General features: G+C 33.5%; 1 protein-coding gene and 2 pseudogenes across 2 annotated transcripts in view; 2 read left to right on the top strand and 1 right to left on the bottom strand.

Annotated features, from left to right (window-relative positions):
• LOC132300107 (uncharacterized) overlaps positions 1-1,812 on the top strand; it is a 4,928-nt gene extending 3,116 nt beyond the window's left edge. For both annotated transcript variants that reach the window (XM_059797060.1, XM_059797061.1), the window contains 5 exons: positions 1-42; positions 278-450; positions 545-824; positions 1,216-1,376; positions 1,480-1,812. The exon at positions 1-42 is cut by the window's left edge. In XM_059797060.1, the coding sequence (XP_059653043.1) occupies positions 1-42; positions 278-450; positions 545-824; positions 1,216-1,376; positions 1,480-1,637 (814 nt within the window). In that variant the 3' untranslated portion in view covers positions 1,638-1,812. The remainder of the gene's footprint in view (positions 43-277; positions 451-544; positions 825-1,215; positions 1,377-1,479) is intronic.
• A 35,377-nt stretch (positions 1,813-37,189) lies between these two features.
• On the bottom strand, positions 37,190-37,288 carry LOC132302012 (small nucleolar RNA R71; annotated as a pseudogene).
• A 22,534-nt stretch (positions 37,289-59,822) lies between these two features.
• Positions 59,823-59,922, top strand: LOC132301922 (small nucleolar RNA R71; annotated as a pseudogene).
• Positions 59,923-72,089: the final 12,167 nt, after the last annotated feature.

The following is a 72,089-nucleotide window of genomic DNA, read 5'->3' as shown; positions in this document are numbered from 1 at the left end:
AAGTTATGAATCAAATGATTTTGAAGCTGGTGGTTATAAATGGTGGGTTTGGATTTCTCTACTTCTTTCAATTTTGTCCTTGTTATATCCTCTTTAAAAATAAGCTGCTAATAGATATATTTTCATGTTGTGTGTTTGGGAGCACCAAATTTGCACCTTGAAATTGGAATTGAAGGAAATTATGTTTAAATTTTAAAATAATTTCTTTCAATTCCAAATTCAAGGAGCTGTTTGGGCGATCCCAAACATAACATCAATTTTCTTTTTGGGTTTTCAGGAGATTGTCTTTCTATCCGAATGGGAATAAGAAAAGAAATGTGGAAGATCACATCTCATTTTACCTGCAAATAGCTGATACAGATAATCTTCTTTCTCCTTGTTGGGAGGTTAATGTAAATTTCAAATTATTTGTTTATGATCATATCCGCGACATGTACTTAAGCGTCGAAGGTAATTTCTTCACAACACAACTTTTTCTACAAATTATTCTCCCGTTACAATATGATATTTGTATTTATTTATACACATCTATGTATACATGTAGATGCTGGACAAGTAAGGCGCTTTCATTGGATGAGGACTGAAAATGGTTTTGACCGTTTTCTTTCACTGGATACATTCAAAAATGCTTCAAATGGGTACCTCGTGGATGATTGTTGTGTATTTGGAGCAGAGGTTTTCGTTATTAGAAACACAGGCAAAGGCGAGTGTCTGTCCATGAAAAAGGAACCATATTACAAAACCAGCTACACTTGGAGGGTTGGTGATTTTTTAAACCGAGAATGTCTTAACTCCAATGTGTTTAAAGCCAAAGAATGGAACTGGTAAGAGTAAGAGCTCTTTCTTTTCTATGAAATTATGTTGTTTTCAACTGAGATAGATTTGCATGTTCAATTTTGGGTGGAAAAACGACGTTTTATTTTGACACCTGAACTCATATTAGTAGGTTTTTATAGTCGGCTTATTTACTCAGCTTATACGCCATCATTATTCAAATTCTAATTTTACCTATAGAGTAATGATTAGGAGTCTGATAATGTATTACTATTAGACTAAAATTATGTGAGTAAGATGACTTCATGATGACATTATCATATTTAAGGACTTAATGATGATGTCATTCATAAAATAGTTAGATACATCCGACATTCCGATTTTTAGACTATTTATCATTATTCTTAGTTATAATATATGGTTTTTTTGTATTGAATTCAGGAGGCTGCAGCTCTATCCCAAAGGAGATGAAACGACGGATGGCCAATGTGTATCCCTTTATCTTAAAGTTGTTGATTGTGAAACGCTTCCTGTGAATTGGAAATTGTATGCAAAATGCAAGTTGAGGATCAAACGCTACGATAACATCTATGAAAAAGAAGGTGAAAACTTATTTGTCTATTTCTTGATAAATTGACATGCATCTGATAACTATTTGTAGTTTTTGTTTTGCTGAACAGCTTTCGTTTGAAATTCTCTTTGCAGTTTATTGCTGTTTTCGTGCCTCGTGTGATCGTTGGGGTTTCCGGAACTTCATGCCGAGTAGCACGCTTGAGGATTCGGTAACAAAGTTACTTGGAGGCAATGAAATAACGGTTGAAGCTGAAATTGAAATCTTGTCTGTGATTAAGAATTTAACATAAAAAAAGTTCATATTACCTTAAGAATTGAGATACTCTTCTTGAACTGTTGTATTTGTCTATGTATATATATATATATATATGTATGTAACAAATATGAAGTGGTGTGTCGGGATTCATCATTTCTATCTTTACTCAGTTACAATAGTAAACTTCCCTGCTCTTTGCTATTCTCATATTCTATTTTTTAATAATCATTTTCTTTCATGAGGCAATGACATTTCTCAAAATGCAACAAAGAATATACAATTTAATGATAACAACATCTCGCAAAATTTATCTTTACTAGAGTTCATAGTGATTTAAATAGGTTAAAACATAATTTACTATTGTTCATAGTGACTCCATATAGATATAATTACTTAGAATGTTACTTAATTTAATTGACTCACTCTTTTAATTTTAAAAATAGATTGAATTCATTTTATAAATTCTGTCTAATTTATTTATTTATTTTTTATTGAATTGAACTAAAAATAAAAATAAAAAGTCATTATTTGATAGACTTCTACTTAAACTCTCTCTCATTTTGCATATACTTTTTTATTTTTCTAAAATTCTTCTAACTTGTTATTATATATGACTAGCGGGCTTCACATATGCATCAAATTAACTTGCATTGGTAGTCAATTTTAATCAAGCACTATACAACAGGCATAGATCTTGACTAGTGAGCCTCAAAGAAAATCAAGGAAACTGTTTGCTATCTCTTCCCATTTACCTTTTTTTTTTTTTTTTTTCAATCATGCTTAGGGAAAATTGTTGATTAGTAATAAAAAGAGTTTTTTTTTTTTTTTTAATTTTATATTTATCCAAATAATCAGACCGAAATAATGCCCAAAATATTCAACACACTGCATGATATATACTAATCATTACAATCATCATCCCTTTCTGTCACATGCACAACTTCGGTGGAAAATTTATTTGAGACAGTATCCATAACTATAAATGTTTCAAAAACAATATTATATTCGATACCATGGAAATTTTTTTAATAACTGGATAATATATAAAAATAAAATAAAACTAATTACATAAATACTTGGGACACAAGGCCCTGACCACAAATGGGCTAGAGACCAAAAAATATCTATATATATATAAAGGTGGCCATAACTAGGTTAGGAAAAGGAGAAGAAGAGGGGGTTTAAGATTGGGTGGGATCAAAAAAGGAATTGGGCTCCATAAATTTTTGTTTTTCTTATGTAAAATATTTATTTTTATTTTTTTTGGTATTTGATAAAGGTTAAAATCGAGTTTAGGGGTCAAATTTATCAAATGGAATTTGTAAAATAACTTGACGAAAACTGTGATTTGGGCTTGGATTTCTCAAGTCTGTCTTAGGCCTATCCAAAATCATGGGCCGAGCCCACTCTATTTTGGAGTTTTAGAGATCAAAAAGCAGGAGAGAAAATGGAAATTGGATTGAGAGATGTTTTTTATTATTTTTTAAGTTTGGGGGTTGAGGGTGAGGTCAGTCAAACTTGGCTTCCTAACACCAGAGGGGAGTGCCCTGCCATTGGGCCACCAGCTCACCTGATAGAGACATGCTATCAGATAAGTTTTTGGACAAAAAAATGTCTTAGAACATCATAAAATATCATAGTATCTTCAATAATTTGTTAAAAAATTCTTTTGTATACACATATGATGTGTGTTTATATCTATTAAGATAAAATGTCAAGTTACTAATGTGTAAGAACATTTCCAGTAGTATGTTAAAATATCATTTTGTATAAAATATACATTGGCACATATGATATGTAATTTTATTTTATTTATTTATTTATTTATTTTATGTCTAGCAGTGTGTTAAGATACACCGCCATGTCACCGATGCGTAAAATTGTTGTATATTTTGCATAATTTTTTTAGACAGCCACATCAGCACATTTTCTTTTTCATCCCTATTTTACATCCCATTAAAAAATTAACCCTATATTAAATAGGCTCGTAAAATTTATGTGGATCTGGCATGACACGTGATTGGCTGTTATTGGGGATATATTTTTAAAACAAAAGATATAAAACAACTGCTGGAGTTAAAAATGAATAATCCAAAATTTTTGTGCAAATCTATCATGACATATCAGACTTACACAATATACACACACACACACACACACACACACACACACACACACAACGGTTGGAGATACTCGAAAATTGTTGTGTATTTTCCACAATTACATCAGCATATTTCCTTTCTCCTCCCTTTTTCTCATTTCATTAAAGAGTCAACCCTATATTAAGTAGGTTTGTAAAAATTATGTGGGGTCCAAGCATTACAATAGTTGGTTGTTATTGGGGGATAAATTTTCTTACAAAACGTATAAAACAACAGTTGGAGTTAAAAATACATAATTTTTTTTTTTTTTTTTTTTGTGTAAATTATTATGACACATCAGATTTACAATATATATACACACACACACACACACACACACACACACACAATGGTTGGAGATGCTCTCATTAATATACACGGTCATGTATGCACACACACACACACACACACACACAATGGTTGGAGATGCTCTCATTAATATACACGGTCATGTATGAGATTGATAGTGTAATTTTTTTTTTATCTACAGCAGTATGATACACTGCCGCGTCACCAATGTGTAAAATTGTTGTGTATTTTACTCAACTTTTTTACACAGTCACAACATATTTCATTTTTCCTTTCTCTTTCTCATTCCATTAGTCTTCACGTTTAACTAGATAGAATCAACCAGAAAAGAAAAGAAATAGAAAATTTTAAAACTTTTTTATAGCTTGGTTAGTTAGAAAAGGAAAAGTTCAAGAAAATTAGGATTCTTTTAACCATTTGTTTTCTCCATTTTCTCCAAAATGTTTCCTTCACAAAACACAGGGAAATTTTATTTTTCACGTGGAAACACGTCTTTTTATTTAGTGTTCCTATTTTACCCAACAATTTCATTAATATTATTTTACTTAACAACTTCTTTTTATATTTGAATAGACCAACAATTTTTTACTAGGTTTCAAAGAAATGGAGTACACTAATAACTTTATCATTGATAATTTTTTAATTAACTTGACTTCCATTCTTAGTTGTTTTTCATCGCATATGAATAATAGTAATTCAAAATGTCTAAATTAATTGAAAACATTATCATTTTTTAAATTTATTTTATTACTAATTCTTTATTATTTTATAAAATAAGGGTAATTTAGGTATCCAAACTATAATGATATTTTTCTACAATTTTCTTGAAGAAATTTTCATCTTAAGAAAATAAATATTAGAAAATAAATTTTTCTTTTCATTCACTTCACTTTTCTTTTCATTTTCCATTTCTTTTCCTTTCTTACTATTTCCATCTAACCAAACAGAGTCTTAAAGAATTAACCTTATATTAAGTAGGCTTGCAAAAATAATGTGGTCCTCATATGATATTTTTACACAAAAGGTATAAAAACACCCTATAAATAAATAATTCAAAATTTGAGTATAAATCTATGGCAAATATATATATCTATACTATTATTAAATGTACAAAGTGTTTCAGTGTTTCAGTATTTATTTATTAATTGATATAAATTCTATAACACTCAAAATTACCTAATAAAATTAAATTTTAATTCAAATTAACAAAATATAAAAAGAGTTTAATTCAAATTATAAAGTCCTACATTGGTTTTAAATAAAAAGGATTACATGAAAGCCTCTTATAAAACTATAGAGGTAAAGAAATAATAATCACACCTTCTCGGCTTTTAGGCTAAGATCAAGTACAGTACTAAATTTTTTTGAGTCGGCCTTTTAGCTAACCTTTCTTGGTCTTTTGGCTAAGATCAAGTATAGTACTACTTTCTCAGCCTTTGTGCAAAGAGTTTCAGTATTTATTTTTTAATTGATACAAATTCCATAAAACTCAAAATTACCTAATAAAATTCAAATTAACAAAATAGAAAAAGAGTTTAATTCACAATAAAGAACTCTCATTAATTATTATATCCCGCGATATAAATTATATAAAACTCAAAATTAACTAATAAAATTAAAATTCAATCTATAATCATAAATTAACCTATTTATCTATTTAGTATTATGAATATTTTTAATAAAAGAAATCTAATTAGACAAGAATTATTAATATAAAATATTTATTAATTGATATATAAAACAAAATAATTTTTCTAAAACTCTACCATAAATTAGCTTTTATTATGAGTTTCTTAGTAAAATTAAATCTAATTAGACAAGGATATATACCTAAAGAAAATAAAATAATTTTTATAAAACTCTATCACAAATTACCTATTCTATTTTTAATAAAACTATATCACACCAAACAAAGATATATTTAAAGAGTTTCTATAAAACTCTAAAACAAATTACCTATTTATCTATCTATTATGAGTTTTTAAATAAAAAGAAATCTAATTAGACAAGTATTATTAATATAAAAAATTATTTATTATTGATATAAAAAGAGGTTTTAAAAGAGTTTCTATAAAACTCTAACACAAATTACCTATTTATTATGAGTTTTTTAATAAAAATAAATCTAATCAAACAAGAATTATTAAAATAAAAAATATTTATTAATTAAAAATTACCAAATAAAATCATGCAAAGTGTTTCAGTATTTATTTATTTATATAAAAAAATATTTATTAATCGATATAAAAATAGTTTTTATAAAAATAATTTCTATAAAACTCTAAAAATTACCTAATAAAATCAATCACATTCTATATAAAACTCTAATTTTTAGTTTAATATAAAAAGAATAGTTATTTTTTATAGATAATTATCACAATATAACTGGCCCGGCCCAGTTATGATTATGTAATTATCAAAAAAAGGACACATGTCATAATCTTATTAATCCAAGAAGCTTATAAATAGAGGCATGGATGAAGGAGGAAAGGGTACAGAAATTCAGAATTTCAGAGTAAAATACAGAAACTAAACTCTGCCAAAGAGTTTCAGTATTTTAGTATTTATTTATTTATATAAAAAAATATTTATTAATTAATATAAAAAAAGTTTTTATTTATACTATTATTATATGTGCAAAGAGTTTCAGTATTTAAGTACAAATTACATATTTATCTATTTATTATGATTTTTTTTAATAAAATTAAATGTAATTAGACAAGAATTATTAAAATAAAAAATATTTATTAATTAAAAATTTCCTAATAAAATTATGTAAAGTGTTTCAGTATTTATTTATTTATAAAAAATATTTTTTTTATTGATATAAAAATAGTTTTTGTAAAAATAGTTTCTATAAAACTCTAAAAATTACCTAATAAAATCAATCACATTCTACATAAAACTCTAATTTTTAGTTCAATATAAAAAGAATAGTTATTTTTTTATGGATAATTATAACAATATAACCGGCCCGACCCAGTTATGATTATGTAATTATTATTAATCCAAGAAGCCTATAAATAGAGGCATGGAGGAAGGAGTAAGGGTACAAAAATTGAGAATTCTAGAAATTAAGAATTCTAAAGTAAAATATAAAAACTCTGCCAAAGAATTTCAGTATTTATTTATTTATATAAAAAATATTTATTACTTGATATAAAAAGAGTTTTTATCTATACTATTATTAGATATGCAAAGAGTTTCAGTATTTAAATATTTATTTATTTATATAAAAATAATAATTAAAACACTAAAATCTAAATAATAAAATTTAAAGTAACGTATTTATCTATTTATTATTATGAATTTTTTAATAAAAGAAAATCTAATTTGACAAGAATTACTAATGTATAAAATATTTATTAATTGATATATAAAACAAAATAATTTTTCTAAAATTGTACCACAAATTAGCTTTAATTATGAGTTTCTTAATAAAATTAAATCTAATTAGATAAGGATATATTTAAAGAAAATAAAATAATTTTTATAAAATTCTATCACAAATTACCTATTTTATTTTCAATAAAATTCTATCACACAAGATAAAGATATATTTAAAGAGTTTCTATAAAACTCTAACACAAATTATTTATTTATCTATTTATTATGATTTTTTTAATAAAAAGAAATTTAATTAGACAAGTATTATTAATATAAAAAAATATTTATTAATTGATATAAAAAGAGGTTTTGAAAGAGTTTCTATAAAACTCTAACAAAAATTACTTATTTATCTATTTATTATGAGTTTTATAATAAAAGTAAATCTAATTAGACAAGAATTATTAAAATAAAAAATATTTATTAATTAAAAATTACCTAATAAAATAATGCAACGTGTTTCAGTATTTTAGTATTTATTTATTTCTATAAAAAAATATTTATTTATTGATATAAAAATAGTTTTTATAAAAATAGTTTCTATAAAACTCTAAAAATTATCTAATAAAATCAATCACATTCTATATAAAACTCTTTTTTTTAGTTCAACATAAAAAGAATAGTTATTTTTTATGAATAATTATCACAATATAACCGGCCGGTCAGTTATGATTATGTAATTATCACACATGTCATCATCGTACTAATCCAAGAAGCCTATAAATAGAGGCATGGAGGAAGGAGGAAGGGGTATAGAAATTAAAAATTCTAAAAATTCAGAATTCTAGAGTAAAATACAGAAACTCTGCCAAAGAGTTTCAATATTGTAGTATTTATTTATTTATTTATATAAAAAAATATTTATTAATTGATATAAAAAGAGTTTTTATCTATACTATTATTAGATGTGCAAAGAGCTTCAGTATTTAAGTATTTATTTATTTGTCTAAAAAAATATTTATAAAACTAAAATTTAAATAATAAAATTTAAATTAACCTATTTATCTATTTATTGTTATGAATTTTTTAATAAAAAAATCTAATTAGACAATAATTATTAATATAAAAAAATATTTATTAATTGATATATAAAACAAAATATTTTTTATAAAACTCTACTACAAATTAGCTTTTATTGTGGGTTTATTAATAAAATTAAATCTAATTCGACAATGATATATTTAAAGAAAATAAAATAATTTCTATAAAACTCTATCAAAATTACCTATTTTATTTTAAATAAAGCTCTATCACACCAGATAAAGATATATTTGAAGAGTTTTTATAAAACTCTAACACAAATTACCTATGTATCTATTTATTATGAGTTTTTTAATTAAACGAAATCTAATTAGATAAGTATTATTAATATTAAAAAATATTTATTAATTGATATAATAAGAGGTTTTAAAAGAGTTTCTATAAAACTCTAACACAAATAACATATTTATCTATTTATTATGAGTGTTTTTAATTAAAGTAAATCTAATTAGACGAGAATTATTAAAATAAAAAATATTTATTAATTACAAAATTACCTAATAATATCAATCATATTCAATATAAAACTCTTATTTTTAGTTCAATATAAAAAGAATAATTATTTATTAAAAAGAGTTTTTATTATGTGCAAAGAGTTTCAGTATTTATTTATTTATATAAAAAAAAAATATAAACACTAAAATATACTAACACAAATTACATATTTATCTATTTATTGTGAGTTTTTTTTAAATAAAATGAAATCTAATTAGATATATATTACTAATACAAAATATTATTTATTAATTGTTATAAAAAGAGGTTCAAAAGAGTTTTTATAAAAAAAACTCTAACACGAATTACCCATTTATCTATTTATTATGAATTTTTTTAATAAAAGTAAATCTAACTAGACAAGAATTGTTAAAATAAAAATATTTATTAATTGATATAAAAAGAATTTTTAAAAGAGTTTATATTAGACTCTAACACAAATTACCTATTTATTTATTTATTATATGTTTTTTAATAAATGAAATTCTAATTATACAAGAATTATTATTCAGGAAAAAAAAAGAATTATTAATATAAAAAATATTTTTTAATTGATATAAAAAATAAAATAAATTTTCTAAAACTGTATCACAAACTACTTGAGTTTTTTTTTTTAATAAAAACTCTACTACAAATTACCAGCCTAGATTCCAAGGTCATTCATCAAGGCATATTGGTGATTCCTAAAGGGAAGATAATAATCAAAAAGAAGGAGAAATGATCTTGCTAAAGGGATCTACAATAAGTGAGAACATTCACTTTAGAGGAAAGTTTAAAAGGTTTACTCAGACCTTTGATGTAAGTATTCAATCTGTTTATTGAATTATGCATCATCTTTTATTTATCTTTGCATAAAACTTGTCTCCATGTAATGAATCAAGATCTATGATTGCAAATCTCTCAAAAAGTTTTAAAAACTTGCACGTTTCCCAACAGTGGTATCAGAGCACATGGTTTGATTCATTATTAGAGAACATGTGTTTATAAAAATCATATTCATGGATCCAAATTATATATACATATATAAATTATTGATATATGTTGATGTATGATTTATTATGTTGATATATATTAATACATGATGATGTATGTATAATTATGAATGGATGATGATGTGTGTTTGGGCCATGGATGAAACTTATAGGTATATAGAATGTAATTTTATTTTTGGATGAATGTAATTAAGGTTTTGTTTTAGCCGTTTGAAAATTCAATGATGTAATTTAATTTTTTCATTGTATTTCAAATTATAAGTATTTATTAAAGCCATGTAATATTCATCAAAGGATGCTATGAAGCTTCAAGAGGGTCCGAAAGGGTTAAATTATGCTTCAGTAATTTTCTGGAATTTTTTTGAATTTTTTGGGAATTTTTTGAGGCTTAATTTAATTTTCTGGGATTTTTCCGGTTTTTTTGGAATTTTTTCGGCGTTTTTCCTGTGGCCGGAGCTTCGCCGGCGGCGAGAAGGGGCGTCGAAGGTGGCCTGGATCAGGTGTGGCATGGATAAGGTGAGCCTAGCGCGTGTTCCTCACGCGCTAGGAAGTGGCAAGTTAATGACAAGCTGGCGCGTGGATCTCACGCGCTAGCCAAGAAGGTGGTACCCTCCACGCGTGTGAAGGCGCGTGGAGGCGCGTCCCATGCGCCCCAGGTGCGTGGAAGCGCGTGAGGGCGCGTCCCACGCGCCCCAAGCGCGTGCAGGCGCGTGGGGGCGCATGGGAGCGCGTGCCGAGTCTTGCAGCCTACCCTAGGTGCGTGCCAGCGCGTGTGGGGTCCTCCGGGCTCGTTCCAAGCGGCGTTTTGCTTCTCCTGACACGTACAAGCTTCCTATGGGTGTTTACAGACAGTTGAAGGATGCCCGTACAGCAAGAATAGTTTTTAAATGTTAAAAGCTGAATCCATTGGCCATTTATATTACTTCTGTCTATTATTTGATGCATGGAATAATTTAATACTTATTATAATTGTTCATGCATTGGATCCATGATTTTTTAATTAAATGGCTTGATTTATATTAATTAAATTATGAAGATAAATTGGATTAGATTGCTAATTAATTTGAGGGCATTTATTGGGAAACAGAAAAATTATTTTTGAAAATTATTTTTTGCCTCAAATTAAATATTGGTGAATCATTTAAAATCCATATATTTTCTAAATTTAATTGGATTAAAATCAGGGCGTTTTGCATGCATTAAATCATGAATTGAAAACCCTAGTTTTATATTATTAAAAATTGAGTAGGAGCGGGGATTTTTATACATTACCCCATGGCCTTCGTAATTATAACCATTGTGATTAGATCTTTAAGAGCGGGGATTTTTATACATTACCCCATGGCCTTCGTAATTATAACCATTGTGATTAGATCTTTAAAAATAAGGCTCCACGCATGATTTAAAGAGTCTAGATTACAAGAATGGTGGTCTCACGAAAATATTTATAACCATTATAGTTAGATCTTTAAAAATAAGGCCGTACGCATGATTTAAAGAGTCTAAGCTATTAATGGCAATATATTTAATATTTGATTTTTTGTTGGAGCATTAATTATGTTATACACTTAATCTAAAATCAATAGTATTAGCTCCCCAACAAAGTGGTCTATACTAGGTGATTTTAGAAAGGCTAAATCTAATCGGGAATTATTTCATATATATAGATAAGGCATTGTCTAAAGAGATATGAAAATAATGAGTTGTTCTCGTCAATAAGCAATAATGAATTCTGCCAACCGGATAAGTTATTGGCATATTGATTATCCGATTTTTCATGCAATGTGGTTAAGGGACCCACGATTAATTAATTATTTTATACTTGCATGATTATTATAATTCACTTTATTTATTGTATGAATGCTTTTATTTTCAGATTTATCATGACTAGTCCATTCAGTCCACTTGCAAACATATTAAAAGAAAATCGATTAACTGGACCTAATTATATCGATTGGAAAAGGAAACTAGATATTGTACTCACATATGAGGGGTTAAATTATGTGCTTACTACTCCCAGACCTTCTCCACCTTTGCCTGAGGATCCTCCTGAGGAGCATGAAGTTTTTAAGAAATGGAATAAAGCAGATGAGATGACTAGGTGCTACATTCTTGCTTCACTCTCGAATGTACTCCAAAGTCAACATCTTTAATATCTCACTTCTGCAGACATCATGCTTAACCTTAAGGAAATGTTTGGGCAAATTGGTAAGAGTGCACGCCAAAATGCTATGACAAATTTGATGACCATTAAGATGGTCTAAGGTACTTCAGTTCGAGAACATGCTTTAAAAATGATTGGTTTTTTAAATGAACTGGAGATCCTTGGATGCAACTTGGATGGTGAACTTCAGGTTGACATGATTATCGCTTCATTGCCAGACTCATTTAACTCTTTTAGGGTTAATTATTATATGAATAAGCTTGAGTACACACTCGTTAAACTATTGAATGAGTTGGTAACCTTTGAAGGGATAAACAAAAGCAAGGTTGCATCTATCAACTACACTCAGTCTGCTGGACCATCCACTTCTAGGCCCAAGAGGAGGGGCAAGAAAAAGAAGAAGGATGGTGCCAAAACTGTGGTTGTACCAAACAAAGTAATCCAAAAGGATAAGGGAAAGAAGAAAGTGCGGGTTGAAGGCGAAGGAAACTGCTTCCATTTCGGTCAACCGGGTCACTGGAAACCTAACTGCCCAATACTTCGCACACAAGGCAAAGGAAAAGGTATATTCATTGTTGAGGCATGTAATGTGGTTGAATCTATAGATTCCTGGTGCATAGATTTTGGAGCCACTAATTATGTTTGTAATTCATTGCAGGGATTCCAGGAGTCCAGAAGCCTCAATGAAGGAGAGATATACTTGCATATGGGATCTAATGCTAAGGTGGAAGCTAAAGCAGTGGGAGTGGTTCATATGCAGTTTGATAGTGGGAGGAGTCTTATTTTAGAAGATTGTCTTTATGCGCCAAATGTTAGGCACAATTTAATTTCAGTTTCTTCGTTGGTTTGCAAAAATTATATTTTTACTTTTGGAAAAAATGTTTTAATTAAATTAAATGGTTGTGTTATAACTTCTAGTGCATTGAAAGATAATCTATATGTTTTAACTCCTAGCTCATATCAAATGCAAAATTATGAATTAAATGCAACTTCATTTAGATTGAATGTTAAAAGAAAAGCAGTTTCTCCAAATTCATTGTATCATTGGCATCTACGATTGGGTCACATCAATCAAAATAGGATTCAAAGGTTGGTTAAAGAAGGTTTATTACCTTGTGAGGCAGAGGAGCCTATGCCAACTTGTGAATCCTGTATTGAAGGAAAGATGACTCGAAGGGCTTACTCAGCCAAAGGATATAGAGCCAAAGAACAATTAGAGTTGGTGCACACAGACGTGTGTGGTCCCATGAACACCCAAGCGAGAGGAGGGTTTGAGTACTTCATCACTTTCATTGATGATTATTCACGTTTTGGATATATTTACCTAATGCGACACAAGTCAGAAGCTTATGGAAAATTTCGTGAGTTTCAGGCGGAAGTGGAGCGTAGATTAGGTAAACTTATCAAAACACTTCGATCTGATCGAGGAGGTGAATACCTCTTGGGGGAGTTCAAGGATCATATGGTCAATGAGGGTATTGTCCGCCAGTTATCCGCACCTGACTGCCCTCAACAGAATGGAGTGGCAGAAAGGAGAAACAAAACTTTACTTAACATGGTTAGATCTATGATGAGTTTTGCTACATTACCTCTATCATTTTGGGGATTAGCCTTAGAATCAGCGATGTATATTTTGAACTGTGTTCCATCCAAGTCTGTTTCAGGAACGCCATATGAGCTGTGGTTTGGACATAAACCTAGTTTAAATCACATGCATATATGGGGGTGTCCAGCACACGTGCGAAAGAAACAGGCAGACAAGTTAGAAGCAAGATCAGATGCATGCTTGTTTGTTGGCTATCCTAAGGGCACTAGAGGTGGATTATTTTATGATCCCAGGGACAATAAGGTTATTGTCAGCACTCATGCTGTTTACCTGGAGGAGGATTATATTATGAACCACAGACCTAGTAGCCAGATAGTGTTAGAGGAGATGGTTGGCACGTCAGATATACCCCCTGTGGACACACCTAATATAAATACTGAGAATGATGAGACACAAGAAGTCCCTGTTGAATTACCATCAACTAGTACATCGATTCCTGCACCGATCCTTCGGCGTAGTGGGAAGACTATCATCCAACCCGAAAAACTCACACTTTTGGGTGAGGTCTATGAGGCCGTCCCCGATAAGCATGAGTCGGACCCAGTAAGCTATGCGGAAGCGTTGACCAATATAGATGCGAATCGTTGGAAAGATGCCATGAAATCAGAGTTGGAATCGATGTATTCTAACAAAGTCTGGGATATTGTAGAACTTCCTAGTGGGGTTCAGCCCATTGGTTGTAAGTGGATCTACAAACGAAAGAGAGGAATGGATGGGAATGTTGAGACATTCAAAGCTAGACTGGTTGCCAAAGGCTTCACTCAACGTGAAGGTATTGATTATGAGGATACATTCTCACCAGTTGCAATGCTTAAATCTATTCGCATTCTTTTGGCCATTAGTGCTTATTATGACTATGAGATACGGCAGATGGATGTTAAGACGGCATTTTTGAATGGCCATCTTGAACAAGACATCTACATGAGGCAACCAGACGGTTTCGTGGTTAAAGGTCGTGAGGACTGTGTATATAAGTTGAATAGGTCTATTTATGGACTTAAGCAAGCTTCTCGCACATGGAACATTTGTTTTGATCAGGCAGTCAAATTATTTGGCTTTGAACAAAACGTGTTTGAACCTTGCGTTTACAAGAAAAAACAGGGTAATGTCATCATGATTCTCGTTTTATATGTTGATGACATCTTACTCATTGGTAATGATGTAGAGGCTCTGTCATCAGTTAAAAGGTGGTTGTTCAATAAATTTGAGATGAAAGATCTTGGAGAAGCAAGCTATATTCTTGGGATCAAGCTTATGCGAGATCGGGTTAAAAAGAAAATAGGCTTGTCTCAAGAGTCTTACATTGACAAAGTTCTGATTAAGTTTGGAATGGAAAACTCTAAGAAAGGGTTTTTGCCATTTAGACATGGGTTGGCTCTTTCTAATGATCAGTCTCCCAAGACTGATAAGGAAATTGAGCAAATGAGGCGGGTACCATATGCTTCGGCAGTTGGTAGTCTCATGTATGCCATGGTCTATACCAGACCGGACATCTGCTACTCTGTAGGGATTGTCAGTAGATATCAGTCCAATCCTGGACTTGATCATTAGTCAGCTGTGAAGAATATCTTAAAATACCTTAGAAGAACTAAGAATCTAATGCTCATTTATGGAGGTGATGATCTGGTTCCAGTCGGATATACAGATTCTGATTTTCAATCAGATCCTGATGCCAGGAGATCTACATCTGGATATATGTTCAAGTTCAATGGAGGGGTAGTTAGTTGGAAAAGTGTCAAGCAGGGTTGTACTACTGACTCAACCATGGAAGCAGAATACATTGCAGCCTCTGAGGCAGCAAAAGAAGCTGTTTGGTTGAGAAACTTTCTAATTGAACTGGAGGTTATGGAGCACATAGATCGGCCTATGATGCTTCATTGTGACAATAGTGCAGCTATAGCCCAAACCAAGGACCCAAAATTTCATAAAGGAACAAGACACATTCAGAGGAAACATCATGTGGTTCGTGATATAGTAAAGCGAGGAGATATACTTGTGGCCAAGATTGCATCGGAACATAACTTTGCTGATCCATTCGCAAAGGCTTTACTGATCAAGATGTTTGATCGTCATATGGAGAACATGGGAGTTAGATGTGATTCGAATTGGCTATAAGTGCAAGTGGGAGCTATTAGGATATGTGTGCCCTAGCATAGCAAATTCTAATTTTGGATTGTAATAGTCATGGTTTCTTATCTGGATATTATTAAAGCATTATACAATTGGTGAATGGAATGTATTATTTGTTCGATTCATTATGAATTGATTGTGTCCACTTGATTACAAAATATATTTATATGTATGTAATGGCAATTAATACTATGTTATAAATTAGTAATCATAAATGGTTTAAAGTCGGTAATTATGGATGGATATTTAATTAGTTAAGACTTAAACCGAGTCCACGATAGATTGAGATATATTGCGAGAGCTGTCGTATGCAATTGCTCTCTATCACAGTCATGGCTTTTGACTCTCAAGCATGAGCGAAGTATAGACTCTTTTATTAATTAATAATTACTTTGATTTGTTCGGCGGATACCTCGGGATCCTTAGATCGACACTTTGGGTATTTATGTAATTAATAATTAGAGGTCTATATTCTCAATATTTACATCAGTACTATTTGTATTTATTTTGTTTTGATTATGGTTGATCACAAATTAAATTCGAAGGCCTTCGTATGTTTTAGACAAATGTTTTCTATATATATTTATTTAATAAATTATTATTATTTTTTGTCAAATAAATATTTTATTGTGATCGATTCGGAAATAATCAAAGGTAACAAAATAATTATATTAATTATGTTGTCGGATTGATGGCTTTAATTATCCGATAAATAATTAAGCATAGAGGGGTCAAAGTGCAACATTGACCTAGAAGTTATTTACTATTTAATTGGAGTGCAATTAATTTCTTTTAGTGGAGTAGAAATTAATTTATGAATTAATTTAATTGGGTCCATGGTTTAATGGACCGGACCAATTATTAATTTATAGGAGCCAAGAAAATAGTAAGCCCAAAAGGATTCTCACCAATAGCCCAAGTTGATATTGAAGTCATGTTAGAATTGAGAAAGTTGAATTAGAGATGGAGAATGATTTATTGTTTCCTTATTCTTATTTTTATTTTGCCTATATATACATGAGTTCATGTATATTTTAGGTGTGACTTGGAGAAGAAGAAAAAGGAATACACTTTCTCTCTCTAGATTTTAGGGTTTTGTTTTCTCTTCTAAAGGAGCCTACCACCAGCCTAGATTCCAAGGTCATTCATCAAGGCATATTGGTGATTCCTAAAGGGAAGATAATAATAAAAAAGAAGGAGAAATGATCTTGCTAAAGGGATCTACAATAAGTGAGAACATTCACTTTAGAGGAAAGTTCAAAAGGTTTACTTAGACCTTTGATGTAAGTATTCAATCTGTTTATTGAATTATGCATCATCTTTTATTTATCTTTGCATAAAACTTGTCTCCATGTAATAAATCAAGATTTATGATTGCAAATCCCTCAAAAAGTTTTAAAAACTTGCACGTTTCTCAACAGTTTGTCCGTGACTTATGAGATGTTTTAAGAGGTTCTGATAAAAATGTGCACTGCTGATTTTGGTCACGTTGTTTTGCTGTCTTCAATTTATAGAAAAAGTTTCGAGATCAGTAAGAGATGTCAAACCAGCCAACTATCTATTCAAATAGAGTCACTCTCAATGTTTTTGAAAGCACAGTTTGAAAAGTTCGAATCAAATGATTTTGAAGCCGGTGGTTATAAATGGTGTGTTTGAATCTCTCCACTTCATTCAATTTTGTTAATGTTATTCTCCTTAATATATATAAGTTGCATGGTAATAGAAATATATTAAATTTTCTTTCTGGGATTTCAGGAGATTGTTTTTCTATCCGAATGGGAATAAGGAAAGAAATGTGGAAGATCAAATCTCATTTTACCTGCAAATAGTTGATATAGATAATCTTCCTCCTTGCTGGGAAGTTTTTGTGAACTTCAAATTATTTGTTTTTGATCATATCCGTGAGAGGTACTTAACTGTTGAAGGTAATTTCTTCATAACACAATTTTTCTCCTACAAATATATATTATCCACTACAATATGATGTTTGTATCTATATATAAACACATCAGCATATATATATATATATATATATATATATATATGTAGATGTTGTAAAAGTATGGCGCTTTCATGGGATGAAGACTGAATGGGGTTTTGACCAATTTCTTTCACTGGATACATTCCAAAATGCTTCAAATGGGTACCTTGTAAATGATTGCTGTGTATTTGGAGCAGAGGTTTTTGTCATTAAATATGCAGGCAAGGAGAGTGTCTCACCATAAAAAGGGATCTAAATGACGACATCTACACTTGGAGGGTTAATAAATTTTCATCATTAAGTAAAGATCGTCTCGACTCTGATATGTTTAAAATCAAAGAATGGAATTGGTAAGAGCTCTAATATGTTTTCTTTGAATTAATGGTCTTTTCAACTGAGATTCGGCATGTGTGTGTGTATATATATATAAATATATTTGTTGCTTTTTTGTAATGAGTTCAGGAAGCTAGAGCTCTATGCCAGAGGAGATGGACAGTCAGATGGCCAAAGCCCATCTCTTCATCTTGCAGTTGCTGATTGTGCAAATCTTCCTCTAAATTGGAATTTGTATGCAAAATTCAGGCTGAGGGTAAAGGACCAAGTCAATAGTAAACACTATGAACGTGAAGGGGAAAGCATATTTTTTTTCAAGCTACACTTGACAAATTGGCATGAATGAAACTTATTTTAAAAACAAAAAAATGAAGATTAAATCTTTCATTTTCACAAAATTTTTGTATTTTATTTATTTTGCAAAACTAAAAGCTTTCATTTGAAATTATATTTGCAGTTGCTTGCAGGTTTCGTGCCTCGTCTAAGAGTTGGGGTTTACGGAACTTGATGTTGCTCAGCAATCTCAATCACTTATCAAAGGGCTTTTTAGTGAATGACACCATAATGGTTGAAGCTGAAATTTTGGAGTTGTCTGCGATTAAGAATTTCACATAAAAAGGTCTATAATATTCAGGTTCTGTGTGTTTAGAATACTCTTTTTGAACTGCCTATGCCTTCTTTTTTAGAAATATACCTTTTGGTTCTGAATTGAAATAGTAATCTCTGCTCTATGCTGTTCACATTCTTTGTTTGATGATCAATTTCTTCCAGAGGCACTGAAATCTCAAGATGCAAGAACAAACAAACAATATAATGTTAAAAATATCTTTCCAAATTTGGTTTTTTTTATTCTTATTTTTTTGTTCTATATATATATATACACACGTGATGAATGTTTTCTAACTTATAAATTGAATGTTTTCTAACTTATATAATTTATATTTTCATATATTTTTTAATTGTTTATAGTTTTATAAAAAAAATAGGCAAAACAGTTTCAGGCCGGAATGCCTTAGAGAGTAATAATTGTCGCCCCAAAAGAAACAAAATAAGGTTTTCCATTAATTTATGAATGAAAACTATAAACATTTAAAAATATATGAAAATAAAATTCTATAATTTACAAAATATTCATAAATAGATACTACATAAAAATTCTATATATTATAAAATCCGAAATGGTACCAACAATTTTTAGATTGTAATAATTGTCACCTCAAAAGAAACAAAATATATTAAAAAATCCAAACCTATAACTGTTTAAAAATAAAAGTATTCCTAAATTATTTATTTCTCAATATTTATCTTTTTTGCATATCTCATTTTTCATGAAATGAATCATTGTCAAGTGTCAATTTTTTTAATTATTCCACCGCAAAATAAGTTTTCACAACTTGTTGTTGAGTATTGTCTATCTTCACCAGAAAAAGAAAAGATTTTCTTACTTGTCACTTTGTTGCTGAATTCATCTATGTCTTACAAAAAGAACAAATATAATTTAGAGATATTGAGAATTTAAAGTTATTGAGAAATTCAAGTAAATATATATATTTTAATTTAATTAAAATTTTATGAATAAGGGTGAAAAATTACCTCAATTTGTAATTGTAATAAATCATCTAATGAACAATTTATTAATGTTTGGCAATCATTGAACACTATTAGAGTTGTAAGTGTTCCAATATGTTTCATACTTCTCACTTTAATTATCATTATGAATCTGCACATGAGTAAAAACAAAGAATTATGTATTTGTAATATTATTAAACCATTAAAATAAATACAATAATAAGATTTTAAGATATAATAATACTTTTGAAAGCATTTTGGGTCTGTTGTGTTCCATCGAGGAGCGTATACTCTATCTTTTTCATCTTTAATTTTCTTGTTGCATTTCTCATACGCGTTATACCACGGTTCGCAATCATTGATGACATTTTTAATTGTTGCTTCGAAAGAGTAATTTGTTTTGTGTAGGTTGTGCAACAAAATATAACTTCTCAATATATAAATTGAATATAAAAATGTGGTACACAATTAAGGAAATTTAAGAAATATACTGAAAAGTCAAACTTCAAGACATAATAGGAAAATTTACAATGTCCTTTGAATTTTTGATCTTTTATACTAGAAATCAAACTTGTTATATCTTTGTTATTTATGTTCTCTTTGGACCTGTCCACATATAAATTATCTTGTAAAATAATTAAATAAATAAAAAAAAAACATGTTCTTTTTCTTCAAATAGTGTAATACAAATAGTGTATATATTGTGTAAAAGAAGTTACAATAAATAACGAATCAATATCTTAGTGCTTTAACACTTTCAATATCCTATTAATTTGCAATGTAGATCCTTTTTGTATTTGAAGAGACAGACCTGGAATATACATTGTTATTTGTAAAAGTTTGTTATTATAGATTTACTTAATAATAGATAATGTAAATAATATCAATTTGTATGATAATTTACTTTTGTAGGTGTTGATTGACACATGTGTAACTGTGATGATAGGTCTTTCCTGTATTAGCTCTTTGATAAAGTTTCCTTCATTCCTGTATTAGCTCTTTGATAAGGTTTCCTTCATTCTCAGCAAGATCCTCCCATAACGTCAAAGTATTTGTCATGAACTATAATAAAGATTAATTACTTTAGTCATTATATTATATTTGTATAATTATGATTGTATATGTAATATAGTAATGATGTACCTAATAACTTCTCGCTTTTTGGTTGTACCTTTATTGTTCTTCTTACATATATTCAATGATGGAGATACCTCAATAACAATTCCCAAAGCATCTAGCAAGATTAAAAATAAAACAAAAAATAAAATATTAATGTTAATTTTAATTAATTAATTTATTTTTATATATGTACAAGAGAGAACATATATATGAAGAGTTGAGAATTAAACGAAAACTAGCCCATATTTTCTTTTGCATTAATGTACTTGTTCAGCTCCTTGAAGTCCACAGAATTAAATTTTATTATTTCTAAGCTTACTACTTCAAGCTCCTTAACTTCAATTGAGGTGTTTTTAAAAAACTTTAATTCAACAACTTCAGTTCCACCATTCTGAATTCGGTAGTTAAATAGTTAGTTTCTTCTCAGTTTCTTCAGGGGTTAAAATGCTGAGGGTTATTTTACAAAGAACATCATATTTGGAAGGCATAAGCCATGGATATATAAAAGAATTCATAACTCAAAAAAATAATAAAATAATGCATGATCTGGGTATGAGACAAATAAAAATTAATAAAATAATTCATGATCTGGGTATGAGACAAATAAAAAATAATAAAAATAATAAAATAATGCATAATCTAGGGGATAAAATAGTGCCTAATCTCGGACTTATATGTACGTTGGAAAAAAACATATAAAACTGATGTGATTACAGGAAGGCAAAAAAAGACTTATATATAAAGAGAGTATAGAATTTTTTAGAAACACAAATAGATAAAATAAGTAACTTAAATTTTATTAAGTAATAATATTTAGAGTTTTATAGAAACTCTTTTTTAGAGTTTCTATAATTTGAAATATATTTTGTATTAGAGTTTTAATAAATATTTTATTTGAATTTTATTAGGTAATAATTTTTAGAGTTTTCATAATTTGAAATATATAAATTGAAATGTATTTGGTGTTAGAGTTTTAATAAATATTTTATTTAAATTTTATTAGGTAATAATTTTTAGAGTTTTAATAATTTGAAATAAGTGTTAGAGTTTTAATAAATATTTTATTTGAATTTTATTAGGTAATAATTTTTATATTTTATTTGAATTTTATTAGGTAATAATTTTTAGAGTTTCTATAATTTGAAATATATTTCATGATAGAGTTTTAATAAATATTTTATTTAAATTTTATTATGTAATAATTTTTAGAGTTTCTATAATTTGAAATATATTTTGTGTAGTAAGGCAAAAAAAGTCTTATATATAGAGAGAGTACATATTTTTTTAGAAACAACAAATAGATAAAAAAGGTAATTTGAATTTTATTAGGTAATAATTTTTAGACTTTTATAGAATTTTTTATTTATTTTTATTTTTTATTTTAGAATTCTATAATTTGAAATATATTTCGTGTTAGAGTTTTAATAAATATTTTGTTTGAATTTTATTAGGTATTGATTTTTGGATTTTCTATTTTTGAAATGTATTTCATGTTAGAGTTTTAATAAATATTTTATTTGAATTTTATTAGGTAATAATTTTTATATTTTATTTGAATTTTATTAGGTAATAATTTTTAGACTTTCTATAATTTGAAAAAGTGAGCTAAAAGGCCGAGAAAGTAATAATATACTTGATAGACCGAGAAAGGTTAGCCAAAAGGCTGACCCAAAAAAATTTAGTATTACAGTTGATCTTAGCCAAAAGGGCGAGAAAGGTTAACTAAAAGGTCGAGAAAGGTGTGATTATTATTTCTTTAGGTCTATATAGGGATGACAATTTGACTAGCCCCCGTGGTTACCTACCCCGCCCCGCCCCACCCCATTTTTGGCGATTTTTGGGGACCGTTTTGCTTATTTGGACGGGGATGGTTTGATGTAATAAAAACCCGCGTGGGTTTGGTGTGGGGGTGAGGGGAGGTTGCCCCGCCCCGCTCCGCCCTATTTAGATAGGCAAATTACATAAGTACCCTTATTTCATTAATATATATATTTACCACTATATATTAAGTACCCCATATAACAATATTAAAGTAACAAATAAATTTGATTAAAAGGAAAGTTGCAATGGTGAAAAATTGAAGATGAGGGAAAAAAAAAAGAGCAAATCAATTTCAACAATAAATAAATTATGATCTTAAATAGGGCGGGGCGGGTACCCGCGGGGGTAAAAAGGTTAAACGGTTACGAGGATGGGGTAGAAAATTCCCCTATTTTAATTTACGATTTTGGGCAGGGACGGGGGCGAGATTTTTAAATGGTTGCGGGGGCGGCGGAGGGTACACCCGCCCAAACCCGCCCCCGTTGTCATCCCTAGGTCTATAGTTTTATAAGAGATTTCTATGTAATCCTTTTTACTTAATACCAATGTAGGATAAGAAAAATGAATTTTATTAAGTAATTTGTAATTTGAATTAAACTTTTAAAATAATTTTTAGATAATTTTTTGTTTATAAAAACTCTTTTTTTTATATTAATAAATAAATACTGAAAGATTGAAACTCTTTGCACATTCAAAAGGCCGAGAAAGTAAGGTTAGCGAAAAGGCCGAGAAAATTTAGTGCTACACTTGATCTTAGCCATTAGCCAAAAGGTCGAGAAAGGTGTGATTATTCTTTATTTAGCTTAATAGTTTTATGAGAGGTTTGCACGTAATTCTTTTTATTTAAAACCAATGTGGGATAAGAAAAATGAATTTTACTAGATAATTTGTAATTTAAATTAAACTCTTTAAATTAAATTTTATAAATTTTATTAAGTAATTTGTAATTTGAATTAAACCTTTTAAAATAATTTTTAGGTAATTTTTTGTTTATAAAGACCCTTTTTTATATTAATAAATAAATACTAAAAACCAAAAGGCCAAGAAAGTAGTACTACACTTGATCTTAGCCAAAAGACCAAGAAAGGTTAGCCAAAAGGCCGACCCAAAAAAATTTAGTATTACACTTGATCTTAGCCAAAAGGTTGAGAAAGGTGTGATTATTATTTCTTTAAGTCTATAATTTTATTAGAGGCTTCCATGTAATCCTTTTTACTTAAAATCAATGTGGGACAAGAGAAATAAATTTTATTAGGTAATTTGTAATTTGTAATTTGAATTAAACTTTTTAAATAATTTTTAGATATTTTTTTTTGTTTATAAAAACTCTTTTTTTTTATATTAATAAATAAATACTAAAATCCAAAAGGTCGAGAAAGTAGTACTACACTTGATCTTAGCCACAAGACCAATAAAGGTTAGCCAAAAGGCCGATCAAAAAAAAATTAGTATTACACTTGATCTTAGCAGCCGAGAAAGGTGTGATTATTATTTATTTAGGTTTATAGTTTTATAAGAGGCCTTCATGTAATCCTTTTTACTTAAAACTAATGTGGGACAAGAAAAATGAATTTTATTAGGTAATTTGTAATTTGAATTAAACTCTTTAAAGTAGTACTACACTTGATCTTAACCAAAAGACCAAGAAAGGTTAACTAAAAGGCCGACCCAAAAAAATTTAGTACTACACTTGATTTTAGCCAAAAGGCTGAGAAATGTGTGATTATTATTTCTTTAGGGACAAGAAAAATTAATTTTATTAGGTAATTTGTAATTTGACTTAAACTCTTTAAATTAATTTTTATAAATTTTATTAGGTAATTTGTAATTTGAATTAAACACTTTAAATAATTTTTAGGTAATATTTTGTTTATAAAAAATCTTTTCTTTTATATTAATAAATAAATAGTGAAATATTAAAAGGCTGAGAAATGTGTGATTATTATATCTTTAATTCTATAGTTTTAGAAGAGTCTTCCATAAAATTCTTTTTACTTAAAACCAATGTGGGACAAGAAAAACGAATTTTATTAGGTAATTTGTAATTTCAATTAAAATTTTCAAATTAATTTTTATAAATTTTATTAGGTAATTTGTAATTTGAATTAAACTCTTTAAATAATTTTTACGTAATTTTTTGTTTATAAAAATCTTTTTTTATATTAATAAATAAATAGTAAAATACTGAAAGGCCAAGAAAGGTGTGATTATTATTTCTTTAGGTCTATAGTTTTATAAAAGGCTTCCATGTAATAATTTTTACTTAAAATCAATGTGGGACAAGAAAAATGAATTTTATTAGGTAATTTGTAATTTGAATTAAACCCTTTAAATTAATTTTTATAAATTTTATTAGGTAATTTGTAATTTGAATTAAACTCTTTAAATAATTTTTAGGTAATTTTTTGTTTATAAAATCACATTTTTATATTAATAAATAAATAGTGAAATACTAAAAGGCCGAGAAAGGTGTGAATATCATATCTTTAAGTCTATAGTTTTATAAGAGGTTTCTATGTAATCTTTTTTTACATAAAACCAATGTGGGACAAGAAAAATGAATTTTATTAAGTAATTTGTAATTTGAATTAAACTCTTTAAATTAATTTTTATAAATTTTATTAGGTAATTTGTAATTTGAATTAAACTCTTTAAATAATTTTTACGTAATTTTTTGTTTATAAAAACTCTTTTCTTTTTTTTTTTAAATATTTTTTGGTTATAAAACTTTTTTTTTTTTTTATATGAATAAATAAATACTGAAAGTCAAAAGGCTGAGAAAGTAGTACTACACTTGATCGTAGTCAAAAGATCGAGAGAGGTTTGCTAGAAGGCTGACCCAAAAAAAATTAGTACTACCCTTGATCTTAGCCAAAAGGCCGAAAAATGTGTTATTATTATTTCTTTAGGTCTATAGTTTTATAAGAGGCTTTCATGCAATCCTTTTTACTTAAAGCCAATGTTAGAAAAGAAAAATGAATTTTATTCGGTAATTTGTAATTTGAATTAAACTCTTTAAATAATTTTTAGATAATTTTTTGTTTAAAAATACTCTTTTTTTTTTTATATTAATAAACAAATAAATACTGAAATACTAAATTACTGAAACTCTTTGCACATTTAATAATAGTATAGATATATATATGTTGGGGTAGCTGTACTGTAAAGCCAACAAATCAATCACACATAAAAACAAGATATAACGTGATTCAACCAAAAGTGGCCTACATCCACGGATGAGAAGAAATTTTATTATGATTCGTAAAAAAATTCACTCTGATTCGTAGAGATATTACAACAGTAGAGTATTAACAAATTGTACATGCCTTTTCACGTTCTACACGGCTTTTCGCTATGTATCAGACTACGAGCTGTCTATTAACAATTTTTTCATACTCTACCAACCCATAAACTGATGAACCAAGAGGGGGAGGGGGTGAGTTGGTTCTTCCTCTTTTTAAACACTTGAGCACTTTTATCAAATAATTATAACACCATAGCTTGATGAACACACACACAGAGATATTATTAGGGTGCCTGATCTGTCACAAATAATGATAAAGGTTCGCAACTACGATGACACCAAGATTTTATAAGGAAAACCCCCCTCAATAGGGGTCAAAAACCTTGGTTCTTGGGTACTCACCTAATGTAAAATCCATTAGTTGTGTTGTAGTTGATAAACACTCAGGTGTCTCACACTCTGCACACATCCACTCCCCTTTTCCTAAGCACCCCTGCTTAGACTAAATGAGCTCTCACAACTTCTCACAAACATGATAAAAGATGTATAAACATTATACAATGGCTATTACAAAATATCAGAATGAAATCACAACTCAAAGTATGCACTAATACAAAGTACTTAACAAGTTTGTGCAAAATCTGTGATCTGAGATGTCAATGCATGCAAGGTAATTTCAATACAGACACAACCTTGGTTCCCACAGCCTTATTTCAACAAAATACACTTGCTCTGATGCTACACATGATGAATATAGCAATGTATGTCAATATCAACACAAATACAGACTTGGTTTTGCATAAAACCCTAACTGTCAAGGTATAAAAGACCAAATGACCATTTCTTTTTTGAAAACTCAACTTGTATAGTCTCAAATCATCAAAATAAACTTGCTAAGATATTGTTTAAGAAGTTCACAATAAGATATCGACATATACTACTTAGATCCTTTCAGCCTCCAGAAACCATGTGGATGCCTTACATCAGAATGAGCTTCTACAGCAGCATCTTGCACCAGAAAATCACTTCAAAAGGTCTTGTTCATTGTCTTCAATTGTATACACTCACAATTCATATCTCTTAGATGAATTTTAGCTCACTCAATGGATTATAACTCAGAAATTGTTCATGTTCTTGACTGTCTTGAGTGTCATAAACAATGTGGCTCAATTAGGGCTCTATAACCTAGACAAAGAGGCACATTCACAATTTTGCTATAACAGTATATTTATACTAATACTATTCAGCTAATGCAACCCTAAAAGTAGATAGAATTGAGGCACATTCTACTAATCATTAGAGAGGGAATATTCTAACATTCCATGTGTGAAAGGACACTTTTACCCTTGCCAACTTACTTGTTTCGTCCACTAGTGCACACACATTTTGTACACACACACACTCACACCAGCTGTAGAATTGAAAAACTGGGTGCCAAAGAAATGTGATTGTTTCCAAAAACTTTCTCTCACTAGGACTACATTGCACATGTCAGTTATGTGCACCATATACACAGAAAGGACCAAAATGCCCTTCAAGAAGATATATATCGCATACATAAGAATTGAATAGCATTATGTCACATACATAAGAATTGTATATAGCATCTTGTGAATACCATGCAAATGAATTTCCTTGAGCTTGGAATAGTAATGTAGCATCCAATATATATGAATAGTGATAACACATATACATGAAAAGATTGAAATACCCCTGATAGTAACAGACTCTACAATACACAATGCACCTGAAAAGTGTGTGATGGTTTATAAGTATGATCTGTGATACAATGTACCTTCCTCATTGTATTCAAATTGAGCTCTCTCATGTTGGAATGACTATTCTGCCCATATATATATATATATATATATATCAGAATATGTGATACCCCATAATTTCCAAGTCATGGGTTGATCAAGTCCACACTTAAAGACCAGCGGATATCAAACAATTAATAATAAAAAAGCATGGATTACAAAATGAATAACAAAAAATAAATAAATAAAACACTGAAGAAATAATCCCATAAATAATAACTTCTAGTTAAAATTCAAGATAAAATATATCCTCCAAAAATATAACTTGGGAATCTTGTAAGTCAAGGATCCCTAAACCAAAATCTAATATTCGATAATCCATAAAGAAATAATACTAAAGTCTAATAATAAAATAATGTCTTACTTTGTAGAAAACAATAGAGTACATAATAATTAAGTCCCCAAGTTGCGGATCCTTAACCTTAAGATTTGAAACTTCTAAGAACCTAAAAAATGTAAAAATAGTGGGTTAAACCAATGAGCAAGTTCCCTATACTAAGCCTCTAAAATCTGATAAATAGAACATCTCTAACCAAGAACCATTCTATTAAAATTTTAACCCTTAATATAGAATGATACATGACACTATATAACTGATAAGAGTACATAATATCTCTATGATCCCAAACTATGAATAATAATATAAACATAAAATCTATTCATAACTAACATAAGAGAAACCATCCTCTTTTAGAATTTATCTTCTCTAATCCATAAATTAGTTAAAATAGCTAATTAGCCATCGACAATAAATTATTCAGATCTAGAAGTGTATTTCTTCAATTCACAATTCTAGATATCATCAAGTGTATGCTTTCATTTATACAATTTACATAGCAATTTTTTTATGATTTGGACTTCTCCATGCCACCATAAGTATGTTTTGTCCATACTATTGAAATGACAATTTGTTTATGCCTTTGGCAACTCGTCCATACCTCCAGAAGTATGTTTTTGTCCATACTATAAAATAACAAATCCTCCATGCATTCGATGTATGTATTTGGTTCATACAATTATAATGTAATATGTTTATGCCTTTGGCAACTTGTTCATGCCTTTAATTTAACCATATACAATCATTATAATTAAATACAAATAAATCATACAATATGCAACACATGCATAATATAAGCATGAATATATTAAATAAAACAGCCTACTATGATTTCCATCCGTAATACCGCATGTATAAGGATGATAAATATCATAAAGCAACGTACTTAGTAGTTGATTAACTCATGCTTAACTTAAATACCACAATTACAACCATGATTAATACCTTTATTATCAAATATTGAATCATAAGAGTATAATATAATTTTATGTATTTAAATCTTATAGCACTGTTCCCAAGGAATTAGAACCTAAAAAAATCAATTCGGGGCCATTCGGAGCAATTTTGGGAAAATCCGATCCCCAGTGCTCCAGCACCCCTTTACTGTACTCGAGTACAGACTAGTGCTTGAGCACTGGTTCCTAAAACAGTCAATGCTCAAGCACTAACCACAGTGCTCGAGCACTGGTTCGCAGAACCAGTTCAGCAGGTCTATTTTAAGTATGTAAATATGTAGTTTTGCCTCTGAATCCTGTACTAACGGTCCCAAATTAATTCTAAGTCATTTCCCAACATAAATATACATCCATATATGCATAAATCACAAGTAGAATCACAAAAAATGAATTAAATTAAATCATGCTCTTCATCCACATATATGTATAAATATATACATATTAATACACAACCGTGCATTCCATGATATTAATCCCATGCCTAAGTGATTAACATGTAAATCATCTACATGATTTCAATACCCAAGGTGTAAGATTTATTGATCCAAAGAGGAAGTAGGAAAAAAAACTTGTCTGGGATTTCATTACGAAAACAATTGGTAGGTGAATAAGCTTTCCGGTTGTCCTCCTTAACTTTGGCAGCCTCCCACGTTGCCGCCTCCGTCTGTCTTGGTCCGACCTCCTTTCTCTTCTTTCTTTCTCCTTCATTCTCTCTTTCTCTCTCTCTCCCTTTCTCGGCTATACCCTCTATTCATCTCTTCTCTTTTCTAACATGAAACCCTTCTCATGTACTAATACACACACACACATATACTCCAATTCCTAACCTTAGTCAGATTCTAAACAAATCTATACTATTATTAAATATACAAAGTGTTTCAGTGTTTTAGTATTTTAATATTTCAGTATTTATTTATTAATTGATATAAATTCTATAAAACTCAAGATTACCTAATAAAATTAAAATTAATTCAAATTAACAAAATCTGAAAAATTAAAATTAATTCAAATTAACAAAATATAAAAAGAGTTTAATTCATATTACAAAGTCCCACATTGATTTTAAGTAAAAAAGATTACATGAAAGTCTCTTATAAAGCTATAGAGCTAAAGAAATAATAATCACACCTTCTCGGCCTTTTGGCTAAGATCAAGTGTAGTACTAACTTTTTTTAGGTCGGCCTTTTGGCTAACCTTTCTTGGTCTTTTGGCTAAGATCAAGTGAGCATGAGAGAGAAGGCAATGTCCCCTTTTGTAGGGCCATGAGTCAACACTAAAAATATATAGTAACAACAAGCTTATCGAAGTGGTGGGAGAAGCTTGAGATCTTAGTTCTTATTTTTTTCCATGCATGTTTTCATGGGTATTAAGGAATCAATATTATTTATATTTGCAGAGTAGTTGAGATGGAGAATCTCAAAAGAGAGAAAAGATGTTAGTGGATGAAATTGAAGTATAACGGAAAGGAAGTGGCATTGGAAATGGATGGTGGGAAATTAATCAAACACTTAGCATTTTTCGAACTTCAAACAAGCTTTAAACTTTATTAAGACTAAAATATAATAAATTATAATAACAGTCCCAGCATTTCAGTATTTAATTCAAATTAAAACTCAAAATTAACAAAATATAAAAATAGTTTAATTCAAATTACAAAGTCCCATATTGGTTTTAAGTAAAAAGGATTACATGAAAGCCTCTTATAAAACTATAGAGCTAAAGAAATAATAATCACACCTTCTGAGCCTTTTAGCTAAGATCAAGTGTAGTACTAAATTTTTTTGGGTCGGCCTTTTGGCTAATCTTTCTTGGTCTTTTGGCTAAGATCAAGTGTAGTACTACTTTCTTGGCCTTTGTGCAAAGAGTTTTATTATTTATTTGTTTAATAATTGATATAAATTCTATAAAACTCAAAATTACGTAATAAAATTCAACTCCTCATCAACTCTCATTAAAAAAACACATGAAAAAGAGCAAATAAATAAGTCCTCATCTTGAGTACTATATATATAAACATAAGCCTAAATATTCATTGGATCACTCTCTCATCAGGGCCTCAATTTGTATCTCTGCTTCTCATACCTTTTGTGCAAGTGAAACAAGGGGAGGTGGCAATGAGCATGAGAGAGAAGGCAATGTCCCCTTTTGCAGGGCTTATGAGTCAACACTGAAAATATATAGTAACAACAAGCTTATCGAGGTGGTGAGAGAAGCTTGAGCTCTTAGTTCTTATTTTTTTCCATGCATGTTTTCATGGGTATTAAGGAATCAATATTATTTATATTTGCAAAGTAGTTGAGATGGAGAATCTCAAAAGAGAGAAAAGATGTTAGTGGATGAAATTGAAGTATAACGGAAAGGAAGTGGCTTTGGAAGCGGATGGTGGGAAATTAATCAAACACTTTGCATTTTTCAAACTTCAAACAAGCTTTAAACTTTTAAGACTAAAATATAATAAATTATAATAACAGTCCCAACATTTCAGTATTTAATTCAAATTAAAACTCAAAATTACCTAATAAAATTAAAATTAATTCAAATTAACAAAATATAAAAAGAGTTTAATTCAAATTACAAAGTCCCACATTGGTTTTAAGTAAAAAGGATTATATGAAAGCCTCTTATAAAACTATAGAGTTAAAGAAATAATAATCACACCTTCTCGGCTTTTTGGCTAAGATTAAGTGTAATACTAAATTTTTTTGGGTCGGCCTTTTGGCTAACCTTTCTTAGTCTTTTGGCTAAGATCAAGTGTAATACTACTTTCTCGGCCTTTGTGCAAAGAGTTTCAATATTTATTTATTAATTGATATAAATTCTATAAAACTCAAAATTACCTAATAAAATTCAAATTAATTCAAATCACACTATGTTAGCACAAAAAGATAAAAATAAGGAACAGGACCAAGCCATTCAAATTCCATTAAAGACACTGAAAGGTGTATAATGTTTTGAATTATTATTTAAATATACATAAATTGGCAAAATAGATTGAGTAAGCTAATCTATTATTGCTATAGAATTCAAGAAACAAGTCCCTTTTCATCTTGTGTTTGGTGAAGTAACGTATTCCTAGATTAATTCAAGTATGGACAACACAATAAGGCAGAAAAAAAGTTTCCAAACCAACAAGCCACCATATTTTAACTAAATAATAAAATGAGGCTGGAAGTGGCCCAAAGATGTTAGTCATAATTTGAGTAGAGATTAAAAACATATATTGATAAAGATACACACAATTTGATTTGTTAAACTTAATCATTAACACATCTTTGATCTTATCTAAAATTAATTACTAATTTGAGATTATATAAACTTCAACAAGTGAAATTAATTGAGCAATTATAATTAAAAAAGAACAGAATAAATCCACTATTAATGTCAAATAACGACTCCATTGATTTGCTGTTATTGAATGACTCCCATTCTTAAAAATGAAGTCAATTTAAATTTAATTAATACGTAAAATATAATAAATTATAAGAACAGTCCCAGTAGGAAGGAATTCAAAACCTAACATGATTGCAGCAGGAAGGGATTCATGGCGAGGGAGAAAAAGAGTCCATTTTGGATATTAATTAAATCTATATTCTCTCTCTATATAAAAGTCTTTTTTTGCTTTCATGTAATCACATCAATTTTCAAGGTACCTTCATTGTTTTATTTTTTGCTCATGCACTGTTTTATTATTAATCTTATGTTTTGATAATGTATTGTTTTATTATATATATTGCTATATTTAATGTATACAAAAATAAAAAAACCTAATCATTTGTCTTTCTCTCCTTCTTATTATTTTTTGCTCATGCATTGTTTTATTAGTCTTTTCAGTTTTTTTTGTGCGACATATACTATACATTCTATATATATATTATTGATGCAAAAATCCTCGCGACTCGGAACGACGGCGTTTACCTGCAAAATAAAAGGACGTCATCTCGAATGGCACCAGTGGGGTGCCAGCCGAGGACCCTCCGACGATCAAGTTAGTACTTGTAATCGTATCACATAATAATTATGTATATTCTATCTAGGGGTTTTTTTTCATACCTTCTTTAATAGCTTGGTGCCCTATTTATGGCAGTTGATTGGAACCAAATTGGTTCCACGGGAGATCCGCTTGTGCGAGATCAAAAGAGATCGTTTGTTGCCAGATTTGTCAGGGGTATGATTTACTCCTTTGACTTTCTCAAATTGTACCAAGGTTATCCTCACCCTGTTGAACCACGTCGTCATTCATTATCCTGGATAAGAAATGCCATCATTCTTATCCGATGGAAATCTTTATCTCTGATAACGGAATATGTCGAAAAAGTCTGGCGACTAGTCAAGGTAGGTTATTTTTCCCTATTAATTGCCCCCCATTCCCAAGCTTACTCGTCTAGCTTTGGGAATGTAATACCCACTGCCCTATCTTTCATATGAATAGTAAAATTTTAATTTTATTTTATTTAGTTTTTTTGCCCTTGGCACTGTTCCCTCGGGAACAGTGCCAGCGGGTACTGTTCATGTGAACAATAACTTTTTTATTATTTTTTTTTTCTTATTTATTTATTTATTTATGATTATTATTATTTTTTCCCCTGGGTACTCTTCCTTTGGGTAATGGTTCCTTGGGTACTAGGCCCTTGGGTACTACTTTTGGTACCCTTGGGTAATCTTCCCATTGGGTACTATTTTTAGTACCTTTGGGTACTCTGCCCCTGGGTACTATTTTTAGTATCCTTGGGTATTCTGCCCCTGGGTACTATTTTTGGTACCCTTGGGTACTCTGCCCCTGGGTACTATTTCTGGTATCCTTAGGTACTCTGCCCTTGGGTACTATTTTTGGTACCTTTGGGTACTCTGCCCTTGGGTTCTATTTTTGGTACCCTTGGGTACTCTGCCCTTGGATACTATTTTTGGTAACCTTGGGTACTCTGCCCCCGGGTACTATTTTTGGTACCCTTAGATACTGTGCCCTTGGGTACTATTTTTATTACCCTTGGGTACTCTGCTGATGAGCACTGAAAAGTGCGTATTTAAACCCCTTAAGCTTAGGAGTTCTAGTACCTTTATCTATCTTACTTTACCATTTTAGATTGATTTCATATTATTTCCATTTTCAGGCACTTATTCCAAAAATAAGCTAACTCAGCCAAATAAGAGCTTAATTGAAGCAATTCTGGGATTAAACAAAGAAATGAGCAAAGTGGAGAAAGAAGGAAACCAATGAAGCCAAATGTGGCAAGCAACAAAGTTCGATCGATCCAAGTTCAAGGTTCGATCGATCGAACAATGATCAATCTCAGCACTTCAAGATAGATCTAAGCCTTGACCCAAAAGCATAAAGTTCCAAAAGTTCGATCGATCCAACACCATCCTTCGATCGATCGAACACTTTTGTCCTTATTTAAATGATTAATCATATCCACAACTGTACCACCCATTAACCACTTTTGTCCTTTTCCCATAAATATCTCCCATAAATATCCCGGATTTGTCTTTTTCCAAAAAGTTCAACCAGTTGGATCGATCTAGCCTAAGTTTGATCGATCTCACTTACTTTCGATCGATTCAAGTTCAAGGTTCGATCGATCGAACTTCCTCTAGTGCGAAAAAGTTAAATTTCTAACTCATTGAAAGTTGTCCTTTATCCAATCATTAGGGAATATTGTGTGTATGAGCCCAGCTCATTTTGGGTGTCATTTTGACCTACCTATATAAGGATAAGGATTGCTTTTACAAAAGGGGGCCAACATTATTTTCATATCATCTTTTGGAGAGGAAGTTTAGAGGAAGAGGAGGCTAGAGACACCATTGGAGTTCTTCATCAACAAGGAACAGATTTCAACCATGGAATTAGCCCTTGAGGGTTAGAGCATCATCACCATATAGACATCCTCTTGGGGCTAAAGTTAGCACCAAATATGATTTCTATATCTTAATCTTGTGTATTATTGGGGGATTAGTGTTGTAATTGATGTTTTGACACTTTGATATATATAGATCTTGTTTATTCGATGATTTATGTGGTTTAATGCTTCCAATTGATCATTTCATTCTATCCATATGTCTATGTATGCTAGAATTGGTGTTCATGTGCTTGTTTCTAGATTTTGTGTTATTGATGCATATCTATGTGTATTGATGCTATAGATTTGGAGATTGTCAAAACATAGTGCTTAAAGGAATACTTTTGTGATTCTCTTGATGGTTCATGCTTATCTCTTGATGGATTGTGCCTCTTCCTTAGTTTATTTTCATGCTAGTAGTGTAGATGTAGTGTAGCTGTAGTGTAGTGTTAAATGGGAGGACAATCTATGCTTGTTGTTTAATGATTCAAGCTTTTTAATGCAAGTAGCATATGTCTCTATCCTTGTGTTGTATTTGGATTGTGAGCTTAATGAAAGGATTAATGACTTGTTTTGATTTATTGTACCTTTTACATGTTGTTTAGACAATATATGCTTCATTGATTAGATATATTATGCCTTTCACATAATGTTTAGACAATACATGCTTAACTAGTCATCCTTGCTTGTTGAATCAACCAAATACACGCACACCAATATTGCAGCACACCATTTGCCCTCATTAATCACTTGTCAATGATATAGAAATGCATTGCTTGGTGGTGATCTCTAAACCCCAAGATCTCTCTTTCTTACTTACTCTTAATTGCATTCATTTGCTATCACTTAGTTTAATTTAGTTGCTCTTTAATCAACCAACCAACCAATTGTTTGATCACTCGACCTACTAGCCTTAATTGTGATTCTACGACATTGCTCAATCCCCATAATCCCTTGGGACGACCCCTTCTCACTCATACTACATAGTATAGGTGTTAAGCAGTTTATAAATTTAAGTATGATGCCCACTTGACACTAATTTCCAAACTCAAAGTGTTGTGCATTATTTTGTGCACACCTAGGGGTAAGCATCATAGTTTTTGGCGCCGTTGCCGGGAATTTGTTGATTAGATTTGGCAACGTCGAATTTGTGGAATTGATTAGGATTAGTACTCTTTTGATCGTGCCTTTACTTTATTTTTATTTTTATTTTTCTTTTTGATTACTTATTGTGTTGATTACTTGACTAGGTGTATTGTTGGAGAGGAAGCAAACAAAGGAGCCATTGAGCATTCAATTCAAGCAAGCAAAGAAAGCAAAAAGCTAAAAATTCAAAAATTGCTAAGCCAAGCTTTAAAATTTGGAGTTGAAGTGCTAAAGGACCTTTGTGAAATTTTCTTTACTCAATCCCTTAGTTAAATCGTTGGCCCGCGTGGAGGCTTATTTTTAATTGTCTTGCATCATTGTTGTTAAAGTATGGGAGTATGAATTAAATGTTTGTGGAAGAAGTCTAATTGCATTGTTGTGAAGGCATAGTGTTTGTCATTCTTTGTGTTTGTTGTGTTTTGTATTGTGCATGTATGGGCGTCGTTCATTGAGACCAACTCTTGTCCCTCTTGATTTGCATCTTGAATCTATCGTTAGAAATCCTAGGGGAAGAGGAAGTTCAAATAGAGTCAATCTTTCAATGGATGACCATAATGACAATCATGTTGAGGACATTGGTCACATAGACCAACAAGGTATCCTTCATCCCAATGTGCATAATGAGAACATACAAGTACCATTAGGCATGCCTAGGCCATTCATTCACCAACCACCACAACAACAAGGCTAAGTTCCATATGGAATGCCAATGCCAATGTATGCTCCACAACCTCCCATCAACAATCAAGGAATTCAAAACCAAGGTGTTCATGTTGCACCTCAAGTAGCTAATCCACCTCTTGCTTTAAGAGACCATTATGTGCCTAATGAGTATAATGCACCAACATGCATCCAATTGCCTCCATTTAAAGCACATCATTATGAAATTAAGCCACAAACCATTCAAATGCTTCCTAACTATCATGGACTTCCAAGTGAAGAACCTTACAAGCATTTGGATGAGTTTCTTGAAGTATGTTCCACCGTAAAATATACGGACATGCCGGAAGAGGTTTTAAGACTTAAACTTTTTCCATTCACCTTAAAAGACAAGGCAAAGTATTGGTTTAGCAATCTTAGGCCTTTTTCAATTACTTCTTGGGCAGATATGCAACAAGAGTTCTTGAAGAAGTATTATCCGGTTTCTAAGACCAATGCCATGAGGACCTCAATTCGAGAATTTTCGCATAGGGATGGAAAAATGTTTCATGAGGCATGGGAACGCTTCAATGAATTGTTTAAGAAGTGTCCACATCATGACATGCCCAAATGGTAATTAGTTCAATACTTCTTTGAGAGCTTATCAGACAACTATAAGGGCATGGTTGATGCTTCCATAGGTGGCTCATACATTGATAGGCATGAGGATGACGTGTGGCGTCTCTATGAAAGCATGAGTGAAAATTCTTTGCATAAAACATTATCATCCAAGAATGGTAGAAATTCACAAGGTAGGAAGAGTGTTGGCTTACATTAAGTCGACCATTCAAATGAAATAGCCGCCGAAATGAAGTCTTTATTTCAAAGGTTTGATCAATTTTTGATTAACCAAAACTCGGCGAACCAAGTATCTTCCTTCCCCAACTATTCTCATCGTGCATCAAATGAAACATGTATGACTTGTTCTAGTGTTCTTCATTCTACTTCTCATTGTCCTCACGGACAAATGCAAAGCGAACCTACTGAACAAGTCAATGCGGCTTTTGTGAACCAAGGGAACAATCCTTATGGTACTCATTATAATCCAAGTTGGAGGAATCATCTGAATTTCTTTTGGAAAAACCAAGGAGAGGGCTTAAACCCTTCCTAAGGCGGTTTTCAAGGGAAATACATTCCACCTCCACTTCAAAACCAAGGATCCTATGGTTGTAGACCCAATCAATCACAAGGGAATCAATTTGCTAATTCTTATTTTCCCAACCAATCTTATTCCCAAGGTAATACTAGAAGTCCCGCCTTTGAAGAGAAAGTTTTGAATGCTTTTGGCACTTTAGAGGCTAACACTCAATTGCTTCATTCTCACTTTCAATCTATTGCAAAGCTAGAAACCCAAGTAGGGCAAATAGTAAGCACTCTCAATGCAAGAGAGAAGGGAAAGATGCCTATAAATGCCCCACCTAAGCAACAATGTGTTGTGGAAACCCATTCCTCATCAGAAGGCCACACCATTGAACATGTTAATGCGGTGACTACCTTGCGGAGTGGTAGGATTGTGGACAATCAAGTTGGAATGTCTAATGAAGAGAATGAACCGGTGCAACCTCAAGTTGTCACCCGTCCCGTTTCACATCCCATTCCTCCTTCATTGCATATACATGATCTTGTAAATGAGAAAGTTTTAAAAGATGTGTTTGAAAAAGAAGTTTTGAAAAATGATGTTGAAAAGATTTTATTGAAAAATGATTTGAAAACTTCTTGTGTTGAAGAGAGTTCAAAAGAAAATTTTGAAAAGTGTTTGAACCAAAGGTTCCATTTCCGGATGCCTGAAAAGGATCCATTTCAAAAGACAAGCAAAAGGCAAAAACCAATGAAATCATGGAAATGTTTAGGCAAGTGAAAGTTAATCTTCCACTATTGGATGTAATCAAGCAAATTCCGGCTCATGCCAAATTCTTGAAAGACTTGTGCACCCAAAAGCGGAGGAACAAGAGCCAAGCACCAAGAAAAGTGGTTTTGACCAAGCAAGTAAGCTCAATTTTGCAACATAACACTCTTCCAAAGTTTAAGGACCCTGGTTCACCCACTACATCATGCATTATTGGTGATCATATCATTAATCGGGTGCTTCTTGACTTAGGAGCAAGTGTTAACCTTCTTCCATATTCGGTTTATGTCAAATTGGGCTTAGGTGAATTGAAACCGATGTCGGTAGTTTTGCAACTTGCCGACCGATCCTTTAAGAAGCCTAAGAGTATAATTGAGGATGTTTTGATAAAGATTGACAAATTATTCTTCCCGGTTGATTTCGTTGTCATAGACACGGAACCGTTTCCCAATCCTAAGAGCTAAATTCCCGTTATCCTTGGCCGTCCTTTCGAGATAATGAAGATCTCATTTGGCCACATGAAGGTGAAGTTGAATATCTTTAATCCTACACCTAATTCATTTAACAAATATGAAGGAGAAGTCAATGTTGTAGATGAATGTCATGATCTTCAATGCCAAGGAAATGAGCTTTTGTGTAAAACCAAAACTTCCAAAGGATCATCTTCAACCTTGCATTCTAAAAGTCTTGTTTCAAACTCTTGCTTTGAAAGGGCATGGAAGCCCAAAGGTTGTAATTGCATAGACAAGGGACTAAAGACTTCTTTTGAGCTTAATCCAATAAGTTCTTCAAAGAACCATTTGTTGGGTGCAGTTCAAAGCATCTATCACCCAATAAGGAGGGGATGCATTATAAGATGTTTTATCTGGGCTAAAAGAGCCCAATGTCTTGCTAGAGACGTTAAAGACTAGCAAAAGCATTTGTAGGGTGTCAAAACCCTATTCCTCCCCCATTTCTATCTTTCATTTCATTTATTGCGAAGTCTAGATACTTGTTTTTGGTTCAGATGCATTTCAAGGAACTTTGGTGAGGATTGCATAAGCTTTCATGTCATTAATGAGCATTCTGCATAGTTCAATTGATCTCAAACTTGAGTTCGATCGATAGAACTCTTCTCTGCATCCATCACTTAGAAAAATTTTCGAACTACAGAAACCTGCATCCAAATCACCTCTCTGTCCCATCGTTCGAACCAACTCCAAGATCGATCAAGAGACCTTCGATCAATCCAACTTCCAAGTTCGATCGATCTCATGACTCAACACTTAGAAAAATTTTGAGCCTGCATCAACCAGCATATTTCAGCTCTTTGTCTGATCGTTCGAAACATTCCAAGATCGATCTAAAAATTCTTCGATCGATCCAACTTCCCAGTTCGATCGATCTCATGTTTCAACACTTAGCCAAATTTTTGAACCAAAAACCTGCATATATTTGCTCTCTGTCTGATCGATTGAACTCTTATTTCGATCGATCTCAATCTTCATTTCATTATTTTAACTTTATTTTGACTTTTCAAATTTTTAAAAATCCAAAAAAATTTTCATTTTTATTTTATTTTATTTCATTTTACTTTATTTTATTTTATTACATTTTTAGAAATCCTAAAATATCTTAATTAATTTTTAATTATTAAGTGTTTATTCAAAAAAAAAAAAAAAACCCTTTGAAGAGAGTTCATCAAAGTTCGATCGATCACAGTTGAGTTCGATTGATCAAACTCTGTCAAGAATGTTTTTAAAAAATAGAATCGAGGGTTCTCAAGATCAATCATTTAGATCGATCTCACCCTCTCTCAAACCCTAGACCCTCTCGTCGCTGTCACTGTGCATCATTATCTTCCCCTTCTTCGGCAAGCCCTCCGGTGTCATCAAGCTTCCCGAATCACTCTCTCTCATCTCGATTTCATCTCTCCCTCTTTATCTCTAATTTTCTCTTCGGTTGAGGTAAGAACCGAGATCTACTTTGAAGCTTGATTTGATTTGATGCATACATGTTCTATATATTTGATTTAGGATGCTTAGATGATCGAATCCACCATTTTCGAAGCCTCGAAGCACTGTATTTCCATATATATATATATATGTGTTGCTTCGTGTATATATACTTTGCATATTTTCGGATTTTGATCTCATTTTGGGAGTTTGGGCTTTGATCAGTGATGGGGATTTGTTAATTTGTTGTGTTGATGGGCCCACGAACACGTTCGTGTGGGCCCCATGCTTCCAAGGTCACAGATCTGTGACCTTTGGATTTTTATCGTCACACAGTTCGATCGATTGAACTAGTATCTCCGATCGATCTTGAGAGATCGATCAAACTCATGTATTCAATCGATCGAAGTAGTGAGATCGATCTCACTTACCTTCGATCGATCGAAGTAGTGAGATCGATCTCACTTCTTTTTCTGATCGATCGAATTTCACAGATCCTACATATACGCTTCATTCATCTTGTATTCACTTCATGATATCATATCTATACCCAATGCCTGTGATATTCCACATTGGATGCATTTCATTCTTATATTGCTTGGCATACTTCACATCCTATCACTTGCATGGATTTATGTCATATATGTTTTGTCTATCCTATCTGACAAACATGTTACTATTGTGCCTTTAATTCATTATTCTAACACTTAATCCCATTGCAAGATTTCCTTTTTGCAGACCATGACTAAGAATGACAATTCTTCCACTTCAACCACACTTGAGGCTCATGATCAAATATGTCGTTTAGAGGAGCACCTTAAGAGTTTGGAGGATATGCTGGTTGCCCTTAGAGCTGACATTAGTACCCTTCGTCTGAATGTGATGGCTGCCATTCGAGCTGACATTTCTCGCCTTCGTACGGAGATCTTGACTGCCATTCGTGACTTAGCCAGGGAGATCCACGGAGCTCCTTTTGCCTGAGACTCCCAGTCTCTTTATCTTTTTATGTTCTCTATCTATGTTATGTGTCTGCTACACTTATGATACTATTATTTTTGCAGCCGGGTCTGTTGGCTTTGACACTGGATGTATTACACTTTATTGTTATTTTTATCTATGATGGATGTTGTATGCTTTTATTGATAGATCTGTTCTTTTAACTCCATTAGGTGCATCACAGTGACTTCAGTGAGAGAGTGCTACCCAATTTCTAGGACCACCCTTATACCTCTCTCATTTCTTTATCTGTTTATCCCATTTACACTTGTATGACCACTGTGCATTGATTATCCCATTTTGTTATCTGATAAGTTTATCCGAGTGCCAATTTTCAGGAGCACAGTTCATCCCAAGTTTGGGGGGGCAATGCCACCCACTTCGGATACTTCAGTCCCGATCATTCTTACTTAGTTGCACTGGTATACTCTTTCCTTTGTTCTCTTTGCATATTGAGGAAATTGTGCAATTTAAGTTTGGGGGGAATGGTGCTCTACAGTGTTAGTTTTAAATTCAAATTTTTAGCATGACTTGTGTATTTGAGGGATATTTCTATGATTAGTCCATATCAAGCTATAATTTTGATCTTTTGAGGACTATATTGCTTAAAATTTTAAATTGCTTGACTTGAGAGTCCAATACTCCTTATATGCCTTATGAATGCCATTTAGGAGTAAATTTTTTGAAAGATTGATATATTGTTTGCACTTGTGGTCCACATCATCTTGATTTTGTGATTGTTTTAAGATTCATTCTAGGATTCTACACTAGCACCGACGCACACTAGCATTCATTTGTGGGGTACATGCTTTGTTAATTATTGAATTGGTTATATCTCAATTGAGCTAGTAGTGCATTGAAAGCTTTTATTCTTAATAAAGGTGGATAACAACCCCTTTTCACTAAGTAGCCGGGATTCTAGCCTCATCAAGCACTGAATTTCTTGCGCCGAAAGGTGGAGGGCCCAAACTCTAGGTTAATAATTGAATTAAAAAAAAAAAAGTTGCAAAAGCAATATAAAAGTGTGGACTTCTCCCAAAAAGGTGAGAAGTAGGAAATGATTAGATGGTTGTTGTCTTAATTTGTAGCCTAGTTGATTTGAGCTAGCAAGTTCATAGGGGTATTTGAATGCCTAATGCCCTAAAGCCATCTGGTTTGGGAGTCATTGACCTAACGCTTGACCTCATGAATCAGTAGAAAGCTTAATAGATCAACACATTGCACTATACTTCCATCTTTGATCCTCAAAAAAAAAAAAAAAAAAAAAAAAAAAATCGAGTGAAAAGAATAAGCATACCTAGATGAATAAAGCTTTAATAAAAGGTCCACTTTATGTCTTGATGATCGGTACTAGATTTGTGTGCTAGTTTAAGGGTAAGGATGTGATTAATTCTTTAGTTGGCTTAGATAGCAACACATTTGATGTCGGTCCACTCAAAAGGATTCTAGAGTTGTTTTGATTTGCATAATCATTTTCTTGATGTGTGGAGGACCATACTTGCTTGCTTGATGTTGAAATTTTGGGAGATTGCTTGGAAATGTTTGAAACATTGCATACTTGAGGTAGTTTTCTCCCAATACTTGTTTGCAATATTGGTGCCTCTTTTGAAAGAATGAGCTTAATGTTTGTGGGTACCATTTCTGGAAACCCTCACGAGACTTCACTCGTCCACTAGGGGTAACCTAGGGGTTTGAAAGGCTTCTTGCATATAGTAAGTGCAATCGTGTTCCCTACGAAAGTGGCATTATCTATTTATTGTTTTCTAGATTTATACTTGTATAGTTGTTTATTTCATTCTTTTACTTTCTAGTTCATTGCTAGGGACTAGCAATATTTAAGTTTGGGGGTGTGATGAGTACTGAAAAGTGCGTATTTAAACCCCTGAAGCTTAGACATTCTAGTACCTTTATCTATCTTACTTTACCATTTTAGATTGATTTCGTATTATTTTCATTTTCAGGCACTTATCCCGAAAATAAGCTAACTCAGCCAAATAAGAGCTTAATTGAAGCAATTCTGGGATTAAACAAAGAAATGAGCAAAGTAGAGAAAGAAGGAAGCAAATGAAGCCAAATGTGGCAAGCAGCAAAGTTCAATCGATCCAAGTTCAAGGTTCGATCGATCGAACAATGATCGATCTCAGCACTTCAAGATAGATCCAAGCCTTGACCCAAAAACATAAAGTTCCAAAAGTTCGATCGATCCAACACCATCCTTCGATTGGTCGAACACTTTTGTCCTTATTCAAATGATTGACCCTATCCACAACTGTACCACCGACTAACCACTTTTGTCCTTTTCCCATAAATATCTCGGATTTGTCTTTTTCAAAAAAGCTCAGCCAGTTGAATCGATCCAGCCTAAGTTCGATCGATCTCACTTACTTTTGATCGATCCAAGTTCAAGGTTCGATCGATCGAACTTCCTCCAGTACGAAAAAGTTAAAATTTCATCTCATTGAAAGTTGTCATTTATCCAATCATTAGGGAATATTGTGTGCACGAGCCCAGCTCATTTTAGGTGTCATTTTGACCTACCTATATAAGGATAAGGATTGCTTTTACAAAAGGGGGCCAACATTATTTTCATATCATCTCTTGGAGAGGAAGTTTAGAGGAAGAGGAGGCTAGAGACACCATTGGAGTTCTTCATCAACAAGGAGCAGATTTCAACCATGGAATTAGCCCTTGAGGGTTAGAGCATCATCACCATTTAGACATCCTCTTGGGGCTAAAGCTAACCCCAAACATGCTTTCTATATCTTAATCTTGTGTATTATTGGGGATTAGTGTTGTAATTGATGTTTTGACACCTTGATATATATAGATCTTGTTTATTTAATGATTTATGTGGTTTAATGCTTCCAATTGATCATTTCATTCTATCCATATGTCTATGTATGCTAGAATTGGTGTTCATGTGCTTGTCTCTAGATTTTGTGTTATTGATGCATGTCTATGTGTATTGATGCTATAGATTTAGAGATTGTCAAAACATAGTGCTTAAAGGAATGCTTTTGTGATTCTCTTGATGGTTCATGCTTATCTCTTGATGGATTGTGCCTCTTCCTTAGTTTATTTTCATGCTAGTAGTGTAGATGTAGGGTAGTTGTAGTGTATTGTTAAATGAGAGGACAATTTATGCTTGTTGTTTGATGATCCAAGCTTTTGAATACCAGTAGTATATGTCTCAATCCTTGTGTTGTATTTGGATTGTGAGCTTAATGAAAGGATTAATGACTTGTTTTGATTTATTGTGGCTTTCACATATTGTTTAAACAATATATGCTTCATTGCTTAGATATATTATGCCTGTCACATAATGTTTAGACAATACATGCTTAACTAGTCATCCTTGCTTGTTGAATCAATCAAATACACGCACACCAATATTGCAACACACCATTTGCCCTCATTAATCACTTGTTAATGATATAAAAATGCATTGCTTGGTGGTGATCTCTAAACCCTAAGGTCTCTCTCTCTTAATTACTCTTAATTGCATTCATTTACTATCACTTAGTTTAATTTAGTTGCTCTTTAATCAACCAACCAACCAATTGTTTGATCACTCAACCTACTAGCTCTAATTGTTATTCCACGACATTGCTCAATCCCTATAATCCCTTGGTACGACCCCTTCTCACTCATACTATATAGTATAGGTGTTAAGCGGTTTATAGATTTAAGTATGATGCCCACTTGACACTAATTTCCAAACTCAAAGTGTTGTGCACTCTGCCCCTGGGTACTTTTTTTAGTACCCTTGGGTACTCTACACCTGGGTATTCTGCCATTGGGTACTCTGCCGCTGGGTACTATTTTTGGTACCCTTGGGTACTCTGCCCCTGGGTTCTATTTTTGGTACCCTTGGTTAATCTTTCCTTGGGTACTAAAAATAGTACCCTTGGGTACTCTACTCCTGGGTACTATTTTTGGTACCCTTGGGTACTCTGCCCCTAGGTACTTTGTTCCTGGGTACTCTGTCCCTGGGTACTATTTTTAGTACCCTTGGGACTCTGCCCTAGGGTACTATTTTTGGTACCTTTGGGTAATCTTCCCTTGGGTACTATTTCTGGTACCTTTAGGTATTCTTCCCTTGGTAAGGGAATAAATTGTACGAGCTTCACTTAGCTCATCATTCTTTTAATAAGGGAATTAAATTTTATGAGTTTTACTCAACTCGTCCCTTTTGTAAGGGAAGTAGGTTTTACGAGCTTCTTTCAGCTCGTCCCTTTAATAAGGGAATTAGGTTTTATGAGGTTAACTCAGCTCATCCCTTTAATAAGGGAATTAGGTTTTATGAGCTTCACTCAGCTCGTCCCTTTAGTAAAGGAAATAATAATACAAGACACTTGTTATCATCCCTTGTAATACGGGGATATTGATTACGGGATTTATTCAGCCCGGGTCCTTATAATACAAGACACTCATTATCATCCCTGGTAATACGGGGATATTGCAACTTTAATAAAGGGTTATTTTTTATGAGCTTCACCTAGCTCACCCTTTTAATAGGGGGATGTTTTGCCCAAGCTTTATATGATTGCCCTTTAATAAGGGAGTCAAAGTTTTGCACTTTCGTGGACTTATCCTTTATACTTGCCTTGCTTTATGGCTGTGGTGGTAGTGACCCGTCAAATTTGAAGTACATGTGACTAAGCTTGGTTCCAGGTTGAAAAGACCATCATTGGTGCTTGATGGTTAAAAACCTTATGAGACTACTTTGGACACGGTGGACTGATTGATTGTAGAAACTTCACTGGACTTAGAGTCCTTTCCGGTGTGTAGAGACTTACCAGGTAATAGTTTCGGAGGATCGGGCACCGTTCTTAGGCGACTAGTTCCCCCGAAGGGTCGCTAAAGGAGAGAAGCTAGAAACCCGACTAGCCCGATGTACCAAGGTTGGTACGTCAATCTTCTAAACTTTGTCATCATATGTAAGTCGACGATTGATATCGTGTGATTCACTATTCTGCCCCCGATGGTGGGATCTTGGGTGATGACCTATTTTATAGATGTTTATATAGTGAACGGGGTGCCTGGTGCTGCATCAATTTACAGTTGTCTAAAAATATTAGATTGTGTTAGAAATGATTACTGGAAATTAACCTGCTATAGATTATCAATCCAAAATTCTGTATAATCTGAAGTCGATAGGCAATTCCTGTAAAGGAAGAGAGGTGACGACTGTCGTCTGGTAGGTGGAGGCTTTACTAGTAGGTAGAAACCCCTTTATTGGTAGTGATCTTCTTGATGGGTGGAGACCAGCTTATTTATGTAGGCATAGAAGGACTTGGCCTTAGTCTTCAACGATCAGGCCTTGGTAGTTGGCTGCAGCCAGAAATAGAGTTTGGTTTTAGATGACCAAACCTCAGTAATGAGGGGTCCAAGCATCGCTAGATGGAAAACACCATATTGGACTGCCTGGGTCGATGTGCCAAATTATAATTATTGTCATTGTACACTAGGTGGCATCATGCAACCCATCGTTTTGCCCCTAATATGATGGACAGGAAATCATGATGTAGAGACCCATCCTTATAGAAGAACACGGAAACCTGTTGTTAACTGATGATTTTGGGATGGTTCTCATGATTGGAAACTATCGTCTTACTCTTCGAGCAAAGTCGCGTCAGGATTATTATTTCTTTAGATAACTAATTTTTCCCACAGACGGCGCCAACTGTTGATGCAAAAATCCTCGCGACTCAGAACGACAGTGTTTACCTGCAAAATAAAAGGACGTCATCTCGAATGGCACCAGTGGGGTGCCAGCCGAGGACCCTCCAACGATCAAGTTAGTACTTGTAATCGTATCACATAATAATTATGTATACTCTATCTAGGGGTTTTTTCTCATACCTTCTTTAATAGCTTGGTGCCCTATTTATGGCTGTTGATTGGAACTAAATTGGTTCCGCGGGAGATCCTCTTGTGCGAGATCAGAGGAGATCGTTTGTTGCCAGATTTGTCGGGGGTATGATTTACTCATTTGACTTTCTCAAATTGTACCAAGGTTATCCTCACCCTTTTGAACCACGTCGTCATTCATTATCCTGGATAAGAAATGTCATCATTCTTATCCGATGGAAATCTTTATCTCTAATAACGGAATATGTCGAAGAGGTCTGGCGGTTGGTCAAGGTAGGTTATTTTCCCCTTTCATATATATATATATATAGTCTATATTCTATAAAAAAACTTTGACTAGGAATATTTTTTATCCTTTGTCATGCATAATATATTTTTATCCTTCTAAAATGCGACATACTATGTAAAGATACCATCACCACCTTGTCAGTCGCTATTGTTGAATAAAAAAATTCTAAGGATTTTGGTATCCATGTTGTTCTGATTAGGGTGAGAATCACTTGAAACCCTACTTCTACTTTTACTATCTACTTCAGATGCATTTCTAATGTTAACATCTACATGCTTAATTCAATAAATCATCATTATATGTGTAATTTGTAAGTGATCGAATGAAAGAAATTAAAACTAATTGATATTTATAATGGGTCCAACATATATGAATTGGATCGAATCCATCCTTTAATCATAATGAATTGAGATAGAACAATATACAAAACGGAAGTGAAATTCATGGTGAATAAGGTTGTTGCCGACCCATATGTCTCATATCAACTTGGAATTTGAAGAAATTGCTACATTTAATATATACAATTTTTTTTTTTTTTTTTTTTTAAACCTTAATCAATTGTCTTTCTCTTATTCTTATTGTTATTAATATTATGTTTTGATTATGCATTATTTTATTATATATATTGCTACATTTAATGTATAGAAAAATAAAAAAAACCTAATCAATTATCTTTCTCTTCTTCTTATTAGTCCAAGTTTTCCCAAGATCGAAGCCTTTTTTTGCAAGGTACATGTCACCCCCACCCCCTATTGGTACAGTAATTCATTAATTTTTTATTATATATATATATATATATATATATATATATTTGGTAATTTTTTTGATTAAATTTGAATATTATTATTGTTCTCTCAATATAATAAATTTAATTATGAGGACTATTTTTATATTTGATGTCTTGCTGCAATCGTGAATTTTAATTATTAGGACTGTTTTTATATTTTGTGTCTTGTTGATAGAATCAAAGCATAATCAATATAAAAATATATAATAAATAGGCAATGTTTTAATCTTATTTTTCTCACTTCTCCTTCTCTTTTTAACAGAAATATTCTTCATTTTAATAATTGAATATATATATAGTAAAATTTTCACCTAAGATAATTACGTTTGAAATATTTTAATAAAAAAATAATTAAAAAAATATTTTGTTATGATTTATTACGAACATTGTTTCTGTCACCTTTTTATTTTAAATTCTATATAAATGTTATGTGACGACCCTGGATTTTTCAACCCAGTGTGTCCTTTGATGACCCAATATGGATCCAGAATGCGGAAGCAAAAGATGAAAAAATGGTCTTTAGAGATACAACACGTCTCTAAGACACCAATGCGACACTCAATGAGGTCACGGAACCCAAAGGAAACAAATGCAGAAGTGGCGTCTCAAAAATAGACAAGAATGAACCTAGGGAAAAAATGGTCATTTCTAACATAAAAGTGGGTGCTACCGAGTACACCGTTGGAAAGACAAAGAAAAAATAATGAACTTAGACTTAAAAATCACTTGATTCGGAGTCCGAATGAAGATGATATGGCTAACAGAAGAAGAAGGGGCAAAAAGGTCAAAAGGAGCCAACCCTAGAACATCTAACCGGTTACAAGGCCTTTCTAACCGGTTAGGAGGCAAAAAATCACAACCACTATACCACCCAAGCACATCTAACCAGTTACGAGGAATCTACCATTTGCACACTTGTGCTACAGCTCAGCAAAAAACCTGGCAACAGGGATTTTTCAGCAAAAAATAGATTTTTGAGGCCCTAGATGACATTTTTTGGAAAAATACAAAGAAGAAACCCCCCTCAAAATCGAGTTTTCTATGTGAAAATATGGAAGAAATTGAGAAAAACACACTATGAAATACCCCAAATGCCCCTCCATGAAATCAGGTCATGAGGGTCTAAAAAGCTGCTAAATGTAAAACAGAAAGCTGAACTTCGTGAGGGATTTCCGATACCAAGAAGAAATTTTCTGGAAAAACACAAAAAAGAAACACCCCCTAAAATCATGTTTTCTAAGTGACTATATTAAGTCCTGAATTTATTTCTTGAAGAAAAATCCTAGAATACCCCTAGACCAGATTATGTAAAGAAAAGGCAAAATGAGTCCATAGAAGGCTCATTTCACCAAGGAAGAAGTTTTTCTTGAAAACGACCATGCACGCAAACGTAACTTACCTAATAGGATGTGCTACAATGGTCCATGGCTTAAAAGTATCGCCGATACAAAATATGACCCCCCCGACGGCCAAAATGACAAAAATGAAACTTAGAATGAAAACTTGGAACTCAAAACTATGAAATGGTTTCAAAATACCGTTTAGCCCTTGGCCACACTTCATACATAATTAATGAAACCCTATGGAAGAATCAAGATAGAATTCCCACACCCAATGCAAACATGGTGAAGCAATAACTCAACATTTTTCAATATTTTCATAGCATTCCATGAAGTCAAAAATTACATAGGATACAAATTACACATCATTGGCCTCTAGCCCCATCTCATATATATCAAATACATCATAAAGAGTGTACTCATGTACACATTACATAAATGGAATCAAATATACACATTTTGACAAATAAGGCTGCAAGTGGCATTTCAAGCCAACCTTTACAAGAATTAACACCTTCAAGTCTACAATCATCCAAGCAATGATGAACATCACCAACCAAATTTTCGTACCTGAACAAAACCCAAGTGACTTCGGGGTGAGTAAACAAGTTTACTCATAGGGAATGAGCATGCATCGACTCGATTTCTTATAAATTTTTACATTAACTTGAAACAATTCAAAAAGGATCATTGACGGTCGTCGTCCTACCATAAGCTTAAGAGTGTGTATTTTAGGCGAGGGCCAAGAGTTTTACATTTATAGAAGCCTCTACTACTCTTTCACTATAAATAGAGCTAGGGCGAGTAGGGATCGTCCCAAGGGATTGTGAGGATCGAACAATGTCATGGAATCGTTATTAGGGCTAGTAGGTCGAGTGATCAAACAATTGGTTGGTTAGTTGATTAGAGAACAACTAAATTAAACTAAGTGATAACAAAAGAATGCAATTAATAGTAAGTAATAGAGAGAGAGATCTTGGGGTTTAGAGATCACCACCAAGCAATGCATTTCTATACCATTGATAAGTGATTAGTGAGGGCAAATGGTGTGTTGCAATGTTGGTGTGTGTGTGTTTGGTTGATTCAACAAGCAAGGATGACTAGTTAAGCATGTATTGTCTAAACATCATGTAAAAGGCACAATATATCTAAGCAATGAAGTATATATTGTCTAAACAACATGTGAAAGGTACAATAGATCAAAACAAGTCATTAATCATTTCATTAAGCTCACAATCCAAATACAACACAAGGTTAGAGACATATGCTACTTGCATTCAAAAGCTTGGAACATCAAACAACAAGCATGGATTGTCCTCCCATTTAACACTACACTACAACTACACTACATCTACACTACTAGCATGAAAATAAACTAGGGGAGAGGCACAATCCATCAAGGAATAAGTATGAACCATCAAGAGAAACACAAGAGCATTCCTTTAAGCACTATGTTTTGACAATCTCCAAATCTATAGCATCAATACACATAGACATGCATCAATAACACAAAATCTAGAGATAAGCACATGAACATCTATTCTAGCATACATAGACATATGGATAGAATGAAATGATCAATTGGAAGCATCAAACCACATAAATCATTGAGTAAATAAGATCTAAATATATCAAAGTGTCAAAACATTAATTACAACACTAATCCCTCAATAATGCACAAGATTAAGATATAGAAAGCATGCTTGGGCTAACTCTAGCCCCAAGAGGATGTCTTGCCACTCATGGTGATGTTGCTGCAACCCTCAAGGGCTAACTCCATGGTGGAAATCTGCTCCTTGGTTGATGAAGAACTCCAATGGTGTCTCTAGCCTCCTCCCCCTCTAAGCTTCCTCTCCAAGAGATGATATGAAAATGATATTGGCATCCCTTGTAAAAAGCAATCCTTATCCTTATATAGGTAGGTCAAAATGACACCCAAAATGAGCTGGGGTCGTGCACACAATATTCCCTAATGATTGGATAAAGGACAACTTTCAATGAGTTGAAATTTTAACTTTTTCGCACTAGAAGAAGTTCGATCGATTGAACCTTGGACTTGGATCGATCGAACTGGCTGAGATCTATCGAACTTTGGCTGGATCGATCCAACTGGTTAAACGTTTTGGGAAATGATAAATCCGAGATATTTTGAGAGATATGTTTGAGAAAAGGACAAAAGTGGTTAGTGGGTGGTACAGTTGTGGATAGGATCAATCATTTTAAGAAGGACAAAAATGTTCGATCGATCGAAGGGTGGTGTTGAATTGATCGAACTTTTGGACTTTATGCTTTTGGGTCTAGGCTTGGATCTATCTTGAAGTGCTGAGATCGATCATTGTTCGATCGATCGAACCTTGAACTTGGATCGATCGAACTTTGCTACTTCCCACCTTTGGCTTCATTTGCTTTATTCTTTCTCCACTTTGCTCTTTTCTTTGTTTAATCCTAGAATTGCTTCAATTAAGCTCTTATTTGGCTGAGTTAGCTTATTTTCGGGATAAGTACCTGAAAATGAAAATAATACGAAATCAATCTAAAACGGTAAAGTAAGATAGATAAAGGTATTAGAATGCCTAAGCTTAAGAGGTTTAAATACGCACTTTTCAGCGTTCATCACACCCCCAAACTTAAATATTGCTAGTCCCTAGCAATGAACTAGAAAGTAGAGGAATGAAATAAACAACTATACAAGTATGAATCTAGAAAACAGTAAATGGATAATGCCACTTTCGTAGGGAACACGATTGCACTTAGCATATGCAACAAGCCTTTTAAACCCCTAAGTTACCCCTAGTGGATGAGTGAAGTCTCGTGAGGGTTTCCAGAAATGGTACCCACAAACATTAAGCTCATTTTTTCAAAAGAGGCACTAATATTGCAGACAAGCATTGGAAGAAAACTACCTCAAGCATGCAATTTTTTAAACATTTCCAAGCAATCTCCCAAAATCTCAACATCAAGCAAACAAGTATGGTCCTCCACACATCAAGAAAATGATCATGCAAATCAAAACAACTCTAGAATCCTTTTGAGTGGACCGGCATCAAATGTGTTGCTATCTTAGCCAACTAAAGAATTAATCACGTCCTTACCCTCAAACTAGCACACAAATCTAGTACCGATTATCAAGATAAAAAGTGAAACTTTTCTTAAAGCTTTATTGTTCTAGGTGCGCTTATTCTTTTCACTCGATTTTTTCTCCTTTTTTTTTTTTTTTTTTTTTTTTTAGGATCAAAGATAGAAGTATGGTGTAATGTGTTGATCTATTAAGCTTTCTAGCGATTCATTAGGTCAAGTGTTAGGTCAATGAATCCCAAACCAGATGGTTTTAAGGCATTAGGCATTCAAATACCCTTACGGACTTACAAGCTGAAATCAACTAGGCTACAAATCAAGACAACAACTATCTATTCATTTCCCACTTCTCACCTTTTTGGGAGAATTCCTCACTTTTTATTACTTTTTTAACTTTTATTTTTTATTTTTTATTTTAAATTCAATTATTAACCTAGAGTTTGGGCCCTCTACCTTTCGGCGCAAGAAGTTTAGTGCTTGATGAGGCTAGAATCCCGGCTACTTAGTGAAAGGGGTTGTTATCTACCTTTATCAAGATTGAAAGCTTTAAATGCACTACTAGCTCAATTGGGATATAACCAATTCAATAATTAACAAAGCATGTACCCCACAAATGAATGATAGTGTGCGCCTGTGCTAGTGTAAAATTCTAGAATGAATCTCAAAACAATCACAAAATCAAGATGATGTGGACCACAAGTGCAAGAATGATATCAATTTTTCAAAAACTTTACTCCTAAATGGCATTTATAAGGCATACAAGGAGTATTGGACTCTCAAATCAAGTAATTTATAAATTTTAAGCAATATAGTCCTCAAAAAATCAAAATCATAGCTAAATATGGACCAATCATAGAAATATCCCTCAAATACACAAGTCATGCTCAAAATTTGAATTTAAAACTAACGCTGTAAAGTACCAGTATATCCTCAATGTGCAAGGAGAACAAAGGAAAGAGTATACCAGTGCAACTAAGTAAGAATGATCGGGACTGAAGTATCCGAAGTGGGTGGCATAGCCCTCCCAAACTTGGGATGAACTGTGGTCCTAAAAATTGGCACTTGGATAAACTCATCAAATAACAAAATGGGATAATCAGTGCACAGTGGACATGCAAGTGTAAATGGGATAAACTGATAAAGAAATGAGAGAGGTATAAGGGTGGTCCTGAAAATTGGGTAGAACTCTCTCACTGAAGTCACTGTGATGCACCTGATGGAGTCCAACATACAAATATGAGAATATAATCATATGACATCCATAGAAAAAATAGATATATAAAAAATAGATAAAGTGTAGGTACAACAAAAATATCAAAGCCGACAGACCGGCTGTAGAAATAATAATGTATAGTGACAAAGGTAAAGTATCAAAAGGAGAGAGGCATCATGAGATAGAAGGGAATGGGAACTCAGAAGGATGAGGTAAGATGGGCAGGTCTGGCTCTGCGGATGTCCCTGGATAGATCTTTGAACATGGTCGTGACATCCGTGCGGAAGGCAGCAAAATCAGCTCTGTGGGCGGTGAGATCAGCTCGGATGGCAACAACAACATCCTCAAGCTTCTACAGACGTACTCCAAAGCCGGGGGTCATATTTGGAGCCTTAGGCATAGATGAATTAGAAGAAAGCTCCTGAGTCTGCTCCTACTCATGAATGGGCGACCTGGCTAGAGAGTCCTGCTCTGCGTTGTCTGTAGGTCACTCTAAGTCTATGTCTAAATACTCGGTAGCTGGATCGACTGGTGCATCGTTCGCTGCGGGATGTGCTACTGCTACCTCTGCTGGTGCTTGTGCCTCTGCCTCCTCTAGCTCTAACTCCCTTGCAGCCACTACCGCGTGGTCCTGCAGTCCTGTAATAATAGAGCGGTAGCTCTTATTCCAGTCCTTCCTGAGGAAGTGACAGGAACCTCTCTCGGGGTGCTCCCGCGGATGGATGGGGTAGCGTTGATCGATGAGGATCTGGGTGATGAAGTGGCTGAAAGGAAGAGACTTGGCCAGTCCGGGCGTCTCTTTGCTGATGTACTCGTCATACAGCTTCCTCATCACGCTCTAGATGAGTGCGGGAATAGACACCCAATGCCCGGTGTAGAAGGAGTAGAGTGCTGTCAGATAGTTGCCCCTCCTCTGAATCTTATGTCCGGCCATGTATATGTTGCGATAGAGAACGGAATCGGTAAACCAAACGTCATCTGGAAGGAATGTCCAAGTGGCGAAGGTCTCGCCACTGGCATGGTGACTTGTAAGAAAAACTGCCATGTCGGCATAAGAAGGCCTGAATAGCCTCGGATATGTCTCCTGAAGCTCTGGAGGACATCTGTGTGGATAGCCGCAAGAGCAGGCTAGAGAGTCCACTGTGATGGTGATTGAATGGCCATCGATAGCAGTGACCATCTCGGCTGTGGTACGTGGGGATGGTCGGAGGTTCTGGTAGAACAACCGTACCAGTCGTGGGAGATCAGCTTTATAACGGGGGCAAGAATAGTGGCCAGGCCCTTCTGTATGATGTCATGGTAGGCGGATCAGGTCAGCACCGATCTAAAGAAGAAGGCTGTATCGAACTCCGACTCATGGTCAATCGTTATGTGCGCATATCGAGGCGGGGGCCTATCACGCCCCAGATGAGCGGGCTGAGGTGGTATATATGAATGCTCAGCTCCAGTCTGCGGTGGAAATTGTGATGGTGTGAATGCAGGATGAGCCGCAGAGGTGGAAGGGGTATGTAGTCATCCTTAGGCTCATGAAATGGTGACTGCGGTGGGGTAGCCTGTGCTGGCTCCTGCTGTGCATAAGAGGGCTCTGCTGGCTCCTTTGTCCGTGGCCTAATATGTCAGGTTGGCCCGTGTTGCCTATTGGCAACGGTCTTCCTCTTAACCATGGCCTACAAAAAGAAAAAGAAAAACTTGCAATGGGAGTTAGTGCAAGAATAAGAAATTTTAAGCACGATATAAAAGCATGTATGTCAAGTAAAATAGACAAAACAAATATAACATGAATTTATGGAAGTGGTAAAATATGAAACATGTTAAACAATGTAAGTATGAAATGCATCCAATGTGGAATATCACAGGCATTGGGCATAGATATGATAGCATGAACATCAGATATGATAAATGAAGTGTATGTGTGAGATTTGTGAAGTTCGATCGATCATAATAAAAAGTGAGATCGATCAAAAAAGTTGGATCTATCGAAAGTAAGTGAGATCGATCTCACTACTTCGATCGATCGGAGACATGAGTTCGATTGATCTCTCAAGATTGATCTGAGATACAAGTTCGATCGATCGAACTGTGCGATGTTGAAAACTCAAAGGTCACAGATCTGTGACTTTGGAAGCATGGGGCCCACACGAACGTGTTCATGGGCCCAACAACACATCAAATCAACAATACCTATCACTGAACGAGGCCCAAACTCCCAATATGAGATCAAAATCCAAAAATATGCAAAATATATACACGAAGCAACACACATATATATATGAAAATACAGTGCTTCGGAGCTCAACAATGGTGGGTTTGATCATGTAATAAGCATGGATTCGACATCTAAAGCATGGATACATGAAATCTAAGCCGAAATCAAGCATGAGGTCATGGATCTTACCTCAAATGGATGGGAAGAGATGAGATAAAAAGAGGAAGATGAAATCCGAGATCTGGAAAGATAAAGAGACGATTGAAGCTCATTGATTTCACCGGAGGTTCACCGGAAATGATGATGAAGATGGGTGCACAGTGGCGGCGATAAGAGGGGTTAGGGTTTGAGAGAGGGTGAGATCAATCTAAATGATCGATCTTGAGAACCCTTGATTCTATTTTTAAAAACATTCCCGACAGAGTTCGATCGATCGAACTTCAATTGAGATCGATTGAACTTTGATGAACTCTCTTCAAAGTATTTTTGGATTTTTGAAAATTTTAAAAATTGCAAAATCAAAATTAAAAATTGGAATTAAAATTAAAAATTGGGAAATGAAGTAAAATAAAATAAAATATTTTTGGTTTTTTTGGTTTTTTTTTTTTATAAATTAAATAAACAATAATAATTAAAAACTAAATAAATTAAAATATTTTTGAATTTTTGAAAAATAAAATAAAATGAAATAAAATAAAATAAAAATGAAAATATTTTTGGATTTTTGAAAATTTGAAAAGTCAAAACAAAGTCAAAATAATGAAATGAAGAACTAAGATCGATCGAAACAAGAGTTCGATCGATCAGATAGAGAGCAAAAATATGCAGGTTTTTTGGTTCAAAATTTTGGCTAAGTTTTGGAACTTAAAGATCGATCAAACTTGAAAGTTGGATTGATCGAAGGACTTTCAGATCGATCTTGGAATGTTTCGATCGATCAGACAGAGAGCAAAAATATACAGGTTGATGCAGGCTCAAAATTTTTCTAAGTGTTGAATCATGAGATCGATTGAACTTGAAAGTTGGGTCGATCGAAGGCCTCCTGATCGATCTAAGAGTTGGTTCGAACGATGGGACAGAGAGGTGATTTGGATGCAGGTTTTTGCAAGTCGAAAATTTTTCTAAGTGTTAGATGCAGAATGGAGTTCGATCGATCGAACTTAAGTTTGAGATCGATCGAACTATGCAGAATGCTCAATAATGACATGAAAGCTCATGCAATCCTCACTAAAGTTCCTTTCAATGCATATGAACCAAAAACAAGTATCTATACTTCGCAAAAAATAAGATGAAAGATAAAAATGAGGGAGGAATAGGGTTTTGATACCCTACGAATGCTTTTGCTAGTCTTTAACGTCTCTAGCAATACATTGGGCTCTTTTAGCCCGGATGAAAGATCTTATAATGCATCCCCTCCTTGTTGGGGTGATAGATGCTTTGAACTCCACCCAACAAATGGTTCTTTGAAGAACTTGTTGGATTAAGCTCAAAAGAAACATTTGGTCCCTTGCCTATGCAATCACAACCTTTGGGCATCCATGCCCATTCAAAGCAAGAGTTTGAAACAAGATTTTGAGAATGCAAGGTTGAAGATGATCCTTTGGAAGTTTTGGTTTTACACAAAAGCTCATTTCCTTGACATTGAAGATCATGACATTTATCTACAACATTAACCTCTCCTTCACATTTGTCAAATGAATTGGGTGTGGGATTAAAGATATTCAACTTCACCTTCATGTGGCCAAATGAGATCTTCATTATCCCCGTCCTACAATTGATGTTGGCATTAGCGGTTGCCAAGAAAGGACGGCCAAGGATAACAGGAATTTGGCTCTTAGGATTGGGGACCGGTTCCGTGTCCATGACAACGAAATCAACCGGGAAGAAGAATTTGTCAATTTTAATCAAAACATCCTCAATTATACCCCTAGGCTTTTTAATGGATCAGTCGGCAAGGTGCAAAACTACCGACGTCGGTTTCAATTCACCTAGACCCAATTTGACATAAACTGAGTATGGAAGAAGGTTAACACTTGCTCCTAAGTCAAGAAGCACTAGATTAATAATATGATCACCAATAATGCATGATGTAGTGGGTGAACTGGGGTCCTTAAACTTTGGAAGAGTATTATGTTGCAAAATTGAGCTTACTTGCTCGGTCAAAACCACTTTTCTTGGTGCTTGGCTCTTGTTCTTCCGCTTTTGGTTGCACAAGTCTTTCAAGAATTTGGCATAAGCCGGAATTTGCTTGATTGCATCCAATAGTGGAAGATTAACTTTCACTTGCCTAAACATTTCAATGATTTCATTGGTTTTTGCCTTTTGCTTGTGTTTTGAAATGGATCTTTTTAAGGTATCCGGAAATGGAACCTTTGGTTCAAACACTTTTTCAAAATTTTCTTTTGAACTCTCTTCAACACAAGAAATTTTCATATCATTTTTCAACAAAACTTTTTCAACATTATTCTTCAAAACTTCTTTTTTAAACATATTTTTCAAAACTTTCTCATTTACAAGGTCATGTATATGCAATAAAGGAGGAATGGGATGTGAAACGAGACGGGTGACAACTTGAGGTTGCACCGGTTCACTCTCTTCATTGGACATTCCAACTTGATTGTCCACAATCCTACCACTCCGCAAGATAGTCACCGCATTAACATGTTCAATGGTGTGGCCTTCTGATGAGGAATGGGTTTCCACAACACATTGTTGCTTAGGTGGGGCATTTATAGGCATCTTTCCCTTCTCTCTTGCATTGAGAGTGCTTGCAATTTGCCCTACTTAGGTTTCTAGCTTAACAATAGATTGAGAGTGAGAATGAAGCAATTGAGTGTTAGCCTCTAAAGTGCCCAAAGCATTCAACACTTTTTTTTCAAAGGTGGGACTTCTAGTATTACCTTGGGAATAAGATTGGTTGGGAAAATGAGAATTAGCAAATTGATTCCCTTGTGATTGATAAGGTCTCTAACCTTGGGATCCTTGGTTTTGAAGTGGAGGTGGAATGTACTTCCCTTGAAAACCACCTTGGGAAGGTTTGAGCCCTCTCCTTGGTTTTTCCAAGAGAAATTCGGATGATTCCTCCAACTTGGATTATAGTGAGTACCATAAAGATTGTTCCCTTGGTTCACAAAAGTTGCATTGACTTGTTCATTTGGTTCATTTTGGACTTGTCCGTGAGGACAATGAAAAGTAGAATGAAGAACACTAGAACAAGTCATACATGTTTCATTTGATGCACGATGAGAATGGTTAAGGAAGGAAGATACTTGGTTCGCCGAGTTTTGGTTAATCAAAAATTGATCAAACCTTTGAGATAAAGACTTCAATTTAGCGGCTATTTCATTTGAATGGTCGACTTGATGTAAGCCAACACTCTTCCTACCTTGTGAATTTCTACCATTCTTGGATGATAGTGTTCTATGCAAAGAATTTTCACTCATGCTCTCATAAAGATGACACATGTCATCCTCATGCCTATAAATGTATGAGCCACCCATGGAAGCATCAACCATGCCCTTATAGTTATCCGATGGGCATGTTATGATGTGGACACTTCCTAAGGAATTCATTGAAGCGTTCCCATGCCTCATGAAACGTTTCTCCATCCCCATGTGAAAATTCTCGAATTTTAGGTTCTCATGGCATTGGTCTTTGAAACCGGATAGTACTTCTTCAAGAACTCTTGTTGCATTTCTGCCCAAGAAGTGATTGAAAAAGGCCTAAGATTGTTAAACCAATACTTTGCCTTGTCTTTTAAGGTAAATGGAAAAAGTTTGAGTCTTAAAACCTCTTCCGGCATGTCCGTATATTTTACCGGGAAACATACTTCAAGAAAATCATCCAAATGCTTGTAAGGTTCTTCACTTGGAAGTCCATGATAGTTAGGAAGCATTTGAATGGTTTATGGCTTAATTTCATAATGATGTGCTCTAAATGGAGGCAATTGGATGCATGTAGGTGCATTATACTCATTAGGCACATAATGGTCTCTTAAAGCAAGAGGTGGATTAGCTACTTGAGGTGCAACATGAATACCTTGGTTTTGAATTCCTTGATTAATGATGGGAGGTTGTTGAGCATACATTGGCCTTGGCATTCTATATGGAACTTGGCCTTGTTGTTGTGGTGGTTGGTGAATGAATGGTGTGATACCCCTCGGATTCGAGACATGGGTTGATCAGGCCCAGACCCAAACCTGAGGGGATATCAAACAATTTAAGTATTTTAAAGCGAACACAGATGACAAAAAAAATTAATAAAGATAGAATAAAGTTGAAAGAAATAATAATAATAAAACCCTCCATGTATAACTGAAAAATGAAACTCCAATCCTCCAAAACTTCAAGATTACAACTTGGGAATCCACTGGTGGACCCCTAACCAAAAGTTTAACTAAAACTGAAAACTGAAAATAGATAATGCTACAAATATCAAGAGAAGTCCTACGTAATCAGATGAATGTGAGACTGTCCTTGACAAGAACGATTAAGCTCTAAGGTTGGAACCGTCCTGTACCTGAAAAGAATAATAAAGGAGTGGGTCAGACCCACGAGCAAGTTCTAATCTAACTGCAATCCATACAGTGACCCGATACGCAGATACACCGTAGACACCTCACAATATCTATCTAGTCCATACGTATAAATATATCCACACTAAGGGACATTCACTAGTCTATAATAGGGGTCTCAACCTGAATAGAAGGCAACATGTGAATACGCACCCAAAGGTGGGCATGAGTACCTAGACCTAACAGGGTACACCTCAACCTATTATAACCAGCTACGCATCCACCGCATATACGCACCCTAACCAACGAGTCTAAGACTCAAGCTCAGCTCATGGTACCATAAACATATATATAAAGTCCATCCAAATCCAGGGTATGTAGTTCAAATATTTAATAAACTGACATACAACAAGCCAACTAGTTAGTCACTCAACTTATTCAGTTGATGTGACTTAACTACCATCCATTAATCCTGGAAGCCACTCAACTTAGTTGCAGTTGATATAACTTAACCAAGATTAGGATTCAATATTTATAAATCCATTCCTTAAATCCGTTAGGTTAGGTTTAGGCGTTTTGAGCTAAATCGTCCCTAGTATGTCACCATCCCATACCGGTGCATACAATCATCTATATCCAGGTAAATTACAATGTATACATAATGAACAAGTAATTTACAGTTCAAAACCACTATCCAAATAATTGCAGAAAAGTATTTAAAGTTTCAGCAATTTAAATCCAAGAATTAAACCATGTAATTGCAGGAAACGGTTTAATAGTTTACACAACTAGCATTCAAAGCATGCATAGACCCAATCCAATATATCAATGACTTTATCATGCATTTAAAATAAATTCTATAATCCTATTATAGTCCAATAAATTGCTAAATTAATCTAAACAACTTATTTTGTCCCATCCGATAACAGTGTACTAAGTTATATGCTTTTATACTATTTCATCTTTTATCTTAGAGACTTAAACCATGCAACAATAAGTTTAATCACACTTAGAATCAAGTATTTAGATCCTCTGTAAAGTCCCCACAATCCATTAGAAACATCCAAAGGCTCAAACAGTGCCTAGAATACCAAACAGTGCCTTGGAAAACTAAAAAAAAATAAAATTAACCGTAAATTGAAGAGGGAGCCTGCTCCAAATTTTGGGAGTAGGCTCTTTCAGCCTAGAGCCGGCTCTAGGAGTCCTTGGAGCTGGCTTTACTTGTTGTGGGAGCTAGCTCCCACATCCATGGAGCCAGCTCTCTCCTCCTTTGAGAGCCTCTATCCCTGTTGCTTCGTTTCAGTCCGTCTGCTCCCTCTCTGATCAATTCCTACCACTCTGTTGGTTTCTAAAACTAATCTTAGGAGTCTTAATTGAGTCTAGAAGCATCCCCAAGGTTGCTTACAATAAATTTGAAATCAATTACAGAGTTTAAACAAAGCCATTTAAACTAGCATTATTGATGAACAACACTGAAACTAATTTGCAACGTCAGTTCTATTCCAACCCCTCTGTTCTTCCTCTAATTTAAATTTGAAGGTCTTATATTACATCTAGTAACCATTCAGGCCTTGGTTGATTTCAGTAAGATTCAAATTAAAAAATTATAACAGTGGGACGTTATGCCAAAACAAAGACTAGAACACATAAATGACATAATGGTTTTACAGATAAACTTTTACAGTTAAAAGACCCTCAAGTAAACAAATACAAATCATGCATGGTTCAATTAATGGCCAATTAATCCCTTAGAGGTTATCTAGGTGCACAGAACACAAGCCAAAGGGAAGGAGGAAGATAAGAACTTACCTGCACAGTTTTGTAAACAAAACCTTGTCGCCGTTGTTCTAAGCTTTCCGACGACCATTGCAATATAGTCTAGCCTTCTGTGACTTCTGTTCCTCCCTTCTCCTAAGCCTAATCTTGAAGCCTCGGTTGGAAACCTTACAAACTTACTCTGCTCTCTCTCAAAGCCTCACTCTGTAACTCTCTGTATCTCTGTTACGTGAGTAGGGTTTTTCCAACCCTTAATACAGATTATAACTATGTATATATAGGCGTAAAAATCCTAAACCCTAATCCTTGTTTAATTAGAGACAGAGCCCTAATTCTAATCCTAGTCGGCATATGAAACTTTCTCTGTTACCATAGTGCGGCTTACCTATACGTGAATTGCAACCCAAAGCTAACTGTAACTTAAACTATAATTAAATTAAAATCCAATTAAATAACTAAATACACTTAACCAATTAATTCCAATTAAATAACCCAATTAAACAATTAAAAACATTTAAACAATAAATTCCAATTAAATAATAAAAGATAACTTACTTAATTCAATAAACACATGTCACATAGTTAAACAATTAAATCAAATTAATAAATAAAAATAATTAAACCAAATAATCACCTAAAAACAATAAAAATAAAAATAAATAAATAAATAAAATGCTGAGACTATCATTTTAAAATTAGGGGTATTACAAATGGCCTAGGCATACCTAATGGTACTTGTATGTTCTCATTGTGCACATTGGGATAAAGGATACCTTGTTGGTCTATGTGACCAAGGTCCTCAACATAATTATCATTATGGTCATCCATTGAAAGATTGGCTCTATTTGAACTTCCTCTTCCCCTAGGATTTCTAACGATAGATTCAAGATGCAAATCAAGAGGGACAAGAGTTGGTCTCAATGAACCACGTCCATGCAGGCACAATGCAAAACACAAAGAAACACAAAGAATGATAAACACTATGCCTTCACAATGATGCAATTAGACTTCTTCCACAAACACTTAATTCATACTCCTATGCTTTAACAACAATGATGCAAGATAATTAAAAATAAGCCTCCACGCGGGTTGACGATTTAACTAAGGGATTGAGTAAAGAAAGTCTCACAAAGGTCCTTAGGCACTTCAACTCCAAATTTAAAGCTTAGCTTAACAAATTTTTAGAATTTTTTTTTAGCTTTTTACTTTCTTGCTTAGCTCCTTTACTTGATGGCTCCTTTCCTTGCTTCCTCTCTAACAATGTACCTAGTTAAGTAAGAACAATACAATAAGTAACCAAAAAGAAAAATAGAAGTACAGTAAATACACGATCAAAAGAGTATTAATCCTAGTCAATTCCACAAATTCGATGTTGCCAAATCTAATCAATCAATTCCCGGCAACGGCGCCAAAAACTGACGGTCGTCGTCCTACCATAAGCTTAAGAGTGTGTATTTTAGGCGAGGGCCAAGAGTTTTACATTTATAGAAGCCTCTACTACCTTTCACTATAAATATTGCTAGGGCGAGTAAGGATCGTCCCAAGGGATTGTGAGGATCGAACAATGTCGCGGAGTCGTTATTAGGGCTAGTAGGTTGAGTGATCAAACAATTGGTTGGTTGGTTGATTAGAGAACAACTAAATTAAACTAAGTGATAATGAAAGAATGGAATTAAGAGTAAGTAATAGAGAGAGAGAGAGATCTTGGGGTTTAGAGATCACCACCAAGCAATGCATTTCTATACCATTGATAAGTGATTAATGAGGGCAAATGGTGTGTTGCAATATTGGTGTGTGTGTGTTTGGTTGATTCAATAAGCAAGGATGACTAGTTAAGCATGTATTGTCTAAACATTATGTGAAAGGCACAATATATCTAAGCAATAAAGCATATATTATCTAAACAACATGTGAAAGGCACAATAGATCAAAACAAGTCATTAATCCTTTCATTAAGCTCACAATCCAAATACAACACAAGGTTAGAGACATATGCTACTTGCATTCAAAAGCTTGAAACATCAAACAATAAGCATGGATTGTCCTCCCATTTAACACTACACTGCAACTACACTACTAGCATGAAAATAAACTAGGGGAGAGGCACAATCCATCAAGGAATAAGTATGAACCATCAAGAGAATCACAAGAGCATTCCTTTAAGCACTATGTTTTGACAATCTCCAAATCTATAACATCAATACACATAGACATGCATCAATAACACAAAATCTAGAGAGAAATACATGAACATCTATTCTAGTATACATAGACATATGGATAGAATGAAATGATCAATTGGAAGCATCAAACCACATAAATCATTGAGTAAACAAGATCTAAATATATCAAAGTATCAAAACATTAATTACAACACTAATCCCTCAATAATACACAAGATTAAGATATAGAAAGCATGCTTGGGGCTAACTCTAGCCCCAAGAGGATGTCTAGCCAATCATGGTGATGTTGCTCCAACCCTCAAGGGCTAACTTCATGGTGGAAATCTGCTCTTTGGTTGATGAAGAACTCCAATGGTGTCTCTAGCCTTCTTCTCCTCTAAGCTTCCTCTCCAAGAGATGATATGAAAATGATATTGGCTCCCCTTGTAAAAAACAATCCTTATCCTTATATAGGTAGGTCAAAATGACACCCAAAATGAGCTGGGGTCGTGCACACAATATTCCCTAATGATTGGATAAAGGACAACTTTCAATGAGATGGAATTTTAACTTTTTCGCACTGGAGGAAGTTCGATCGATCGAACCTTGGACTTGGATCGATCGAATTGGCTGAATTCTATCGAACTTAGGCTAGATCGATCCAACTGGTTGAGCTTTTTAGGAAAAGACAAATCCGAGATATTTTGAGAGATATTTTTGGAAAAAGGACAAAAGTGGTTAGTGGGTGGTACAGCTGTGGATAGGATCAATCATTTGAATAAGGACAAAAGTGTTCGATCGATCAAAGGGTGGTGTTAGATCGATCGAATTTTTAGACTTTATGCTTTTGGGTCTAGGCTTGGATCTATCTTGAAGTGCTGAGATCGATCATTGTTCGATCGATTGAACCTTGAACTTGGATCGAACTAACTTTGTTGCTTCCCACCTTTGGCTTCATTTGCTTTCTTCTTTCTCCACTTTGCTCCTTTCTTTGTTTAATCCCATAATTGCTTCAATTAAGCTCTTATTTGGCTGAGTTAACTTATTTTCGAGATAAGTGCCTGAAAATGAAAATAATACGAAATCAATCTAAAACGGTAAAGTAAAATAGATAAAGGTACTAGAATGCCTAAGCTTAAGGGGTTTAAATACGCACTTTTTAGCGCTCATCAATCATGCCACCTAATGTCTATGTTAAGGTTAGATTCAGGGAGCATCCTAAGCTACCTTAGAACATTTCTAGCATAAATCACATCATGCATGCAATCCCAAACAACATAAAGGCATGCTATACAAAGCAACAAGATATAGATTTTTAAAGTTATCAACTTGAAATCTAAAGTACGAAAACCACTAAATATAACCATTTAACATAGATGTACTTAGCAACATCAAAATTTACAATGATTCATTAAAATCATAAAGCTCGGATGTACTTAACAACATCAAAATTTTACAATGATTCATTAAAATCATAAAGCTCGGATGTACTTAACAACATCAAAATCGCCAATAGCTAAAACCACAAGCCACAATTAAACACGATTGTTAACTTGGAATTGAATGCGAAATCAAATAGTGGAAGACTTGGACATCAAGCTCGGAATTTCTGCCGAGACCTCAATAGTTATTCCGGGCATTAACCCGCAGGGAAGACCACCCTATGTGTGCACTATAAATGGGGAGAACTCATACCTCCCACACTAGAGCCAAACTCTAGCCATATCACTCGTAACAACAATGTCCCAAGACTCCAAAATAAACCAAATAAGTTCACAACTTATACATAATTTATATAATACACGAAATCACCTTCCATGCACAAATAGGTTGAAACCACACAATCCATGCCTTAGAGTTTAAATTCTAAAATGGCATATATAATGTCAATTACAAAGTGTGCAATTCATTACACAAGGCAACAATATATTTCATGAAGAAAATATGTTCTCATGAATATAAATATAACAATAATGTTATCCAATGCTCAAAACACAACCAAGTGAATACACTATAAGTCCAAGTCCATGATTTGAATATAGAAACAACTTTTAAAACACAAATAGATCCATGGAGCCATAGATAGAATTTAATTAAACAAAATAATTAAATTCTCTAGATTTCAAATCAAATTCAAATAACCTCTAATTAATGTATGTTAAACAACATAGCATGCTCATTATATATATCAAATCAAAAGTGCCAAATGAGCAAGATATCATCAAATAGAATTTAATTAATTTAAATCAATTAAATCTCTAGATTTTAAAAGTTGTTCAAATGATCTCAAATTAATATATATTAAGCAATAAGTCATGGTCATACCATATATCAAGTCAAAAATGGAATATAAGCAAAATACAATTAACTAGAATTTAAATCAAATTAAATTCATTTAATCTCTAGATTTGAAAACTCATTTAAATCATTCCGATTTAATATATAACAAAGATTAAGTCATGGCCATGCCATATATCAAGTCTAAAATGAGTTACATGGAAGCTATGCTACAGCACTAATTTCTCAAATTAACAAAAGACATGCATACAATTATTATTTCATACAAAAGCAAGTAAAACACTTGAAAAATAAATTATAACACCCCTTACCTCATAAGAGGATTGTTCCTCTTGAATCTAAGGCAAATCAACACTACATGGCAAACCCTTCAAGGGTTATGTAGAGGAGGATGAGGGGAACAAAAAGTATTCCCAAGGTTAAGCTTGGAAATCAATGGAAGGCTCTCAAAAATCAAAATCAAAGCTTAAGGCTTTAAGCTTCATCCATGGAGTTTAGGGTTGTGGTGAGGAAGAAAATGAAATAATGAAATGAAGTGTGAGTGGAGGAAATAGAAATCCTCCACTCACTATGTGATCTTACACCATGGTCAACATGCAGAAGTTTGGTCAATTGCACAAAAACCCTTCTTTAAAACCATAATCCCAAAGTATCCCAAAAATAATTGCAAGACTAAAATGTGAACCTACACTTGTCACAAATCCAAGGCTCCTTCCTATGCTTAATCTCAAGCCTACACTTGTCAATCATCTAAGCCAACAAGTGCACCAATCCTAGGCCAACAAGTGGGTGAATCTCCACCCTCTAAATGTCACAAGATGATACATCCAAGTCACTCCACCCCAATGCCAACAAGTGGCACCATGAGAATGTGACACTTATCACATTTTTTAAAAATTACAAAAAGGTCCTTTTTAAAAATATCTTCCAAATTAATTTACAAAATAGTCCCCAAGATAAAAAATAACTACTTTATTTAATTACATTAAAACCCTACAAGTTAAGAATATTACAAAAAGTTATGCATCCATACCCTTTACAAGAAAAGTAAACACTTAGCATGCTTTTCTAAGAAAGTAAAAATACACATGGCATGGAATTTAAATATCGTGGATGCATATAAAACCGGAATCAAATCCGAACACAAAAAGTGAGGTTGTGCAAGGAAAAATGATAAACGAGAAAAAGACAAAAAGTGAATATCGTTCGGGAAAAAAAAAAAAAGTGGAAATGACACGATCCCTAAAGGAAGTTGTTAATCCAAGGAAAAGAGTCTCGGAAATCAATCCAGAGCACTCGAGATGACATCAAGTAACGAAAACCCGAACACAGAAAAGAAAAGACAAAGGAAAAAAAATATCCGTAAAAATCTGAGAAAAAGGAAAGGAAGAAAAATGACCGGGTCATTACAACCTTCCCACCTTAAAGGGATTTCGTCCCCAAAATCCAGCCCCAACAAAACAAAGGGTGAAACTAGGGTAACTATAGAGTACATCTCCGAGTATCCCACGCAACGTGCTACAAAAGTAATCCCAGAACTGAAAGACAAAGTACAAACCAATGTCATTCGCACCCACGTGCTCACGACAGGACAACCTCTCAAAAGGAAAGTGACCACGCGGCCACATAACAAGTCAGAACTCACGGACAGAACCTAAGGTCAGACAAGGGAACGGAAGACAACAATCGAAAGTACCCCTCCTGACGAACCATCAAACGGATCTAAAAACAATCACCAAAAGAACTCCAAAATAACCACATATCAAATCAAGGTACTAAACAAGGATGACATGGCAGTACGAATAGCGACCAGAACCCGCCCACGACGTACTCAAATGTGTAGCAGCAGTGACAATACCTAGTGGCCGCCCACATTTACTCGTCAGTAAGGTAGCATCAACGACAACTAGCACTCGCCCACAACACACAACTTTGTACGGTAACATGACAGTATAAGGCACCAATTCATAACCTGCCCCCACTAGGTCTACCTATGAAACCTCTCAATACAAATAACATCAATGTCAAAAACGATCATTACCAAAAGCACTACGGAGACCAACATTTTGTGAGAATTGAGATATGGTCCAAAGATGTCCTACCGGACCATCATGGCTAATCCCAAAACTCTGACAACAATGCCGTAGGTACCACTATGCATAAGGCCTTAAATCCTCAATACAACAAGACGAACAACTTTAACATCTCAAAACACTACTATCAACAACATTAATCACGAATCGAAAGCCTGACAAGTAAAATAGCGTCTCCAAAATCCCAGGTATCAACTTAAAATAGATCAACTATAAGACTACTCACCGTAATCAAACATCAGATCAAAATCCCTATCACGGATAACTAAATCCTCGAAAAATAAGTTTACCATATGGCACACACACCAAAATCCTAACAACTAAGGTCACAAAATGAGTTTCTCGAAACCGTGCTTGGCAACACCAAGCTAAATCAAAATTCTTCCATTTCCATCGATCCATAAACAATCACTGGAACTACGATTCCTTAAGACCACGCCTAGTCATAACTAGGACGAGAAAACTCCACAAGCAAGCCATATCTAACAACGATCCTTCAAAACTCCTCTTAAGAGTCAACCACATCATGATCTCCAAAACTGAAACAAGTCTCCAAAAGACATTCTCAAAAGAACATCGAGCTCACCTCACGAATCAAACAAATCCTCAATTAAATGAACACAACTCCCTGTAAAATGATCTCACACCAATCCACTCACTCTGAGCACCACAATCCATCAACAACCACGGCAAAACTTCCCAAGGGAAGACATGAAAGAAAGGGAATCACCAGTCCTAAGAAGGACAACACCATGACTCTTCCTCTAAAATGAAAGACAACAAGGTCAAAGACTTCACCCCCTACATGGAAGTAAGTTGACCAAAATCAACCAAATCCTCACTAAGGACTTAAAGATAACATTAGTGATTCTCACGAACCGACGGACCCCAAAATCGTGCACAAGGTGACGAAGAGAAGAGACTCACTCCTTATGAAATCCTAACACGAACTAAGAAAAAGAGGAGAATTCCTCTACAAGGAATTTCACAATGAAACCATTGCAAAAACTGGCACACAAACAATGTGCGATCGAAGGAAACAAAAGTGAAAACCAAATATGGAAGTCATGCATATGACAAGGAATGCAACTACCAAATAAATAAATCTATCCACATAGATAAAATCAAAAGTACATGCATCACGTTTCCACTTAAGCACAAAAGCATGTCACTAAAGTACAGTAACAACATGGCATCTCTAAGCATATAAATAAGGCATGCTAATGCCACACAACAAGAAAGCAATGTGGATACACTTTCACCTGCTCATGCATCACAACATCATAAATCATACTACTAACATGGTAATAAATAAAACTACAGAAGATAAAAATGATGCAACAATGAACCCTATGGACATTTTGTCCTAGAGTGTCTAAGCAAAAGGAAAGACCAGTCCTAACCATAAATTGACTCTAAAAAACTAATGTGACCACAACTTGTCTCAAAATAAACATGAGCCCTTACCACAATAGTAAGACTCTAACAATCCATCTCCGAATCTAGTGGTGACACTACAAGTGACACTAACAGTGCAATATTCTCTCTACCTGAAACGTCAATCAATCGACTTGATCCCAAAACGTCATCACGCAAGGAGAACTCAAAGAAAATAACAACTATAGCCACACCAACAACAACCAAATCAATCACTAAGATTGATCCCCAAGACAACCATCATCATCATCGATCAAAAGGACAACGCCTATCAAAACAAAACCAACATTAATTCTATCCGAATTGCACTTGTAGCTAGCCAGTACGGTAGCATGACAGTGTCATACACCCACCCACCAATGTACCCGCTCACAAAAATTACAATCCCAGAGGAATTATCCCGATCAACTAAGGATCCTAAGAGGTCCATAACCTCATCATAGCCTAAAACTAACAAATCCAGCACTACAGCAATGCCAAATGACTTACCTTATGAGAGCCTAAACAAAAGGTGACTCACCACCTACCTCAAAACCAATGTTAGGTCGACAACAACCTACACTACCACAAAACTGTGACTACAGTCACCAACAACCTCAACTCGTGCCTCAATAACCAATCCCGTGTCATACCAAATGTGCATCATAGTTATGCATATACAAATCTAATCTAGCATACATCATATGTCATGCTTCTTACATTTGAATAAAATTATGTTAAACAACAGTATGTCACATATAGCACATAGGCATATAAACATGTTATCAAACCAAAACATGCTATAATGAAGCACACAAACACATAGAGCATGGCAACATAAGTATGATATGCACCCAAAACCCGTCGTCCAAGGTATTCAAACCTAGGAGCTTTGATACCACCTATGACGACCCTAGATTTTTCAACCCAGTGTGTCCTATGATGACCTGATATGGATCCAGAATGCAGAGGTAAAAGATGAAACAATGATCTCTAGAGATACAACACGTCTCTAAGACACCAATGTGACGCTCAATGAGGTCACGGAACCCAAAGGAAACAAATGCGGAAGCGGCATCTCAAAAACAGACAAGAATGAACCTAGGGGCAAAATGGTCATTTCCAACATAAAAGTGGGTGATATCTAGTACACCATTGGAAAGACAAAGAAAAAATAATGAACTTAGACTCAAAAATTACTTGATTCAGAGTTCGAATGAAGAAGATATGGCTAACGGAAGAAGAAGGGGCAAAAAGGTCAAAAGGAGCCAACCCTAGAACATCTAACCGGTTACAAGGCCTTTCTAACCGGTTAAGAGGCCAAAAATCATGACCACTACACTGCCCAAGCACATCTAACCGGTGATGAGGAATCTACCATTCGCACACTTGCTACAGCTCAGCAAAAACCTGGCAACAAGGGTTTTTCGGCAAAAAATAGATTTTTGAGGCCCTAGGTGACATTTTCTGGAAAACACAAAGAAGAAACCCCCCTTAAAATCGAGTTTTCTATGTGAAATCATGGAAGAAATTGAGAAAAACACACT

The sequence above is a fragment of the Cornus florida genome, unplaced genomic scaffold, assembly GCF_030987335.1.
Source record: "Cornus florida cultivar Cherokee Brave unplaced genomic scaffold, ASM3098733v1 CherokeeBrave_3.0.0_Hap2_Chr03, whole genome shotgun sequence".
NCBI lineage: Eukaryota > Viridiplantae > Streptophyta > Magnoliopsida > Cornales > Cornaceae > Cornus > Cornus florida.
This window is presented reverse-complemented; position numbering and strand designations above follow the sequence as displayed.